The sequence below is a fragment of the Camellia sinensis genome, chromosome 6 (genome assembly GCF_055761805.1).
Source record: "Camellia sinensis isolate YWXY chromosome 6, ASM5576180v1, whole genome shotgun sequence".
In the NCBI taxonomy this organism is placed as follows: domain Eukaryota; kingdom Viridiplantae; phylum Streptophyta; class Magnoliopsida; order Ericales; family Theaceae; genus Camellia; species Camellia sinensis.
This window is the reverse complement of record NC_138966.1, coordinates 144,770,219-144,842,307: the sequence shown is the minus strand read 5'-3', so window position 1 is coordinate 144,842,307 and position 72,089 is coordinate 144,770,219. Positions and strand designations below refer to the sequence as shown.

The 72,089-nt window shown below is 34.7% G+C and overlaps 3 protein-coding genes across 4 annotated transcripts; 2 read left to right on the top strand and 1 right to left on the bottom strand.

The window, feature by feature from the left end:
• The first annotated feature begins 29,811 nt into the window (after window positions 1-29,811).
• LOC114285860 (uncharacterized) lies at window positions 29,812-31,585 on the top strand. The gene has a single exon (XM_028228941.2). The coding sequence runs from the start codon at window positions 30,231-30,233 to the stop codon at window positions 31,395-31,397; it is 1,167 nt and encodes a 388-aa protein (XP_028084742.1). The 5' UTR covers window positions 29,812-30,230; the 3' UTR covers window positions 31,398-31,585.
• A 23,099-nt stretch (window positions 31,586-54,684) lies between these two features.
• On the top strand, window positions 54,685-61,736 carry LOC114285880 (S-adenosyl-L-methionine-dependent methyltransferases superfamily protein). 2 transcript variants are annotated; one of them, XM_028228962.2, is made up of 8 exons: window positions 54,685-54,950; window positions 56,541-56,716; window positions 56,809-56,871; window positions 57,412-57,478; window positions 57,643-57,743; window positions 58,666-58,710; window positions 60,267-60,737; window positions 61,263-61,736. In XM_028228962.2, exons 2-8 carry the CDS (start codon window positions 56,582-56,584, stop codon window positions 61,431-61,433), a joined length of 1,053 nt encoding a protein of 350 aa, XP_028084763.1. In that variant the 5' UTR covers window positions 54,685-54,950; window positions 56,541-56,581; the 3' UTR covers window positions 61,434-61,736. The 2 variants fall into 2 exon arrangements, with proteins under 2 accessions (XP_028084763.1, XP_028084764.1); XM_028228963.2 differs by having other exon boundaries at window positions 54,776-54,950; window positions 56,449-56,716.
• Window positions 61,737-62,309: 573 nt separating this feature from the next.
• On the bottom strand, window positions 62,310-67,061 carry LOC114285867 (gamma-secretase subunit APH1-like protein). The gene is made up of 6 exons (XM_082872652.1): window positions 66,595-67,061; window positions 65,670-65,825; window positions 65,499-65,584; window positions 63,826-63,951; window positions 63,315-63,442; window positions 62,310-62,617 (listed from the first exon to the last, which is right to left on the bottom strand). The coding sequence occupies exons 1-6, from the start codon at window positions 66,705-66,707 to the stop codon at window positions 62,489-62,491; spliced, it is 738 nt and encodes a 245-aa protein (XP_082728778.1). The 5' UTR covers window positions 66,708-67,061; the 3' UTR covers window positions 62,310-62,488.
• Between the last annotated feature and the right edge of the window lie 5,028 nt (window positions 67,062-72,089).

Here is a 72,089-nt window from a genome sequence, read left to right as displayed (position 1 = left end):
TGCGTGTCCCTCACACTCTATAGTTCACGGTCAGGATCATCTGCCGCATTTCTTTGCCGCCCGTCAAAATGGCATCGTTTTATTTAGTGTTATTATTATTATTATTATTTCTCAAAATTTGAGTTTCCTGTCCACTTTCATCTTCCTCTATCATCTAATATGTTTAGTCCTAATAGAGAAAAGAGAGAGAGAGAGATGCTAGACAAAGAGAGAGAGAGACGGAAATATGACGACGGAAGAACACGAGGGAGAGAGAAATGAACTGAGAGGGATGGTGGGGAGACGTGACGGCGAAGGACAGAGGATGGTGGAGGGACGCGAGTCTGGTGGCGACGCGACGGTGGCAAGACGACATTGCAGCCATGATGAGTTCCATTTCAGTCTCTGTTTCATTTCTCCGCCGCTATATACATATATACGTATACATTTCACTCTGTGTTTCATTTATATAATTATTTTATACAACTCTTTTATTTCTTTTTGATGAAATGGGTATTTTTGAAATGGGTTTGATGATATATATGATTTGTCTTATACATTTGAGTCTCTGTTTGAAATGGGTATTGTTTTATGTGTTTGATTTGATGATATATATGATTTGTTTTGTACATTTCAGTCTCTGTTTCTTTTTTATTTTACAATGTAAAAAATTATTAAAAGCCTCAATAAGATTTTCTACCTTAGGCCAGACAATAATGATAGATTGCAAAATAACTTACTGTTGAAAATTGTTGAAAATTTTTGGGTAAAATCAAATTTTTTTTCTAACTTTGGTCTATTATTTAAGTGGGACCTGAGCGTCAAATTTGGCGGATTAAAGTAGTAACGCGTTCTATGCCGCGTTGTGATTCACGTGGTATGTTTGGTTGCTCAAAACCATTATCGAGTGAATGGAAAATTAAAGTCAAAGTGAGCTCCATGAAAATGGAGTTTTGGTGGAAATTTCTTAAGGTTGTAAAATGGCTTGTACCACATTGATTTGGTGGGAAGTTTTGAATGGGTTTATAAGGCATGGGATTGAAACTTGGGGTGTGCCGCAAGGAGTACCCAAGTTTTGTAGAGAGAGAGGTTATAGGCAAAATGGGCTTAATCCATTAGACCCAAAAATCACCACGTGCGCGCCGCCGTAGCCGTCCATTAAGGCGGGCTAGGCGCGAGTGTGGTTGGGCTTGTTCGGCCCAATACTAATCTTTTTGGGCCAGAAACATTTGGATTTAATTTTATTTTTTGAAATAAAATCTGTCCAACTGTTCAGAATTCAAATTAATTCCGGAATTAATCTGTTCCGATTTTTCTCTACACCCAAATAGGTCCCTTTCGTTTTTATCTGTTTGAATTTTGAACCCAACAGATTTAAATCTGTTTAATTTAAAACCAAACATGTTTCATACATGTTCAAAACAGGTTAGCACCTGTTTAATTCAAAATCAATAGCCACCACTACATCTATAAATAGGCAGTCCCCATTTGATGTTTTACATTCAGAAATTTCGTACTTCTCCTCCGCAAATTTATTATTTATTTTGCTGCATTTAATTTTTGTGAGAAAGAGTGTGAACACTTAGTGTGTTCGTTGAACAAATAAATTGTAGTGCTACATTTATTTGTAGTTGATCATTTCATCCTGGGAGATAGACGTCCATATTCTCAAAGCACCGTGGAGAGGACGAATCTGTTTTAAGGAGACAGTGTCGAACACTGGACTTGATCAGAATAATATTCAAGATATTGATCAAGTAAGTTATTTATTTATTTGCTGTTTTATTATTTATTTAAATCAGATTTTAATTTTGTTTTTGTAACAAAATAAAATCTGTTTTTATTTATTTAATACTATTTCTAGTTTGATTTTTGTAATCAAACTTTCTCTCTCCTTTCCTATTTTTTTATATTATATTTGTCGTTTAGTACCCAAACAGAATTAATTAATTGAATTACAATGAAGATTGTCCAACAATCTTAAGACATAATATTTTTGGTGCCTTCATTGTATTTAATTTTCTGTGTTTTCAAAGTGATATTCTGGTTGAAAAATACAAATAGTATTATAAACTATTTGACAGATAGTAGTAATATACTGTCTATTTTCTTTGACAACTAGTAGTAATATATTGGTGTCATTAACAATTGTACAATATTATTTGGTGTTACAGAAAATTATTGTGGCATTTTATTTTTCTAGTTTTAGTAACAAGGAAAATAAAATTATTTTGTGTTAAAATTTATTTTCTGGTTTTAGTAACTAGAAAATTAATTGGTGATTTATTTTTTTGATTTTTGTAATCAGATTTTATGGCTACTACAACTGAAACTGCAACTGGTAGTGGTACTCCAATTGTTACACCAACACCGGTCCCTATCCAGAACCAATCAATCATGGAGAAAAATCGAAAAAATTTAACGATACTGAGTTTAAGAGATGGCAGCAGAAGATGCTGTTCTATCTTACAACTCTTAATTTGGCCCGATTTCTCTATGAAGAGGCTCCAGCACTTAAAGAGGGTGAAAGTGATCGGCAAGTTGTTGCCGTTATAGATGCTTGGAAACATTCAGATTTCCTGTGCAGAAACTACATCCTCAATGGCCTTGACAACATGCTGTATAATGTTTACAGTCCTTTGAAGTCAGCAAAAGAATTGTGGGATTCTTTGGAGAAGAAGTACAAGACAGAGGATGCCGGCACAAAGAAATCTGTTGTCGTTAAATTTCTGGACTTCGTTATAGTAGACTCCCAAACGGTAATTTCTCAAGTTCAAAATTTTTAAATAATTTTGCATGACATTCATTCAAAAGGTATGTCTCTTAGCGAGTCTTTCCAAGTAGCTACTTTAGTGGAAAAGTTATCACCGACTTGGAAAGATTTCAAAAATTGTTTAAAATATAAATGCAAAGAGATGACCATAGATGAACTTATTGTAAGACTGAGAATTGAGGAAAATAACCGTAAGGCTGAAAAAAGGAATGGAAAAAATCCCATTGAGTCTAAGGCTAATGTAGTTGAACAAGTTCATAAACCACATAACAAAAAGAGGAAGTTTACTGGAGATGGTCCTAAACAAGGCGATAGCAACAAGAAGTTCAAAGGAAAATGCTACAACTGTGGCAAGACTGGACATCGAGCTTCTGACTGTCGCCGCCCTAAGAAGGGTTATGGAAGTACAAGCAAGAATACTACCAATCAGGCCAATGTAACTGAACTAGATTATATCTTTGACAGGGTGAATGACATCAACCTCTCTACTGTGGTGTTTGAGGCTAACTTGGTTGAAAATTTCAATGAGTGGTGGGTTGACACAGGAGCAACTCGTCACATATGTGCGGATAAGAAGATGTTCACTACCTACATTGAGGCTACAAATGGTGAACAATTTTTCATGGGAAATTCTTTTACTTCTACTGTGGCTGGACAAGGAAAAGTAATCTTGAAGATGACATCAGGGAAAGAATTGACCCTCAACAATGTACTGCATGTACCTGACACCTGGAAGAATTTAGTTTCTGGTTCTTTGCTAAGTAAAAATGGTTTTAGCCTTGTCTTTGAGTCTGATAAATTTGTATTAACAAAGAGTGGCATGTATGTTGGTAAGAGATATATGAGTGATTGTCTCTTCAAACTAAATGTAATGACAGTTATACCAAAAGTTGCTATGAATAAGAATAACACATCTTTTGCTTATATTCTTGAGTCGAATTTATGGCATGGTAGATTAGGACATGTGAATTTTGATGCTTTGCATAGATTAATTGGTTTGGATTATATACCAAAGTTTGAAATTAATCCTAATCATAAATGTGAAGTTTGTGTAGAAGCGAAACTAACTAAGGCTCCATTTAAATCGGTTAAAAGGAAAACCGAACCTCTAGAATTAATTCATACAGATGTATGTGATCTTAAATTTGTTCAAACTAGAGGAGGCAAAAAGTATTTCATAACATTTATCGATGATTGCACAAGATATTGTTATGTTTATCTACTTAGAAGTAAAGATGAAGCCTTAGAAATGTTTAAACTCTACAAAACAGAAGTTGAAAATCAACTTGGTAAAGCCATTAAAATAGTTAGAAGTGGTAGGGGTGGTGAAAATGATACACTATTAAATGAATTTTGTGCACAATATGACATTATTCACCAAACTACAGCACATTATTCTCCACAGCAAAATGGATTGCTGAAAGGAAAAATAGAACCCTGAAAGAAATGATGAATGCCATGTTACTAAGTTCAGGCTTACTACAGAACTTGTAGGAGGAAGCAATATTGTCTGCTAATTATGTTCTTAGCAGAATATCCCACAAGAAAACCAACAACACTCTTTATGAATTGTGGAAAGGTTAATCACCTTCCTACAAATACTTAAAAGTGTGGGGGTGTTTGGAAAAAGTTGAAGTTCCTATTCCTAAAAAGACTAAGATTGGACCAAAAACAGTAGATTGTGTGTTTATTTGCTATGCTCAGAATGGTAGTGCATATCGGTTTCTGACTTATAAATCAGAAATACCTGATATAAATGTGAACACTATTATAGAGTCAAGGAATGCTGTGTTTTTTGAACATGTCTTTCCTTACAAGAAAGGATCGGAATTAAGTTCACAGAAAAGAACTTATGATTGTACACAAAGTCAAGAGACTAATGACAATTAAACACAAGGGACTAGTAATGGTCTCGACTAATAGGATTTAACTGATGATGAACCAAGACGAAGTAAGGAAGCGAGGACATCAAAATCCTTTGGTCCAGATTTTCTGACATACCTGTTAGAAAATGAACCTCAAAGCTTTAAGGAAGCAATTACGGGTCCTGAAGCACCTTTGTGGAAAGAGACTGTTAATAATGAAATTGAGTCCATTATGCAAAATCATACTTGGAAATTAGTGGATCTTCCACTAGGTTCTAAACCTCTTGGATGTAAATGGATATTCAAGAGAAAAATGAAGGCAGATGGTTCAATAGACAAGTATAAAGCAAGACTTCTAGTAAAATGTTACAGGCAAAATGAAGGTCTGGACTATTTTGACATATATTCCCCTATGACTAGAATAACATCCATTCGCATGCTTATTGTTATAACAGTGTTGTTTAATTTAGAGATACATCAAATGGATGTTAAGACAACTTTCTTAAACGGTGATCTAAATGAAGAGATCTATATGGAGCAACCCAAAGGGTTTGTAGTGTCGGGGCAAGAAAAGAAAGTTTGTCGGCTTGTGTAGACACCCTATTTTTGACCGACTTTAAGGCTCAGACGTCATCGATTGAGCGCTCGATGATGACGCATGTTGTGCTCGTTCTGAGGTTACAGAGTCTCGGCTAAGAGCCTTGCCTCCGGACCTCGGGACTCTTTTGTGCATTGTCCCGGTTTGCGAACCAGGTTCTGTTTTCTCTTCCCGAAGGGAGGGAGAGGTCTCGTAGACCATCTCTCAGTGGCCGTAGGCTACTTTTCGTGGTCATAGACCACTGTTCCCGTTTGGAGACCAGTTTTCGGTTTTCGGAGCCGTCGGTCGTGCGCCTCGATTCGAGACCACTTAATTTTCTCCGTTTGGCACGGTTTTGGAGAGCTTGAACATTCTGAACCTTCGTTTTAGCTTCTTGAGGAAGCTTGAACCTTTTGAACCCTTGTTTTAGCTTCTTGAGGAAGCTTGAACATTTTGAACCTTTGTTTTAGCTTATTGAGGAAGCCTGAACATTTTGAACCCTTGTTTTAGCGTCTTGAGGAAGCTTGAACCTTTGAACCTTTGTTTTAGCTTCTTGAGGAAGTTTGAACCTCTAGAACCTTTGCTCTAACTTCTCCAAGAAGCTTGAACCTTTTGCTCTAGCTTCTCCAAGAAGCTTGAACCCTCTTGTTTCTCTATAAGAGAGGGCCTCCCTCTCCTTTAGAGGGGTTGAAAAAAAAATTTGTCTAAGGAAAAGCACATATATCTCTCTATATCTCTACATTCTAGGCTTAGAAAGGGTATTTGTTCTTGGCCTTTAACACTACACCTCATAGCCACACACCTCCACCATTGATCTAAGGTTCTTGAAGGGTCTTGAGAGGTTTCAAAGAGCTGGTTTTTGGTCCAAGAAGCTGCTGGTTTTGTTGAAGTTATAAGGGTAACACACTATTCCCTCTTTTAAGCTTTATTTTGCTCCATCTTTTAGCCATACTTGCAAGCATATTTGAGATTTGGTGTAAACTGAAAAAAGTCTTATTTTAAGGTCCTTAACATGTTTGTTTGAGACTATTTTTCTGTTGGGGGTCGTCTACCCCCTTTGCATGCTTCATTTCATCTTATTTTGAGCCATGCCTTAGGACCTTTGCATTGACCTTTGTTTGGTCTCTTAGCTACTGAAAATTCAGTAGCTAGCATGCTATTTTAAGCACTAAAATCAGAGAGGGGTGACCCTCTCACCCCTTGTCTTGTTTACTAGCATATTTGGCCTAACAAAGGAGGCCTTATTTGCATGTTTCCAAGCCATGTTTCAGGCCATTTTTGGTGGGTTTTAGGACCTGCATAGGCTCTTTCAGAGCCCATTTTACCATTTTGGGTGTCCATCTTGCATGTGTAGAACAACCATCTTTATAGCCTATCAAAGGAGTATGCCATTCTTGCATGCATAGACCATGTTTCAGTGGGTTTTTGAACTTTATTTGGCATGTCATACCTCTGGCTTTTGCTGATTTGGTGGCCTCTTGATTGCCTCACATGCTTGTAGTGTAAATCCTCTTTACTAGCTTACATTGCATGCTATTTTGGCCTTTGATCCTAGCACTTTTTAGCTATGCTTTAAACTGATTTTGTGCATGTTTTGGACTGCCTTAGCTCTGTGATTATGCCTCATGGTCGAATGATGCTTGCTATGCATGGTTGTAGTTCAATACCCTTGCCTAGCTTCGAGTTTTTGAGCCTATTGCATGCTTATGTTGAGGTGTTTTCATGTTTTGGGGCCATTGTGAATCATATTTCAGAGCTTACATGTATGCCATATTCCCATATTTTTCACTCTTTAAATGCATTTGAGAGTCGTGCTTGTATGCCTCATTTTTGGACCATTACATGAGGTTCATTTCCATGCCTTTTGAGCCATCATTTTAGTCCACTTTTCCACTGTCTTGGACCTGCCTAGGGTCTGTTTGGGGCTGGTTTTGTCATTTGTGCATTGTTTTGTGTACCTCTAGTGTAATGCGCTTCACTAGTTTCGGTATTCGGGCCAACTAATATGCATTGTGTGAGGTGTTTGCATGATTCGGGACCATCTTGCATGTCATTTCAGAGCTGAGAAATGTATGATTGCATGCCATATTTCATCCCTTGCCATGCTTTGGTAGAGTGGCATTTGATGCCTTAGATTCGGTCCATTACATTGGGCATGTTTGCATGTGTTTTTGTTGCCTAATTTCATCATGTTTGGCCACTGATTTGAGTGTGGCTGAGGCCCATTCATTTTAGTTTAAGTCCATCTTGCATTGTGTATGCCATGTCCATGTTGTCGCATGCTTGATCGTCGCATTGTGTATGCCTTTGTGTATGTCCATCGTCATATGTGCGTTGTGTATGCCATATAGCGTCATGTGCATTGAGTATGCCATTTGTAGTTCATAGCATTGCGTATGCTAGTTGCACCTTTGCATGTCATTCCTCACATGTTTGCATGTCTTAGTTGCATTTCGTTTAGGATTGCATGCTAGTTGTTGCATTGTGTTTGCATGCCATGCCATGTATATTGCATTGTGTTTAGAATAGGGTTTAGTCCAAACACGGGAAACGAGGGATGTTTCGTACTCCAAGTGACGAAACGTGCCTCGATTCTCGGTCGCCGACACTCCGGATTGCCCATGATGGAGTTTAGGCCTTGTTGTGTTTATATGTGCATTCATTTTACACTGAGACATGCAATTCGACTCCTCGGCCATCATGCATCAAGATGCATGATTGGTGGCACGAAGATCGAGGACTACACTCTCTAGAGCTCATGCAATGACGGGGAGAGTGGTCGTGTACACATATGTTGAAAATACTTTGCCATGCCCCTTTCTGTTCTCTGTTACAGCAAATCGGAAACCAGCAGCAAAAACTGGTCAGCAGCCTTTTGGAGCTTTGTACAGTGTTCTGGGACCAGTTGCAAACAGAGGCAAATCGGGGCATCGCGATGGATTTTCCGGCAAGGCGACTCGAGCGAGCATGCATGCATTCCTTATCATTCAAGACCGAGCTGAGGCAGTCCATTTCATATGTTTTGCATGCTAGTTTATTTATCTTAGTTAATTTGTTAATTAATTAGGGTTGTGTAATAATTAGCTGTAATTTGTTATTCATTCGGTTGTGTATTATTTATTTGGACCCTCCGAGGAGGGCAATGTTGTAATAAGTGTGCGTGTGTGTGATGTATGTCTTCCAACCCCACGTCTTTCTCCCTTTTATTTACCAGCTTATGATGGTTAGTTTTAGGGCGCGTTTAAATTAGCATCCTTATGCCCGTATGTTTGCATCCATTCATTTGTTTTGCATGCACCCGGCTCAGCGCATCATGCTAACTACATTGTATTTCAATTCCAAGTTGAATACATGTATCGATTGTTACATCTCATATGCCATCTCAGAATAGCCGAGCCTATTGTAGTTGCATTTCTGCATGTGTTGCATTAGGCATCTCAGCATAGTTAGGATTCATGCATATTTTCTAATTAGTTTCTTTCTTTGGCTCGGAGTACTCGGTAAGTGTTAATGCTTTAGCATCCTTGCATATGTGTGAGTGACTGCCATGATAGCATGCTTACCATGAGGTTATATGCTTATGTGATATAACTGCCTGAATGCCTGTGGGTGAAGGTTGGGTTGCTTGAGTTGGAATAATTCGTCGAAACCCGTGTTTTAGCCTACTTGCGAGTAGCAAACTTCAATCCATTTTCAAAAAATAAACGGATATGCGATGCTTTGTTCCAACTTAGGCAATCCAGTCTATACTTGTATGCTGTACGCATCACATAGTAATTCTAGGCTAATAACTGGAATAAGAGCACATAATGTTTTCAAAACTCGATATCATGGTTAGTAGAGGCCGATCTTTGATCGGGCGAGCGAGGGTGCTCACGAAGTGACCTTCTCCAATCGTACCCAAGTTCCAGAGCCGAGGCAACTTTGGTGAAGACGGACACGTGGCCTTCGACACGAGTCAGGGTTTCCTAATTCCCCCAAAATAAAATATTTAGGTGGCGACTCTGTATCTAGCAAAGCAGTCCATGTTTGACACTTCTTTCTAAAAATCTGTTTTTCAAAACGATTTACCGGATTTGGACTCTTTGGTGATTTATTGGTCTCGCATTGCACTTTGCGGGATTAGATTCAGAATCGTGACATTTGAGTCCGAACTGTAGTAAGCCCAAATGAACAAAACGGGATTCCCTCCCGGGACATTCGGGGACGTCTACAGCTTGTAAAGGCTCTTTATGGATTAAAACAAGCACCTAAGTAATGGCATGAAAAATTTGATCACGCAATGCTTACTAATGCGTTTAAGATAAACGAATGTGACAAATGCGTCTATGTTAGACCAAGGATATGTCATAGTTTGTCTTTATGTGGATGCCATTCTTATCATTGGAAACAGTCAAAACATGATCAAATCAACTAAGCAAATGCTTAATAAAAGATTTGATATGAAAGATATGGGGGTCGCAGATGTTATATTAGGAATGAAAATTACTAAAACATCTGACGGATATGCATTATCTCAATCACATTATATTGAGAAAATTCTTGATAAATTTATCAAGGATGATATGAATATAGCTAGAACACCTGTAGACATCAGTCTTTATTTATCAAAAAATAAAGGTGATGCGGTGTCTCAGTTAAAATACTCCTAAATCAATGGAAGTCTACTGTACCTAATGAATTGTACTCGTCTTGACATAGCTTATGCAATCAGTAAATTGAGTAGGTACACTAGTAACCCCGAAGAAGACCATTGGAAATCAATCATTCGGGTTCTTAAATATCTAAGATTTACTTGTGATCATGGTTTAAACTTTACTCGTTATCCAGCAGTACTCGAAGGTTTTTGTGATGCCAATTGTATATCGGATACTAAAGATACAAAATCCACTAGTGGATATGTCTTTACTCTAGGAGGCACTGTTGTTTCTTGGAAGTCCACGAAACAAACATGCATCGCACGATCTTGTAGACACCCCATTTTTGACTGTCCTCAAGACTTGGACGCCATCGTTTAAACACTCGATAATCATCTATGTTCGTGTTCGTCTTGAGTTCTCAGAGGTTTCGGTCGCGCACCTTGCCTCGAGACCTCTTGACTTGTTTGTTTTGTGCTTGGTTATGCACCAAACACTTGTGTTTTTGCTTCTGAGGACAGGGAATGGCTTGTTGGCCATCCCCACACCTCACCGGCCTTGGCTTGAAGCCACCGGCCCTGTTTTCTTGCTACCGGCCAAATATTTTGGTCGGTCGGTCGGTCGGCAATGTTTTTGGTCGACCGGCCACTTTTGTTGGTCAATCGGCCATATTTTCCAGCCGACCCCTTTCTATCTGCTTTTGGCAGATATTTTATGCCAGCTGTGATACACCCCCTCCATACACGTGTATGGAGGGATTTGCTCCCTTATGTAAGCTTCTCCAAGAAGCTTAGGAATTGGATTCCTATAAGAGGAGGCCCTCTCCTCCCTTTCCAGAGGTTGAAGAACTCTGATATATATGATATATCACTCTCTCTCTCTATATCTCCCTCTCTCTCTTGATTTGTGTGTGTAAAAGTGTTCCAAAGGGGTTTTTGTTCTTAGTTTTGCACTAAGACACCTAGTGTTACACCATACTTCGGTTCTTGAGGGGTTGATTTCAGAGTTTTTGAGTTAGTTTTGATCAAAAGGAGGTGCTGGATTTGGTGTTCTTGAAGTGTTCTTCAAGGGTGAGAACTACCTCTTTTATTTCCCATTTTGCCTTAAGCTTTTAACCTATCTTGCATGTTGTTTTGAGCTTAATGTATAACTGATAAAAGTTCTGTATTTTTATGCTTAAGATGTTTTTTTAAGATTTCTTTTAGGTTGGAGGTTGTTTACACCCTCTTAGGCTTTGTTTGGCCTCTTTTTGTGCCTTTCTCTTAGGGATTTGGAACCCCCTCATTTACTTGCATTTAGGGCTCATAAAGGTAGCACGTTTGCTTAGCTTTATTTGGATTTATTTCAGTGGTTATTTGGTGTTAGCTTATCATATTATACCTTTGTTTTTGGTCAGATTGATAGCCTATTGCATGCATCATGCACTTGCTTTGTAATCCCCTCTATTGTCATAACATGTAGCATGCATTTAGACCATCATGCTTGCATGTTTTAGTTTGACTTCATGAAGCTTTTAGCCATATTGTGACATGTTTAAGCTCTGTTTGTTATTGATTTGGTCATGTTTGCCATGTTTTGTATAACCACCATGCATTTTAGTTTGTTAGCTTTGGGTGTGTGAGTCATGAGCATGCTTTATTTGGGATATTTCAGTAATTTGGAATCACTTATCATGCTATTTCAGTCCATGTTCCATGCTTGTATGCTTACATTTACCATCCTTTCAATGCTTTGAAGAGTTGTTGTTTTATGCTTTGAAAAGTGGTCATTGTGCATGCCTCTTTGTTTAAGTCTTTGGGATGCCATATCAGTGGGTTTTGGGACTCATTTTGGCATATTATAGCTCTGTTTTTCATTACCTAACCCATGCCATGTTTGGTTGAGGTGGTTGTAGTGGAATACTCTCTTTGTAGTCTTGAATGCCCTTGTTTTGGTGCTTATTTCTTAGCATGTTTTGGTCATGTTCCATGCATGTCCTCTGCCCTAGGAATGATTTAAGTCATTTTGGTTCTTTGAGGCTTGGTTGGTATGACCATAGCTTGACCCCCTTTTGTTAGCCTCAAGTTTCGGCCTTCATTGCATGTCTTACTGACATGGCTTGGTTGATTTGTTATCATCCTTTACACATTTTCAGAGCTTAGCATGCATGTCATTTGTCTACATTAGTCTTTTTTTTTTTTAAATGTGTTTAAAAGTTCCCCTTTCCATGCTTAAGTGATAGGCTAGTTAGCATACATGTTTGCTTTGCATTTTGGTGCCTTCATCTATCACTTTTGGCCACTGATTTGAGTGTGGCTGAGGCCCATTCATTTTAGTTTAAGTCCATCTTGCATTATTTATGCCATATCCATGTTGTCGCATGCTTGATCGTCGCATTGTGTATGCCTTATTCATGTCTTCGTGCATGTCCATCTTCGTATGTGCATTGCGTATGCCATATAGTTCATGTGCATTGAGTATGTCATTCTTAGTTCATAGCATTGTGTATGCTAGTTGCATGTTTGCATATCATTCCTCGCATGCTAGCATGATCAGGTTGCATTGCGTTTAGGGTTGCATACTAGTCGTAATGTGTATGCCATGTAAATTGCATTGTGTTTGGAATAGGGTTTAGTCCAAACACGGGAAACGAGGGATGTTTCACACTCCAAGTGATTAAACGTGCCTCGATTCTCGGTCGCCGACACTCCGAATTACCCATGATGGAGTTTAGGCCTTGTTGTGTTTATATGTGCATTCATTTTACATCGAGTCGTGCAATCCGACTCCTCGACCATCATGCATCGAGATGCGTGATTGGTGGCACGAGGATCGAGGACTACACTCCCTGGAGCTTGTGCAATGATGGGGAGAGTGGTCATGCACACATATGTTGAAAATACTTTGCCATGCCCCTTTCTCGCTCTCTGTTGCAGCAAACCGGAAACCAACAGCAAAAACTGGTCAGCAGCCTTCTAGAGCTTTATACAGTGTTCTGGGACCAGTTGAAAACAAAGGCAAATCGGGGCATCGTGATGGATTTCTTGACAAGGCGACTTGACAATGCATACATCCTTATCATTTGGAACAGAGCTGAGGCAATCCATTTTGTTTAATTTGTATGCTAGTTTCCTTACTTACTTAGTTAATCCGTTAATTAATTAATGTTGTGTAATAATTAGTTTAATTAGCTTAGATTAGCTAGTTTATTCTGTACTATTCATTCGGACCCTCCGAGGAGGGCAATGTTATAATAAGTGTGTGCGTGTGTGTGATGCATGTCTTCCAACCCCACGTCTTTCTCCCTTTTATTTACCAGCTTATGATGGTTAGTTTAGGGCACGTTTCAATTAGCATACTTATGCTCACATGTTTGCATCCATTTATCTGTCTTGCATGCACCGGGCTCGGCGCATCATACTAACTGCATTGTATTTCAATTCCGAGTTGAATACGTATATCAGTTGTTGCATTTCATATGCCATTTTAGAATAGCCGATCCTATCGTAGTTACATTTTTGCATGTGTTGTATTAGGCATTTCAGTATAGTTAGGATTCATGCGTGATTTCTAATTAGCTTCTTTCTTTGGCTTGGAGTACTCGGTAAGTATTTATGCTTTAGCATCCTTGCATGCGTGTGAGTAGCTGCCATGATAGCAGGCTTACCATGAGGCTATTTGCTTATGTGATATAACTGTCTGAATGCCTGTGGGTGAAGGTTGGGTTATTTGAATTGGAACAATTCACCAATTGAGAGTTTTAAGCCCACTTGAGAGTGGCAAAATCATGTTTTCTTAAGCCCACCCGAGGGTGGCAAAATTCACGTCTTAGCCTATTTGCGAGTAGCACCTTCAAACCGTTTTTTAAAACGAACATGAGATGTTTTGTTCCAATTCAGGCGACCCAGTCTATACTTGTATGTTGTGCGCATCACATAATAATTCTAGGTTAATAACCGGAATAAGAGCACATGTGTTTTCAAAAACAAGATATCATGCTTAGTAGTGGCCGATCTTTGATTGGGCGAGCGGGGGTGCTCATGAAATGACCTTCTCCAATCGTACCCAAGTTCCCGAGCCGAGGCAACTTTAGTGATGACGGACACGTGGCCTTAGGCACGAGTCAGGGTTTCCTAAATTCCCCAAAAATAAAATATTTAGGTGGCGACTCTGTATCTGGCAAAGCAGTCCATGTTTGGCACTTCTTTCTAAAAATCAGTTTTTCAAAACGATTTGCTGAATTTGGACTCTTTGGTGATTTATCGATCTTGCATTGCACTTTGCGAGATTAGATTCAGAACCATGACATCGAGTCCGAACTGTAGTGAGCCCAATGAACAAAATGGGATTTTCCCGAGATGTTCGGGGTGCGTCCACAGATCCACAATGGAATCCGAGTTCATTGCTTTAGACAAAGCAGGAGAAAAAGCAGAATGGCTTCGTCACTTCTTAGAAGACATTCCAATGTGGCCAAAACTTGTGCCAGCTATTTGCATTCATTGTGATAGTCAATCTGTAATAGGCAAGGCACAAAATCATATGTATAACGGTAAGTCACGACATATTCGTCGTCGACATAATATCGTAAGGCAATTGTTGTCAAATGGAATAATCTCAATAGATTATATAAAATATAAAGAGAATATTGCGGATCCGTTAACAAAAGGTTTGACAAAAGAGCTAGTGTATAGTTCATCGAAGGGGATGAGATTAAAGCCTATTACATAAGAGTCGTCATAATGGTAACCCTACTTATACGACTAGAGATCCCAAGAACTAAGTTCAAAGGGACAACTAAGTTATGTGTGGCTCGCCAGAAATCACCAAGGGATTAAAATTCCCTACCCATTCCTATGGTGAGAGTGATATCTGCAACATATGTTGTATGCAAGGGTATAAGGATAAGCTTTGCTTTTAATGATTATTTATATCTTGATTGGGGCATAAAATCAAGACGAGTAAAAGGAGATACTCACAATAAGAATCACCTATATGAGTGTCGAACTGGGGCCGGTACTATGAGAATGAAAAAGGCTAAATTCTTTAGAAATACTTATGAAAACCAGGAGCGTTCAAGGCCAAAATGAACACAACAGTAAGAACCACGATGTGTTAGAGGATATTTTGTGTGAAATCTATTGTTTTGGCTTACACAAACGACTGAACAATTTAATGCATCACGTCCATTGGTAAGCCAGTAAGTCCGATAGGTTATCACTAGGGAAGGTTCAAGGCCGAAAGCTGCCTATCCTGATACAAGATATTTTCGAATTATACCCTTTCGATAAAGTTTGCATATTGTTACATTTTCGTTGTCATCAAATTCCATTGATGTAGGGAATTGTTGGAAATGGTTGAAAAATTCTGGGTAAAACCAGAATTTTTTTCTAACTTTGGTCTATTATTTAGGTGGGACCCGAGCGTCAAATTTGGCGGGTCAAAGTGGCAACGCGTTCTATGCCGCGTTGTGATTCACGTGGTATATCTGGTTGCTCAAAAACATTATTGAGTGAATAAGAAATTGAAGCCAAAGTGAGCTCCATGGAAATAGAGTTTTGGTGAAAATTCTTTAAGGTTGTAAAATGGCTTGTCCCGCATTGATTTGGTGGGAAGTTTTGAATGGGTTTATAAGGCATGGGATTAGAACTTGGGCTATGCCGCAAGGGGTAACCAAGTTTTGTAGAGAGGGAGGTTATCGGCAAAATGGGTTTGACCCATTGGATCCAAAAATCACCACACGCTGCAGCCGCCGTCCGTCCGTCCGAGCAGGCGGGCTTGGCTGGGCCTGGGCTTGGGTGCGGGTGCGTGGTGTGTGGTTGAGTTGGGCTTGTTCGGCCCAATACTAATCTTTTTGGGCCAGAAACATTTGGATTTAATTTTATTTTTTTAAATAAAATCTGTCCAATTGTCCAGAATTCAAATTATTTTCGGAATTAATCTGTTCCGGTTTTTCTCTACACCCAAACAGGTCCCTTCCGTTTTTATCTGTTTGAAATTTGAACCCAATAGATTTAAATCTGTTTAATTCAAAACCAAACAGGTTTCATACTTGTTCAAAAACAGGTTAACACCTATTTAATTCAAAATCAATAGCAACCACTACATTTATAAATAGGCAACCCTCATTTGATGTTTTACATTCAGAAATTTCGTACTTCTCATCTGCAAATTTATTCTTCATTTTGCTGCAATTAATTTTGTGAGAAAGAGTGTGAACACTTAGTGTGTTCGTTGAACAAATAAATTGTAGTGCTGCATTTATTTGTAGTTGATCATTTCATCCTGGGAGATAGACGTCCATATTTTGAAAGCACCGTGGAGAGGACGAATCTGGCTTAAGGAAACAATGTCGAACACTGGACTTGATCAAAATAATATTCAAGATATTAATCAAGTAAGTTATTTATTTATTTTCTGTTTTATTATTTATTTAAATCAGATTTTAATTTTGTTTTTGTAGCAAAATAAAATCTGTTTTTATTTATTTATTTAATACTATTTCTAATTTGATTTTTATAATCAAACTTTCTCTCTCATTTCTTATTTTTCTTTTATATTCTATTTGTCATTTAGTACCCAAACAGAATTAATCAACAGAATTAATCAATTTAATTGCTGTGAAAATTGTCCAACACTTACAACCATAACCTGTTCTTTAAAAAAGTATAATCAAGATTAAGAGTTCTTATTGTTCACTCATGCCCACAATCAAGATTAAGGTGTCTTTAGATACACCTTAAAAGTTAAAGCCTGCATTTATTATTTTTTAAATTGTTTACAAATTGTCCCAACACTCACTATTCCAAGGCAAATTTATTTTATTTTTTTATTTTTTCTATTTATGTTAGATTATTTGATTAAAGTCAGTGACTACTCCATCAGCCTAGAATTTGTCTAAAATATAGATTGTTTTCTATATTGTTGTATTTATTTGGTATATATGAAGTTGTCATAGTGAATTGTTTTTAGGTATATAAATTGTTCCATTGCACTTATAAATAGAATTGTTGGTAATGGAAGAAAATAATGTTGTTGATGAGTTGGCCAATTGTGATTAGAAACCAAAATTGGGTATGTCATTTGACTCTGAACAAGCTGTGTTTGACTTTTATAATACCTAAGGCGGAAAGGTGGACTTTAGTATTAGGAAGACTTATGCATACAAGAACAAACATACTAAGAAAATAACTTCACGGACTTTTGTATGTTACAGAGAGGGAACTTGGGGTATTGACAAGCGAAATCCACTAGTAAAATTTCCGAGACAAGAAGTGAGATGTGGTTGTGGTGCTGGATTTAGTATCAAGTTAGAAAGAAATTTAGGAAAATATGTTGCAATTGATTTTGTTGAACATCATAATCATGACCTTGGGCCTCAATAGTGCATTCATATGTTGTCATCCCAAAGAAAAATATCTACCACCCAAGCAATTAAAATAGAATTGGCTTTAGAATTTGGAATTCCTCTTAGGTCTGCTCATGAGCTATATTTGGTAGGAAATCTGGTGGAAGAGCATCACTTGACTTCATGAAATTGGATCAAACAAATTACTTGAGATCGAAGAGACAAAAAGATTTGGAACATGGAGAAGCGGGTAGTGTGTTGCAGTACTTTCATATAAAAACTGTGAAAAATTCATCATTTTATTATGCAGTCCAATTAGATTGTGAAGAGCAGATAAGTAATATATTTTTGGCCGATGCTCAAATGATAATGGACTATGCTCAATTTGGTGATGTAGTGACCTTTGACATTACTTACAAATTAAATAACGAGCATAGACCTTTTGGAATATTTTGGATTTAATCATCATAGAGAAACAGTTATATTCAGTGCAACGTTGATGTATGATGAGATTGTCAAATCATTCACATGATTTGTTTTAGATTTTTTTGGAGGCAATGTCAAACAAAACTTCGAAACTATTTTCATAGATCAAGGTGCTGCGATATGATTAATTTGTTGCACATCAAGATACATTACTTAATCAAAACAATTATTAAGTTAAGGAGTTTTGTCTATGTTTCATTAGACATATCATCTCATATTGAATTTCTAAAACATTATCCATATGTTTGCTAATCATTTTAGTGCTTTTTATTTTTTATTTTTTTATATATTGCAATTGTTCTAAATACTTTAGCAACTTTCTATATTGCAATTGTTCTAAATACTTTAGCAACTTTCTGCATTATATTGGTTTTTGGTCCTTAATTTGAAGATTTTCTTGAAAGTCTTAAGGCATAATATCCATAGGGATTCCAAGGGATTTCCTTCAAACAGACTGATATGAGGATTTCTTTCAAACAGACTGAATATATATATACTCACTGCAGCCACTTGACTAATATTGCTAAATAAATTATAGTGAAAATTATGATTTTCAAGCTCTGGAATCAACAAACCTCAACAAATCATTCCATTCAATGATAAAATGGATAGAAAAGTAGAAATCAAATCAGTGTGAAACCACAAACACCAAAACAAACAGACCTTGTCGCCGCCCCTGTGTTCGTCTCTTGCCATCTCCACTCGCCTCACCGCCACCTCTCTGTGTTCGTCTCTTGCCGTCTGGCGTTCGTCGCCCTCGCTCTCTGTGTTCGTCGCCTCTGTCGTCTAGATCATCGCTACTCTGCTGCTTTGTTCGTCTTGCTAGGGCTCAAAAACGAAAAGAGGCTGAACAAGAAGGGAAAAAATATATATATTTAAAACGATATTGTTTTGAAGCTCAGTAGGGAATGATCCAGACTTATAATTCAAGCCTAATTTTATATTTTAATTATTTAAATATAAAAAATTTAGATACAAAAAAATATATATTTAAAAAAAATTGAGTGCTCTATGTTCAATATAAATGTGAGCTCCACTATAAGAGTTTATTTTTTAATCATATAATTTTTTTCATAATAATTTTATGCGTTTGAGCTTTTTATTCTTAATATTACTAATAAAATTTAAATACAAATTTTTGAATATCACATGCCATAGGTAATCGTGGCCTTAGCGACTTTTTAAAAGCATCTTCATCTATCATGTTATATCTAATGTGACAATTGCTGCTTAAATTGACCTCATCAAAAAACAAAAAAAAACTCAAATTGACATGCGAAACAACTCCACCTGAATTGCCAACATATTTGTGGCATGCCAAATTGGGGAGCCAATTATAATCTGTCAAATTCGTTATTCTTTATTATTTTAACGATAGAGCTCACCAATTTAAATTAAGCCAATAAAAAAAAATTTGAAAAAAAATTAAAGTAAAGACAATAAAATACGTCAATAATGAATAAAATTTACATATCAAATTAAATTAAGCCAATAATAAATTTGACATATCAAATGAAATGTTAAATTTACTTAGGTTAATTTATTACTTTAATGCTATGTTTGGTTAACAAATTTGATGATAATTTGAAAAGAAAAAAGAAAAAGATAGATAAAATATAATTATATTTCACATATCTTTTTTTTTTTTTTTAAATTCTTATCCGAATTAATGTATAAAATATTTAAAAAAAAATTAACATACTAACTTTTAAAACTTTGAGTAAAAATATTAACAGTATAAAAATTAGAAAACATACATCCATAAAACAAACTAAAAAACATACATGTGGCGATAGAAGAAGGAGGGTCCGAGGTTGCACGACATTTTGGGTGCTAAAAAAACATGAAAAATGAGTGAGATCTCCTTTTTCAAAAATCCCACAACGCTCAAAGTGATTCACATCACTCATGATGTTGTGGGATTCACATCATGAGTGGTGTGGATCACTGTGAGAGTTGTGGAGTCCTCCAAAAAAAAGGTCTCTATCATTATTAAAAAAAAATCAATTCTGCTACGTAGCTCGAAATTTATGAGCTCGAAATTGGCCCGAATCCAAAATGACGTCGTTTTGAAATTTTTTTTTTTCCATAACTGGCAGAAGAAGAAGAAAGAAGAGAAGATGAGAGGAGCAGAGAGAGAGAGAGAGAATCATCATCAACAACCAAAAATCAAACCCACCCAACACATCATCATCAACATAGCAGAGAGAGAGAGAGAGAATCATCATCAACCAAACACATCATCATAATCACACATAAAGATCAACCAAAAAGCAAATCCATCATAGAGATTAACCAAAAAAAAAATGTAAAAATCTGAAAAAAAAAAATTCAACACATCATTCTCATACACACATTGGAGGCGGAGATCAGAGATCGAAGGCCAAGCAGTGGAGAAGAATCGGAGATCAGAGGTGGCAATTGACGGGCAATGGAGAAGAATATGAGATCGGAGGCAGCGATTGACCCTCTCTCTCTCTCTCTATTCCCTCTTCCCCTTTCTTCTCTCTCTTTCTCTTCATCTTCCTCTTCTTCTCTCTTCTCTCTGCTCTCTGCTCTCTCTGTTTCAAACATATAAGGAGGAAAAAAAAGAGCCCAAAACGACGTCATTTTGGGCGGTCAAGCCATTCGAGGCAGAGAGATTTCGAATTACGAAGGATTATTCAAAAAACATTTATTCAATGCCACATCATCAATAAAGAACAAAATATTGATTGACACGTGTTGAGGGAAGATATATATACAATTAGTCTTCGATAGCCAACTAATTTAGACCGTCTAGTAAAACTTAGTGTATCTATTTTGATAATTTAAATTATTTATTTTATAAAATTTGAAAAGAATTATTCATATAAAAAATGAAATTGATCATATATTAATAATTATTTGAATAAATCATAGTTGTTTGAAAAATAATTAACGGAGAATTTGAGTTTTAAAATAATCTATCTATTTTCTTAGACAAATATGATTTGATCAAATAATTACATATATTCAATCAATCTGATTTTTGATATGAATAATTTTTTAAATAAATTTTATAAAATAAACAATTTAAATTATTGAAATAAGCTAAAAATGAATTTAATGGACGTCAGACTGGACGGTTTAGTTGGCTAAGCCAATTGAAGATAATCGAGTCCATATAGTTACTATCCCAAAATGCCCTTAGTTTGGAACTTTCTAGATGTCGAGGAGTGTAAAAATGACTCGCGGCCCGAAGCCCTCCCTCGCTGCCCGGGGTGGGCCAAGCCCATTTGGGCCTCGGCTCGAGCCTGAGCCTAGCCCGAGCCCTTGGGCTTGTGCCTGGGCATCATTTTGATGCCCGACCTGTGGGCTTGGCCCTCTTGGCTAGGCCTGTTTAAGGCCCACTCAATGCCCCGCCAATGGCTTGACTCGCGCGGCTGACACGAGGCCCGTTGTCTTTTTTAATGGAAAATAATAAAATTTTGGTAGAAAAAATTTAAAAAAAATTAAAAAAAATAGCCGGGCCCGCCCAAGCCCAAGGCCAGGCTCAGCCTGCTCAAGGCCCTAATACCCCTGGACTCAGACCTAATTTTTGGCCCGTAGGTCGACCTAGACTAGCCCAAATTTTAGCGGGAGCCCCGCAAGCCTAGGCGCGAGCCCGAGTGGGCCAGACCAGGCCAGATTTACACCTCTCGGCTCCAACTAACAACAAATGACGAAACTTCTAATAATAAACTTGGATAGTGTTTAAAAGCTTTTGCGCTAACAAATAAATATCAACTTCTAGGTCAAACTTTGTGTGTCTCTTTGTACATATATTTGTATGTATATGTGAATATAGCAGAGATTCAGACAGTCTCCAAAGGGCTATCATGAAGGTTTCTTTTGTATTCTTGGTATTCTAATTCAGTTTTCTATTTGTATAATGTTAGAAGTTTGTGTTTGATTTTGTGATCGGTTTGTGCATTTCTAAACTTTTTCTTTTGTATTTTCACCCTAGATGTGCCATGGTTTTGGGTAAATATTCCATTTTCTTCTTTGTTGTCAGCTCACGTAGTATAGAATGTGAGCCGTAGATGGAATCATCAGTTATATTTTATGTGATTTTGAGGTTGAGTTTGGATTTTTAATTTGTAAAAGAAAAGAGAAAAGGAATAATTTCACTTTATTTCTTGTAATTTGGGTTAGGTGTAGTGTATCACTTAACTTTTCAAAATAATCATATAATCTCCTTATGATTTGTGGATTGAAGTGTACCGTTAATATTTTGTCTAACTTAACAGTAAGTGTAAAACACATGATAGACGTAAGGAGTTATATGTTCATCATCTAAGTATATAATAAAAATTAATTTGATAAAATAAATAAATAAATAAATGTCTAAAAATAGTTATCAACTTTAAATAATTTTATGTTTGGAGGGTAGAAATATTTTTTTAAAATTTAAAAATATTTTTTTGACATTTATTTTTGTCAAATTAGTTTATATTTTATCAAATTGACGATTTTAAGCTTAAAATTAAGCAATCGTATCTTTAATTATCCTTATTTGGAAAAAGATTCAAAATTCAAAATTAAATGTATCACAATTAAAAAGTCATGGACCAAAATGATACGAGTCTCAAACTATAGGGATTGTTAGTGTAATTTGCCCATTACTAATCCACATTTCCCATAAATAAAATAACAAAAAATTTAGTCCACAATCTATACTATGGTCTTTTCTATTTTCAAGAAGAAGAAAAATCAATTTCTAAAGGTATAATCATAAATTAACATACACATTGTTAAAGTTGATAATCAGAAACAGTGTGTGAGTACTCATAATCAATTTTTTTGAGTTAAAAAAAATTACTATATTCAAAAATTATTTGGAATAAATTTAACCAAACAATAAAAAATAATTTTTTAAAACTAAAATTTATAAATTGACCAAATTAATTGGCACCAAACACTCCCAATAAATTGATCATAGCCTCCACCTCACTACAACATATAAGAGTTTTAGAGACCAAGTTTTCTAGTCTCTAAAAGTAAAAATTTTGTTGCAAAAGACATTTAGGGACCAATTTATATCGTCGTAAAGATAGTGGCTAAAAAGTCGTCTCGAAAAGTCAAAAACAAGGCTTTTAGCAACAAAATAATTTGGTCTCAAAATGGTTAATTTTTTGTGACAAAAAATTTGGTCCCAAAAAATAATAATTCATCACTAATGTTCAATTTTTATTGCTAAAAATATAATAATAACACTCTTTGCAATAAAAATATTTAATCCTTAAAAAATAATTTTATTTCTAAATTTTAGTTTCTAAAACCTTTATTTTTTATAGTGCCTCTTGGCCACTCCAACGACAAAACCTTATTCGACGAGTACTTAAAATAGGTGATATTACAATAAAATTCAGTGTCGTAGTAACGTGGCATTATCAATTAATAATAATGTGAAACGTAAATTCTGGTTTTCAAATATAACTACATTTCCCCTCTCTCTCTCTCTGTCTGTGTCTCTGTCTCTGTGACACACACACATATAAGGATAAATAATAAAGAGATTTTATTATACACACTTCAATATTATATGTACTTTGTTATACTATTTTCTTTTTTGGAAATGGCTTATCTCCAGTTAAGATTTCAACTAGATTAGATAATTAAAGTTTTTGACCGCCAAGAATCATTAAACGGAAGACTCTGATAGGAAAGAATCATTAAATGAAAAACTCTTACTGATAAAAGTATTTGAAAAAATTCAGCTGGACTATATTTTCAAAAACTCTTGCCGATAAGAGTTTTCCATTTAATGATTCTTCCCATTTAGAAATCTCAACTGTCTGATTCTGTTCAACTTTCAACTAGAGTCAAATCAAATAATTTTTTTTTAGTTATGACTAATTTTCTTTTTTTAGCTATAATATTATTTTGAAATTTTAGGTATGACTTTTTTGTATTTAATTATGATTGTTTAAATTTTTTTTAATTATTATTCATAAAATATGAAATTATATCATTTTTTTTATAATAATTATAGGGTATATATGATGCACACCCTCAAATGCGTATCATATTTTTTCTTAAATGATAAGAACTTAGGGGGATGCACCAATAAATCCCAAATTAATAACTTATACACTGTTTAGTCCTAAAAGTTTTCTTATAGACTGAAATGTCCCATTACAATGTTTCAAACATCAGATTAATGTTTCGAACATTAGATTTCGAACATCAGATTAATGTTTCGAACATTAGATTGATGTGCAAATGAGACTAAATGGAGCATAAGAAAACTTTTAGGACTAAATGGTTCAACTTTTCAGAAATTAGGACTTATGGATAAATTTTCCAAGAACTTATTGGATGTGATATCACCATTTTTTTTTCCCAGCAGAAACAAATGTGGAATTGCGATTCCATCAATCTAACCATGAGATGCATTGAACCCTTTGGTGGGGCAACATTACACCAAAGAAAATTAGTGGAATTTGGCAGAAGTCCAAGAGAAGATTCAGACAGGCAATAGATACTTTTGACTGAGGAAGACACGAAGGTTTTGGAGGAATTCCTGCTACCTTTTAGTTGTGGCAACTTGGCCGCCTATTGTACAATTCAAATCCACAATTTCTTGTTCAAAATCCGTAAACCTACTTTGATTAGCAAAAAAATATATATATAGATAGAAAGTGAAAGTGAAAGTAAAAGAAAATAAAGTGAAAGAAAATAAAATATATTTTCTTATAAATATTTGATTAAGATAAAAATTTTACAAAAAAATGATTGAAAAATTTAATTATAGATAACTCACATATTCATTTTTTTAATATATTTTTTGCAAGAAATAAAAAATTAATTACAATGTTAATATGAATTGTATAAAAAAATTAATTTTCTTATACTTTCCACTACTTTTAAGCTAAACAAATTCATAGAAGTTAAAAAAAAATTTCTCTTTGTTTCACTCTATTTATTTCATCCTAAACAAACTAAAACTTCATTTGGCATTGGCTACGATAGCCAACTTTTTTGTATTGAGACTTTTTAAGCCTCGTTTGATTTTTATTTTTGGATTTTTTTAATTTTTATGAAAGAAAAAATATAATGAGTATGATTTAATGTGATATTTTGTCTTATTCACTTATATAGCCTTTTTATTTATTTATTTTATACTTTTTTAGCTCCAAAATAAAAACCAAACGAAGGCTGAGTCTAATGAGTTAGGGCCCCATTTGTTTGGGGTTATAGGGAGGGAATTGGGTTTGATAGTGAGGTGGGAGAAACCACCAGAATTCTTTTCAAAATTTTAGCCTGTCCTTTTTTGGCAACACTGAAAAACAGATGTGATAAACAACTATCACTAGAACCCATATCCACTTAATTTGTTCATCGATGAGTAAGAAAAAAATATATAGAACCAATCAAAACACCATTAGCAAGCTGTTCAATAAATTATATAAAAAAATTCTTAATAAATCAGTAAACATATGTTGTGTGAGAAAGAAAAAAAATTAAAATGTAATGGATGAGAAGACTAGTATTACAAAATGTTACAAGCATATTGTACAATCTTAATTGCATCAAGAACTAGTTTCTAATGCATCTTGATTTGTATACAGAGAGAGAGAGAGAGAGAGTCCAATGTTCAGCAACAAATAGAAGAGAATTTTTTGCTTCTCATGCTTCATAATGTGTTAGAATCAGCCAGTGATGGCAATCTTTCAGTGATGATGGGTGGAAAACAAGAGTCTGGGGGAACCCATTGCTCCATCTAGACTCCAGGAACACCAGAAACAGATACAGAAGCCCAATCACTGAGATTGCAAAAGATAGATACAACTCTGCAGAGAAACTAGGAACCACCACCATTCTTTCAGCTTCAGATAGTGAGATAGAGAGAATGAGAAAGAGGAGATGGGCTTTGAGGAACAAATAACATTGGGGCTTATAAGAGGAGAGAAGGGACAGTAAGTTCAATGAACCTGAGAAGAAGTCTCAAAGGGGTGATGATTTTGAGTTGAGATCCTCTCTTGGCTCTTTCTTTGCCTCGTTGGAGATACATTTTGAGTTAATCTAACGGTCGAGATTTGGAAGGAAAAAATAAATTTGAATTTATTTTATTATTTTTAAATAATCAAATCTAAACCGTTGGATCAATTCAAAATGTATTTTCACCGTTGCATGTAGAGAGACAAGGAAAGAGGCTACAAAAAGGATCTCAACTCGATAATTTTGTGAGTAATTGTAAGGCTATGTTTGAGATGTTTGTTTGAGACTATTTTAGTTACAAAAAGATAAAATAGGTTAAAAAGTTAATAAGATAGAATGTCATATTTAAACTATAATCATTTCATTTTCTCTTACAAAAATCAAAAAATCAAAAAATCCATTCCAAATGAGGTTTTTTAGGCCCAGACTAACATAGCTAACAAATCAAAAAATCAAAAAGTCAACCCACATAAGTGTCAGAGATGAGAGCGCAAGGCAGTAGGGCACATCTGATCATGGAGAAGTAATTGGTTGGGCTTGGGCACCACGGGCACCATCACATGTGCCTCAATAATATTGTAATTGGTGAAACAGATGAGATTTATAAATTTGTGTTGATAATTAGAAAATTACGAGTGGTGTAAGATATCATCATGTAACGCCACAAGAGCAATCAATAATTTTTCCTGATTCTGACTAGGGGGTTCGGAGGAATGTGAGCCACCTTTTCTCAAAAACACAATACAATGGTGGTGTTTGGTGTAGCTGTTAAAACAGATTATAGATTATAGCTTAACAGATTATAGATTATGACTTTAATCAGAAGCGGTTAATCTGTTTGGTATAGCTGTTGGATTATAGATTTATGTTGCTGAGTAGTGTTTGTTAAATAAGCTGTGAAGTAGCTTTTTCAATTAATTTTTATTTTTTATTATTCACTATTTGTCTACATTTTTCATAAAAAATAATAATAATATTTAATAGTCTATTTAAGTCTTTTTCTATTTTTAAAAAAATAAAAAATAAAAAAATCTAAGAGTATAACGGTGAATTAACATGTCCACAGCAGAAGCTGATAATCAGAAGCAAGGGGTGAGCAGCTTCTCAGAATCAGCTTTTTTGACTTAAAATAAGTTGTTAGAATCAGAAGCTGTTTGAAATAAGTTTAACCAAACAGTCCAAAATAACTTTTTAAAAGCCAGAAGCCATAAGTTGACTTAAAAAAACTGCACCAAACACCCCCAATGAACCTCTCTTCAACTTGCTCATGCGGGTGCTTCTTTTCACTTAAATAATGATATGGAAGAAGTCAATCCATACAAACAAAAGAATATGGAGAATATATTTTGATTTAAAAAAAAAATTAATAATACATTTTAATTATTAAAATATAATTTATATATATAATTATTTTTTTTAAAATACAACTGATTTATAATTTTTTCAAAGAATATTATAAGAATCAATGATGTAATAATATTCAGTGTGTTTAGTTTCAGTTTTTTGAAAATTGAGTTTTTTATTTATCGTATTTTTTTTTTATTTTTAGTGAATATTTTTTAAATTTTAAGTAATTTTTTTACTTTTTTACATGCACCTTACTTAAATGTATCTAAATAGTAAAATATTAGTGAAAAATATTTTTAAAAATTAATAAATACAAAAAAATATGAAAAATGTACTGAATTTTTATTTATTTATTTATTTGTATTTTTTGGTATTTAGTGAATTTTTTAAAGATTTTTTTCACAAATATTATGCTTTTTAAGTGTATTTATGTTAGGTGTGTCTAAAAATTAAAAAAAATTCAAATATTAAAAAAAATTCATTGAAAACATTAAAATATGAAAAATTAAAAAATTAAAATTTTCTGAAAACTGTTTTCCAAAAACCAAAACCAAACAAGCAAATTATTGTTATAAATAAAAATTATCTTTATTATTATTTTGTTTTAGGATAAATTATACTTTTTTTACTCTTATAATTCGATTCAAATTTTTTTTAGTACTATTATTTTAGTTTGACTGATAATAATCCAAGATTCTAAATTTAGTTTCAATTTATCTTTTCACTTCAATTTATCCAAGATTCTAAATGACCACATCGCATGTGTTTTGTCTTTTGAGGTTGAGTAAAAAGTAAAAAGGCACACTTTACTCTTATCTCATGTGGTTTGGCCAATGTATAGTTTACCTCTTAATTTTTAAAAATGACCGCATAACATTTGTGTTTTATGAATTGAAGTGCACTATTTGGTTCGTTAATGATTTAGCCTCTGTTTGAGAAGTGGGTTGACTTTTTGACTTTTTAACTTTTTGACTATTTTAGCCTGAGCCATTTTAGCCTGGTTTGGAAAGGATTTTTTGATTTTTTTAGCTTTTTTTGTGAGAGAGGATTGTAATGATTATGGGTTGGATTTGATGTTTTGTTTTTTGTGGCTAAAATAGCCTATTTTGTTTTTTGTGGCTATTTTAGCCAAAAAAGCCTGGCTTTTTCTTCCCAAACGGAGCCTAATGAAGAAGATTAAAATACTATTGTATTTTCGTTATTTGTTTAGAAGACAAAATATACTTTAACCTTTGTACTTTATTCCATGTGAGATTTACCTTATTGAAATTTGAAAATGAGTATATAACCTCTTTATATTTGTCACGTGTTTTACACTTACTGTTAAATTGAAAGAAATGTTAATGGTGCACTTTAATTCACAAATCACGTGGAAGTTATGTGGCACAGTCATAACAAATTATCAATTTTGCCCAAAATATAGGAAAACATGGGACAAACTAACTCTATACATTTGGAAGGGCACACCATATTGTACCAGACCTACTAAATAATTTCTGCACGCTCAAACCTGTTAAATTTAATAGGTCCTACATAAATGTTATTAATAGTCAACTAGTGTGAGTGGGTGATAAACAAAACATGCTAATATTATTGATAATTCAGACACAATCTAAAACATATAGCATAAGCTTCTTTGTTCTTAAATGTTTTACATTAGTATTTTCTTATTATCTAAACTGTTTTATAATATTTCGTGATTTGCATAGCTTGAAGAAACTGTATAATTCAATAATTAAAAATGCATACAGAAAAATATAGGTACAAAAGACTTGGCCAAAACAGAGATGAGGACAAGAAGAAGATGGAGAAGGAAACTAAAGAAACTGAAGGACAGTACTTATGAGAAAGAATGGCAGGATTGAGGAGGAGAAATGCATGATATAACGCACACAATTACTGGCACTGCTAATATATATCTAGTTTTATTAGGTTATTTTTATTGCTTTTTGTTTTCTGTGTTTTTACAATTTGGACATGAAGCTGGTTTGGTTTGATTTGATATGATATTGTTATAGGAAAGTAGTTTTGATGTTCGGAAAACATGGAGAATATATATTTGTTCCACCTTTACCTATGAAAATTTTTATGCCTATACTTGGATTTGGTACCATTTCTTCATTTTATTTATTTATTTATTGCACTTGAATGTTGGCAATAGTGAATTTGGAGTAGTTAATGTTCACTAATTTCAATTTATGTAAAGAGATACTTCTTTGATTGGAGTAATTTTTGGGTTTCTTGTAAAATATGGTTGACCTCCATTCCTTTCTATTTCCCCAAAACCTATGTATTTAGGTGTTTTTTTTGGTATCATTTCCCTAATTTTGTTTTTGAAATTTCAGTTATTTCATAAATTAGGATGGGAATTGAGATGAGAAATTTCTCATTTACAATCATAAGTCTGATCTCTTAGGACCCATATCATTTTTTTTTTCTCCTAATAATTTTGGTGCTTTGAATTTTAAGTGGTAGTAAGATATTTACTTGTTTGAATTTTTCAACTTTGTATTTGTATAAATATTTTATAATAGGAAAATGTTACACACAAATGAATTTTTTAATTGATTTTCTTGCAAAGTAGTCTAGGAATATAAAAATCGATTACAGAATCAGATACAATTCTCTCACATGAGGTGGGTCTGATTAGAAGAACTGTTTTCTTACTACTTAACACAAAAACAGTAAGTTCTACATGTATTTATCAATATAGATCTCACTATCTTTAGGTGTACTAATAAGAAAATTTGATAAATTGAAGCTTCTAGTTGACCTAGTCATTCTCTTCATACTTTTCTTGTTAACTTGGTTCAATGGTTGATAGCCATGACACACTTGGTTTAAATATGTTGATGTTACATTCCTTAGCACCATTGACTTGGCATTCCAATTCATCGTAACGGTTACTCTATTCTATGTTTAAACTATTCAACATAGTTGCTTTAGTTTGAAATCTTCAATCTCCTAAATTCTTTTTCATTATCCTAACATAAGATCAAATCATATGTTTTATTCAGTTACTAATCACAGTTTTTTTTTAATGAGCCCTTCTTTGTCACTTCATTTGTTTATTTCTATTCTTTCATATTTTGTCTCTAAGAACACAGAAACCAAATACAGAATATGACACAGAAATCAAATGAACAAATGGGATTCTGTATTTGATTTATGAGTTTCTAGCATCATTTTGTCATTTTGCTTTAATTCTACTATTAAATTTGTGTCTTTTAGCTTTCTATGTTCTCTTTCTGCTTTTCTTGCTGCAAGTATTTAAATTAACTAATCCAATGTAACAGTTATGAGGAGTGAAAGTCCCACCACCATGGGACTCACTTGTAGAGATTGCTCTTCCAATTCTGTAATTTTGAGATCTTCTTCATCCACCAAGAACAACAAAAAGAGTAGTTCTAATCAAAGAGAAGACAGGCTTTGTGCTCGAAATCCATCCATTAGATTACAAATCCACGAGTTGAATCCTTTATGTAAATCGAGAAAGAAGGCTGAAGAAGACGATGAAGATGGTGATTTTGATAAGCGGTTTGGAGAGGAAGGATCATTCGATGATGATAAGTACATGTGGTTATCTTCAGGTACTATGTCTCCATCTTGTTTTGATGATCAAAGGTTTTCTGTTTTGTTGGACCTTTCACTTGATGATCAATGGCTGGTAGTGCCACTGCCAAATTCTAGTCCTTTTTTGGGTAAAAATATCATTTTGTTTGATGGGTCTAAGGTAAATCCTATAGAGGAAGCATCTTTGGTTCTTGAAAGAACATCATTAGATGCAGAAAAAATATTTCAAGAAGATTTAAAAGAAGATGAAGAAGAAGAGATAGTTAGTTGGCTATCGAGCTCAATTTCAAATGATCCAACAGATTGGGAGAGAAATGGATTTTGGGTATCTTATTATGCAAAGTGGATTTCAGATGCAGAGTCGGAGTTTGATTATTTGGGTTCTGAAGTTTTATCATCAAATTCTAGTGGTGTTTCTTCGTTCCCCGAAATACTAATACAAGAAAAATCACAATCCTTTCCTTTTGACTATGTTTCAGAAGATGTTGATTTGGCCACTGGAGCTGCTGATGAACCACTTTTTTGGCCATCTGATAGGAAATTTGATTGGGGTTCGGAGCTAAAATGGGATTTCTTTATCATGTCACCGCGTAAACACAAACATAAAGACAAAACTCTCGAGGGAAAATTAACTTTTGTTAGGAGGATGCAAACACAGCCTTCAAGGATGGGTGAATCGCGCAATTTTTTTGCAAAAATAGTACCTCTTGATGTGGTAGAACCAACCAGTGATGATGTTCTTAATGAGAAATCAAATCTTGTCGACGAAGATTTTGAATCAAATGAAGAAGTTGCAATAGAGACATTGTTGGGGCTTGATGAATTTGATGGGCATGAGGGGACTGAGTCAGAATTCAACAAAGATGATTTCTGTTTGGATGAGTCTGTATGAGAGAGCATATTAGTGTTCAATTTTGATAGAGATGTTTTGTAAGGACATAACTGTATTTTTTTTTGTACTTGTAAATTTTATTGGTGGATAGAGTTGAAGTTGAAGACTTGTTTTTTGGCAATGGAGTTGTATTTTTGTGTTTCCAATGTCCCATATACGGTTGAATACTTCGATATGCATACACACAATACTATGTATAATTACAGCATTGGTTATTGGGGTCCGTTTGGCAAGATGATTTGTGACTAAAATAGTCACAAAAGATAAAATAGGTTATTTTAGCCACAACAAACAAAACATCACATCTAACCTATAATCATTACACTCTTCTTTCATAAAAAAAGTCAAAAAAACCGAAAAGCCGACCAGTCAAAAAGCCCTTCCCAATTTCCCAAATCAAACTTTTTAGTCCAAGTTAAAATAGTTAAAAAAACTAAAAAGTCAACCCACTTCCCAAACCAACCCTGAATATTGGGTAGAAATTTTGCCCTACATATAGAGCATTTACTTCTAGCCAGCGACATTTTGATATTTACAATTTACTTTTAGTTTTTAAAACTTTTCTCTGAAGTGTGTGAGGTTTGAAATGCAGTGTAAAAATCATCGTTCCTTATTTGTTTATTAAGGATGGCAATGGGATTAATAGGGTAGATATTAATTCTTCATCCTCATTTTTTTATAATTATTTTTCTCCATTTCCCATGGAGACTACCCTTCCCATCTTCTAATGGGTTTGAATTTTTCCCAACCCAACTTGATCTCCTTTTTTTTTTCTTTTTCTTTTTTCACAACCAAAACTAAGGGGGTGCTTGGGAACTTAGATTTTAGGTTTTTTTTTTTTTTCACTACAAGACAAATGTTTTACAAAATAAAAAATAAATAAATCCAAACAAAATATCACATCAAGCCCCATAATCATTTCATTTTTTCTCTCACAAACATCACATCCAATCACAAAAAAACTCACTATCTTCCCAAACACAAATTTTTTTTTGTCTAATAATATCTTACAACTAAAAAAACTTACAAAAAAACTAACTTCCCAAACACCCACTAAATATACATTCAATCTTATTTTATTTTATTTGGTTCAACAACAAAATCAAATACACATTAATTAACATTGTCACATTATTCTTGTCAAATTTTATGTATATTTAGTGTGTGAGTGATTTTCCGATCACACTGCCCAACTCAATACTCAGCTGGAGAACACTAGCAGAATAGATGACACCTGGCTAACCTGTAACAAAAAGAGAAGATTCCGGCGGTGGTTCGTCCACGAGGGGGCACTCCGATGATCAAGTCATTATATCTCTCAAAGATAATCAATAATGCTAAACTCAATGCTCAAAGCATAAAATTGCGTATCTTAGACCCATGGGGGTGCCTTTCTTTTATAGTTACCTCAATCCTAATCCCAATAGAAGCCTGACTTCTATGGATTCCTGTTCAGTACTTACTTTAGACTCCTCAAGAGATAAAGATAAACTCTCTAAGAGTTTTATCCTTATCTTGGCTAAGTCTCTTCTTTATTCTAGGACTCTTGTCCCTTATTCGCTTATCTCGAATTCCGATATCTTTGGAGATAACCTCGGCTTAACCGAGATGACCTCGGCATAACGACCAGGGCACGTGGCACCTCGGCTGACACGTCGGCGTCACCTTGCCACGTGTTGGTACTCATAAATATATCCCTACATTTAGATTATCTTTTTTTTTTTTTAATTTTGTTTAATTTTATGTATCTCCTTCTCCTCTCTATTAATTGATCTTCGATAATCTGAAGGTGAGTTGTTACTCTCGTTTCCATCTTCTTCTTCTTCTTTTTTTCTTTTTTTTTCTTTAATTTTTATTTGAATTTATAGAATGAATTTTTTTGTTTCAATATCTTTTGCAATTGTTTTATTGGATTTCTCTCTAATTTGATGGTAACCTTATATTGAATTTTTCAATTTTCATCTTAACTTGTGATCACCTTAATTGAAATTTTGTCATTTTTGTCTTCAATTTTCATGTTTTGGTTATGATTAATTGTGTGTTTTTGATCGATAATCACAATCTTGTCGCCGCTAGATTGTCGCCATCGCAAATTGTTGTTGCTGTAGTGAGAGGATGAAAGAGAGTGATAATTAGAACTCTAATTGTAAACAGAGTAATAAAAACTAGGGATAACAATGGATAACCTATCCTGTGGTTATCTATGGAGACCCAACCCAAATACATGGGTTTTTTCTTCTTCTTTTTTTGTCCAGCGAGTAGGGCAAGCGATATTCTTTAAATCTCTACCGGGGATGGGTACCCACTAACTTTCTCATATTTCTTTTTCTTTTTTTAGGTACATCGAAAAATAATTTCTCCATATGTTTTCACTACTCTATTTACAATTAGAGTTCTAATTCTCACTCTCTCTCATCCTCTCACTACAGCAATGCCGATTTGCGATGACGACAATCTAGCGGTGACAAGATTGTGACTAACGATAAAAAACGCGCAATTAATCATAACCAAAACATGGAAATTGAAGACAAAAATGTACAAAATTTCAATTAAGGTGATCACTAGTTAAGATGAAAATTAAGAAATTCAATCTAAGGTTACCATCAAATCAGAGAGAAATCCAATAAAACAATTGCAAGAGATATTGAAATAAGAAAATTCATTCTAATAATGCAAATAATTTTTTAAAAAAAGAAGATGAAAATAAGAGCAACAACTCATTTTCGGATTATCGAAGATCAATTAATAGAGAGGAGAATGAGATACATAAAATTTTAAAAAATTTAAAAAGAAGATGGAGTTTTTTTGTAGGAATAGAATTTTTCTAAATAAATTTAAAAATTTCTAAATATACATAAAATTTGACAAGAATAATGTGACAATGTTAATTAATGTGTATTTGATTTTGTTATTAAGCCAAATAAAATAAAATAAGATTGAATGTATATTTAGTTTTGGTTGTGAATCTTTAAAAAAAAAAAAAAAAAAAAAAAAAAAAAAGTCAAGTTAGATTGGGGAAAATCCAAATCCATTAGGAGATGGAGAGGATAGTACCTATGGGGAATGAGAAAAAATAATTATAAGGGAATGGGGACGGGGACGGGAATTAAAATACACCCCCATTAATCCCCATTGCCATCCCTAGTGAAAGCATATGAAGAAATTATTTTTCGATGTACCTAAAAAAAAAAAACATATGAAAAAATTAGTAGGTACCCATGCCCGCCCCATCCCCAATAGAGATTTAAAAAATATCACTTACCCTACCTGACGGACAAGAAAAAAGGAAAAAAATCTATATATTTGGGGTGGGTCTCTATGGATATCCACATGATAGATTATCCATTGCCATCGCTCGAGCGGGAATTCACAACTTTCAGAATTTCGAACAGACTACAAAAGTACTGGGAGCCTCACAAGTCCGCTCGAGCGTCAACTCCCCCCCCCCCCCCCCGCTCGAGCGGAGAGAAAAATTCTGGATTGTTACAATCTTCTCTCCTTAAGAAATCCAGTCCGCTCTGACTGGAAGAATGGCAAGATGGCTCTTGGCTTTAGCAGAATATGATATCACTTGTGTTCCTTCCAATATTCCAAATATTCCGTCAAACACAACTCATATACATAAGTCATTCACAAGAAGTGAATAAAATACAGAATAACATATATGAATACAACACGTGAATGAAATATGTTATTATACTACATGGACATTCTTAGGATTAAGAATTAAGTTTAGGCCCAAGTAGCTGAGGTAGGGCCATCTTTTTTTTAAGCAAGAGTTCTTCCAGTTAAATCTGGATGGCTAGTTGCTTGAATTGAAATAATTTGAATAATCACTTTTTCAAGTGGTACATATTTCAAAATAATTTATGTAAATTACCAATAGTCTTGTTTTGAAAAAAAGGAAGAAGAGAAAGACAACTATTTTAAACTTTACCTAGCTGTATAAAGTCCCTTATAAAAAATAAAAAAGGCATTTTATAGCTCCCGCTTCTAACCTTTACTTCACTTGACAAACAAGCGGTGTACCTATAACGTTAATTTTGTCGATCCAACCGGCTTTCGTCTCAAATAAGCTTTCTTTGTACCTAGATTCACCTATGTTCATCGACAGTGGAGGCCTTTCATTAGGACTTCGACGGCCAACTTGCAATGTTAAATGAAATTATCTATGGAATCATTTCCCGTGTGACTATTTAGGATTGACTTTTGGGTGATACACCAATAAATCCCAAATTAACAACTTATACACTATTTAGTCCTAAAAAATTTTTTTATAGACCGAAAGGTCCCATTATAAGGAAATTGACCATAGAGGGCATATACATCAAACATCACAACATCATCATCAAACAACATCAAACATCATCATCAAAACATCAACTACATCACCATCACTAAAAAAACATTATCAAAATTCAGCATCATAAAAACAACATCAAACATCGTCAACTACATCACCAACATCATTAAAAAAAAATCATCAAACATCAACAAAAACCAACGACATCAAACATCAACACAACAGCATCAAAAACATCAACAACAACAACATCAATCTTTTTCATTTTTCTTTGTGGGTTTAGGTTAAAACCCAAAAAGAAGAACCCAAAAAGGCAAAGAGAAGCGAGATTTGCATTCATGACAAACAGTGAGGTTGATCACTTGGATGATAGGTATAGATGGAGGAAGTACGGCCAAAAAGCTGTGAAAAACAACCCTTTTCCAAGGTATAATACCATCACAGATTTTCCAATGTTTTGGTCCCCATTTTTGTTTGATATATGATTTTCTTAATAGTCCCTCTGAGATCGGAACATCAACATCAGCGATTGTGAGATTGGAACATCAACATCGCAACACATCTGCAACATCAACGCCATGATCAACATCGCAACATCAGCGCTGTGAGATCGGAACATCAGCGCCGTGAGATCTCCCTCTCTTTCAGAATTGCTGATCAATTCGCCGGAAAACAATTACACAGCGATTCTATTCCTTGCGCAACGAGATCTCTGCAGATCTAATTCAAAATAGGTAACTATATATATATATATATATGTGTGTATTTGTGTATCTTTCTTCTTTTGTTGAATCTGGATGTTTACATGTTCCATTTTTTTTTTTTTTTTTTGTGGGTTTGGTTCGAAATCGATTTCTACAGATTGGGTTGTGGGTTTGGTTCGAAATTGATTTCTGCGTATTGGGTTAATGTAGGTCTGATCTATTCATTAGGATTGTAAGAAGTTAGGGTTTCAAAGCTTTATGGATTGATTGGTTTGTGTTACTTCTGATGTTCACCATGTTGATGATGTTGCTATTGTTCATGATAATGTTCACGATGTAAAAACCCTAGGCGTTCTGATGATGTTTGATGATTTTGCTAATGTTTTGATGATGTTGATAATGTATGTTTGATGTTGTTTTAATGATGATGTTTGATGTTATTTTGATGATGATGTATAAATAGGACTAAATGGTGCATAAGAAAACTTTTAGGACTAAATGGTTCAACTTTTCAGAAAATAGAATTTATGGGTAAATTTTCCTTGACTTTTTTAATAGTTTTCTCTTCATTTTTTTTTTTTTTAATTAGAAGTTACACGTCTTTGTAGTTTTTCAAAAATAAAATAAAAATAAAATAAAATCAATGAGAAATCTTATAAATATTAATAATTAAATTTATAATTTTTTTCATTAATATATGAATATGTTGTAAAATTTTCACTTATATGTAATTTTTTCATTTTTTTTCTTTAATAATTTTTTTAAATGACTTTTTTAACTATATGCTAAGCCTAGACTCAGGCTTTAGCTTGAGGCAGTTGTCCTTTCTTCACCAGCTAATCAGGTTATATTACTTAGTTTGGGCCAATCTACACCAGCATGCCCTAGTAAACCATAAGTAGATGGCCCGAGGCATTATTGACTTTTATCATTCGTCCAACAGTCGGGCCAAAGTCTTATTACGTTTGGTTTCAGGTTTTTAAATTTAATTTTTTTATTGTTTATATATTTTTATTTTTAATAAATATTTTAAAATTTTAAATAAGTTTTTTACTTTTTTAGATACACCACACTTACATGTATCTAAATAATAAAATATTTATTAAAAAATATTTTAAAAAATTAATAAATACACAACAATATAAAAAATGTACTGAATTTTTTTTTTTTTGGTATTTAGTGCATTTTTTAAAAAAAAATTCACAAATATTATATTTTTTAAGTGTATTTATGTTAAGTGTGTCTAAATTTTTTTTAAAAATGCTTAAAATATTAAAAAAATCATTGAAAACATTAAAATATGAAAAAATAAAAAAGTAAAATTTTCTGAAAGTTGTTTTCTGAGAACCAAAACCAAACAAAATGATTACTTTTAAGAGAGACAATTAAACCATGGGCCACTTACCAGTAAGTCTCATACACAAAATTTAAAATTCATCTAATTTCAAAATAAAACATTTGCACCTATTAGTCTTACATATTTTTAATTGTTACCAAAAAATCTTTTTCTTTATAACTTTAAAAGCGTTGTTACATCTCACCATCGCCAGACTTCTGTTAAACGGTTATCGGAAACTCACTGGAATATTCAACATCATCAGAAGTCGCTGGAGTATTGTCAAAATATCGTCGGAGTATTCTGAACATCACTGGAAGTCGTCGGAATATCTAAAATGTTCGTTAAGCGTCAAGAACATCATCAGAGACTAACCAGAATATTCAGAATATTGTCCAAAAAAAAAAGAATAAATGGAGAAATTATAGTGAAAAAACATAGCAAAATGTGCTAAATATTGATAAACTAAAAGGAAAAAAATAAAAATAAAAATAAAATAACAACAACAAACAACAATGGGAAAAAGTATATATTATTTTTTAATTTTTGTAAGGTTTAAGCAAATAATCTCAAATATTGATCAAACTGAAAAGTAAGCTTTGAAATTGTAAAATGTTACAATTTCAAAACATGATTCTATTAAGTATTTATCCTTATTAATCAAACTGGAAAACATGTTATGAAATTATAAAATTTTATAGTTCTAAAGAATATTATGAAACTGTAAAACAATTTTAAAGCATGATTCATTTCAGTACCAAAAAATTGAAACTGTAAAATTTTACAGTTTCACCGCCTGTAATTAAAACTTAAAAACAACTTGTTCAGAATTTGAATTTTTTTCTCATTAAAACAGGAAAATAGAAGTGTGTAGTAGAAAAAATATAGAAAATTTGAGAAATCGAATGAGAGCAACAAATATAAAGAGAATATTGTATTCCGACAACTATTTTTTGTTTAGATCTAGTCAGATGTCATGTAGATTTACTCAGATCTGATGTAGATTTGATGTAGATCTGAGTAGATCTACATCAGATTTGAGTAGATCTATACATCTTTTTCGTCGGAAACTCGTCTCTTTTGACGTCGGTGAGGGTAAACTAAAGAGTCGATGGTCAGTGGTTGCCGATGAACCCCAAGCAATGATGGTTGTTGGTCACCGGTGACTATATATTAAAAAGAGAAAGAGAAGAAGTAATGTATGGTCGCTGATTACCGGAAATCATGAAGAAAAAGTGATAGAGAAAAATAAATGCATAGAGAATAATGAAGAAGAAAAATACGTAATAGATTTTTAAGAGTATTAAAAAGATTATGAAATTAAATAGACTTATTCCCTTTTAAATAAGACTTCCAAGTAATTTGCCCTTAAACTAATATGTCCTAGCAAATCATAAGTAGTTGGGCGAGGAATTTTTTACTTTATCATTCTCCTTAAGTCACTACAAAGATATGCTAAATTGGATTGTGATCCTTTTCATTTTATGTTTGTAATGAAATCTAACAGTAAGTATAATGATATTTTATTAATTTAAAATAATTATAATTTTATAATTTTATTTCATAATCATTAGATATATAATAAGAATTTTTCATAACAAACTTGTAATGAAGATGATCAAAATAAACCCATGACCTTACCAGGGATTTTATTTTATTTTTTTATAATAATAATAAGAAATTTCTTGATTCCATCTTCAATGAGACTCGAGATAAAACTTTGAGTATGCACGGCCATCTATTAACCATACATATATCAGGCCATGTAGAACTCGACAATTATTTACTTAAAAATTTACCCTCCCAATTAACATTAACAAATTAAAAATTAACATTTAATATGATATTTTTTCAAATTTTTTTAAAAAAGGAGCATTTTAAGAAACTGTACGAGCACAAAATAATTCTTATCGTATGAGCTTGTTGACCAAGTTTGCGCTCCTCCAAACGTCGCCGTTTTGTTCCCTGAAAACACAAACGTGAGCTAGCCGGCAGGTGTGTGCCGGATACCTCTCCGATGCCTAAGTCAGCAAAATAGACAAATAGGCAAAGCCTCTGTGTATTTCGTAAATCAAAGTTGTGTTACCTCTACATAGGTTTTGTTGTAAGCTTTTATAGTTTTTGCCTGGCACAATCCTAGTAGGACTCTTATTCTTCCATGTAGAGACCTCCTAGGAATCACACTCCTGAAAGATAATGCTTATCCTTCAACACCCCCCTCACTGCTTAAACCAAGTGAGATGGTTTTACCTCGGTTGGATGACAATATAGCCGAGCTAACACTACCTCTTTGTCATACATAATCCAGCGCATTCACATGCAACACATAGCTCGGCTCTTGTTCACTTGTATCTCAGTTTTGTCTGTTGAGACCGAGCTAACTACAACAAGCTTTGACCGAGCTAACAAGAGCTAGGTCCACCATCAGAAGCCCAAATACCTCGGCTCCAAATACTATGACCGAGCTAATTATCACCACTCCGACCGTGGTGACTATAACTATACTTGGACCGAGCTAACACTAAGGTTCATTCGCTAAGCCCTTTTCACCACGGCCCATAGAACGGCCTATTACTACGCCTGGGCTTAGCTCGACCTTAATGCTCTTAAAAGCTCCCTCTCAATTGCCCCTTAATTCCATCTACATAGCATGATTGGGATTATTTGCTATCAGCCGAGCTAAAACTTTAGACCTTCAACCGAGCTAAATTGTCACCGGGCTATCGATTTGTCCGGTCAAAAAACGTCTCTTCAGCCACGCTGTACATCTGAATCGCTTGCTATTCCATAGACACGTGGCTGGCCCCTATTGGTTAAGTACAGCTGTCCATGCCGCCCTCGTACTCCGAAATTTTTAAACAGTTCTGCATTTTCTTTGCCTTATACGAAAACCCTAGCTTTTGAACTTATCACTCCACTATTCATCTTCTCTTTCTTGCCCTCTGAACCTCCATTTGCCTAAACACAGCATCTGCAACGCTTGTGCTCCTGTTTGGTGTCTTCGACATTTGGAACTTCATTCTCCTCTACTAAGACTGTAAGTGACTAAAATCCTTACTTTTCCCGTTTATTTCATGAACATGTATAGTATAGAAGTATATACTTATATATATTACAAAACACACTCTGTAGTTTTGCTGAAATGGATAAGAATCAATTAGTACCAAAAACCAGACCCCCAAACCATAGGCTCGTGCTTAAGAACACACTGTCTGGATTCAGAAAACATGAAGTTTGAATCTAGAATCGTGCTGTAACCAAGCTAAAAACCTGTTTAGGCAACTCTAGGCATAAACACAACCGAACTAGGGAACTCCACCCAATAACCGAACTACAGAACTCCACCCAATAATCGAACTATAACTTGGGGGCAATCCAGCTTTCTAACTTAGTTAAAACCGAACTAAGAATGAGCTGCACCCTCTCCAGTCGAACTAGGGTTTTTTGCGTTTATTCTTCTTCTTTTTTAGCCCGGTCCAGTGATCTGGGCATAACACTTTTCATCTCCACTTTGCAGACTCTGACTAGGTTGGCCAGGCACTCCTTTGCACGTTCAACGGAGATACGAAACGTCATCACAACACCGAACTAGTACTTTGAGCTAATTTATACATAACTTAAGTCTTCATGGGAAAATATCGATTCCTTGTAAACTCACCAGGGCTATTGCGGAATTTCACAGAGACTATAACATCCCTGATGACGTCCATCTTTAACTCGCCGAACTAGACACAACTCCATTGGAAAAATAGGGCTTCGTTCCCTTCACCGTCCTTTCCATTGTAGAAGCCGGACTCCGATTCCCTGTCCAACCACTCCTTTGTGAATTCCTTAGGCAGACTAAAATATGCCCAACCCAACTCAGCACCAATTCTTACAGAATAATAAATGGCATCACCGAGCTAAATCACCGGCTTGGCCTCAACCTCGGTCTAGCCGAGCTATTTCACCAATACTCTCTAGGCCGGAACGCAGATAGCTGGGTATACTATTTAAGAATAAGACGCTGCCGAGAGAAAATAATAAAAAACACTCCAGATAAAGACGTAAACGACGATGGCTTTTTCTGGATTTCTGGTAACTTCGAGGACCAAGAAGCCCAAATACCAGGAGGCCGGATTAACTAGAATAAGGGAGTAGCCGATATATATACCTCGGCTCAATTTTGTGCATTCTTTACTCTGTTTGTAAATTTTGCACCGTGCTAACCGTTGTCTTTTTCTTTATGCAGATTTGAACCAACTAAAGTCGCAATACAGTTACCCCAATCTAGACGCACTCCGCGCTGCGCTGCGGTACCGCGATCGAGGTTGGGCCGAGCTACTCAATTTTGAACCGACATATAGATATAGCAGTAGGAAGAAGACCAACACAAAAGGTTATGGTGGCCCTCCCAACAGCCTGGGCCTCGTCGTCCTGGCCAAGCAAACGTGCTCGTACTTCCACAACTGAGCTGCAACACCTGGTTGACGAAGACGAAATCGTGCTCCCACAAATCACTTCGCCAAGCCCAGAGCCCGCGCGATCTGATCGGGCTAGTTCCTCAGAGTGGGCACAAAAACTGACGTACAAGAACCGAGCCATAACGAATACTGACTCAGTGGTGGCAGATAAAGACCACTTAGTCGCTTTTAATCTTGCAAAAAGTGTGTGTTTGCCACCTGATATGGAACACCACGACCATCTTACCGAGCTCAAGGCCATCCGCTCGGCCACCAAATCGATGGTGCTGGTGAGTACTTTTGTGCTTTCCAATTTTGTGCATTTGTTTGCTCGGTTTTACTCAAAATTTCTTACCGCCCTTCTGCAGGCCATGTAGAAAAATCACATTGCACATAAGCGTGTGTTGGAGCTGCGCAAATTAGCGCGACAAGCCATGTCAGAGGCCAATGCTAAGTCAGCCAAGCTAGAAGAGTCCAAGCAAAAAATAGTCGAGTTACATACCGAAATAACCTGACTCACCGGACTAGTCAACTCAGCTGAAGCAGATAAGCAGAAGGCGTCGGCTGAGTTGAAAGATAAATATCTACGCGAGCTGGCCAAGCTCGAGAGGAAGAAGAATGCAGAGATCGCCACGCTAGAGAAGAGCGTGGAAGATGCTGAAGACCGGGGTTATAAGGAAGGGGAGACCACTTACATCCAACAATGTGAAGCTGCAAAAGACATATTCTTCAAATGCGGATGGAAGACGGCTGTGGCGAAGCTCGATCATGGCCAGGAGACCGAGATCTTTCAGAACCCTCCTCCACATTTTATACTGAGCTACATGGCGGAGTATGCCAATGCCATTCAGCAAAAATTTCTTCAAGTTGGGGAAGAGAAGGCATCCCCAGAGCCCAACAACACCTCGGCTGTTACTGCTAATCGCAGTCTACATACTGATCCATCAGCTCAGGTTGATCCATCGTTGAAAGACTTGGTTGAAAATGTGACCGAGCTACCTGCTGAAATCGGGCTCTCGACTGGTACAGCTCGAATTGATCTGGATGCCGACCTCGACGACCTTTTTGCTTGATCCTGCAATCTCTTCTTTTTACTTTTGGAAAGAATTTGTAACCGGGCGAAAGTCCCAAAGTCCTTCTTGTAACTTTGATTCAAATTTTGAATGAAATCTTTGTCTTTTTGCTTGGTTTATTCCATACCTGCATTCATTTTTAAACTTTAATTTGCATAAAGTTTTGTCTTTTTCTGCCGAGGTATGCATCTCAGTCTTGGAACCTTATAATCTGGTCATACCTGCCAAGTCTCTTCAGCCTAGATCCTTATCTTGGCTGAAGAGTACTCAAAGTTGGTTATTCCAGCCAACTACTCTTCAGCCTAGATCCTTATCTCGGCTGAAGAGTACTCAAAGTTGGTTATTCCAGCCAACCACTCTTCAGACTAGATCCTTATCTCGGCTGAAGAGTACTTAAAGTTGGTTATTCCTGCCAACCACTCTTCAGCCTGGATTCTTATCTCGGCTGAAGAGTACTTAAAGTTGGTTATTCTAGCCAACCACTCTTCAGCCTAGATCCTTATCTCAGTTGAAGAGTACTTAAATTTGGTTATTCCTGCTAACCACTCTTCAGCCTAGATTCTTATATCGGCTGAAGAGTATTGAAAGTTGGTTATTCCAGCCAACCACTGTTCAACCTAGATCCTTATCTTGGCTGTAGAGCAATAAATGTTGGTTTTTCCTGCCAACCTCTTGAACCTAGATCCTTATCTCGCTTGTAAAACAATAAATGTTAGTTTTTCCTACCAACATCTTCAGTTTAGATCCTTATCTTGGCTGAAGAGCAATAAATGTTGGTTATTCCTACCAATCTTCTTCACCCTAGATCCTGATCTCGGCTGAAGGGAGCTCAGGGTTGGTTATTCCTGCCAACCTAGAGCCAAGTGTTTGGTTTTTCCTGCCAAACTTCTTCAGCCTAGATCCTAATCTTGGTTGAAGAGAGCCCAAAGTTGGTTATTCCGGCCAACTCTGTTTTCATTGCCCCTAGTTTCACTGAAACAACTTTTACATAAGAAATAATTATGCTGAAAAGAAAACTACTTGTTTTATTGAAGAAAGAAAAATAACAAGCACTTTAAAGAAAAGCTAAAAATAAAATAGTTTGAGATTAACAGTGTTCCATGGCCTGGGAATTGCCTTGAGGTCCCCATCTCCCAAGTCCTCGTGTTGCACCCTTTTTCCTGCTAATCCAACCACTTTGTATGGTCCTTCCCAATTAGGCCATAACTTGCCATCTCCGGGTACCAGAGTATTTCCCATTACTTTGTGCAGCACCCAATCGCGAATCTTGAATTGCCTCGAATGTACTGTCTTGTTATATTTTCGGGATAACTCTTGCTGGTATGAAGCGATGTGAACCAGTGCTCTTTCTCTTCTCTTTTCTGCCAGGTCGAGTTCCAAGGCTATGGCTTCTCCATTTAAGTCTGAGTCAAAATTTTCACTCCTAATAGTGGGGAGGCCAACTTCCAGTGAAATTACTGCTTCCATGCCATAGGCCAAGGAAAAAGGTGTTTCTCCAGTTGACCGCTGAGGCGTGGTACGGTAAGCCCATAAAACATGAGAAAGCTCCTCAGCCTACTCGTCTTTTTCTTTCTCTAGCCTTTTCTTCAATCCATCTAAGACGACTTTGTTTGATGCTTTCGCCTGGCCATTTGCTTGGAGGTATGCTGGTGTAGAATTGTAGAATTCTATTTTGTACTCCTCACAAAAGCCTCTAAAAATTTTGTCATCAAACTGAGTGCCGTTGTCAGATATTAGAGCCCTGGGTTTGCCGAACCGAGTGATGATATTCTGCCAGACGAACTTCTTCACATTTTTCTCTTTCATTGAGGCAAGTGTTTCTGCTTCCACCCACTTTGTGAAGTAGTCTGTTGGTGCGAGAAAGAACTTTCTGTTACCGGGTGTTGTGGGAAGTGGTCCTACTAAGTCCAAACCCCACATTGCGAAGGGCCATAGGCTAGTTAATGGTAGAAGCTCTTTGGCTGGTTGATGTATTTGGTGTGCGAACTTCTGACATTTCTCGCACTTCTTCACATACTTTTCTGAATCTGCTTGCATGTATGGCCACCAATATCCTTGTGAAATTGCTCTATATGCCAAAGATCTTCCCACTTGGTGGCTTCCGCATACGCCTTCGTGTATCTCGAACAAGAATGCCTCGACTTTGCTGGGATGGACACATTTCAAGTAAGGTCCTGTGAAAGATTTTTTGTACAAGGCCATTGATGGGGAGAGCCAAAATCGTTGTGACTTTGCTCTTATTCTATTGGCCTATTTTTTCTCTTCGGATAAGACGCCGTCTTTTAAGAATACTATAATGGGATCCATCCATGAAGGGCCTAGTTCGGCGCAACATACCTCAGCCACTTCGGGTTCTTTAATGTTTGGTCTTGGTAAAAAGTCGATCAGTAATGGATGTGGGATGGATGTATCTGCCATCGAAGCAAAGCCTGCTAGTTCGTCTGCTCTACTGTTTTCTTCTCGGTCAATCTGCTTTATCCTCACTACTTCGAATTTCATGATCTCCCTTCTTACTAACTCTTGGTACCTAGCCATTCTCTCATCTTTCACCTCATAGTTGCCTGAAATATGGTTTACTACTAGCTTGGAGTCATTGTAAACCATTAGCTCGGTGGCCTGCATAAAAAGTGCTGATTTGAGGCTTGCTAAAAGCGTTGCATACTCCGCCTCATTGTTTGATGCTGGGAAGCTAAGGTTGACTGCTTGTTCCACTATTAGGCCATCTGGTGAGATGATGACTATGCCAAGTCCTGCATCATGCTTGTTGGATGCTCCGTCCACGAAGAGTTTCCACATTTCTCCAACGAAAAGTTTCCAACAAGTGGAGGGGTCAGATGATGTCTTGGGGTCATGAGTTTTGCTGAGTCTGCCTCTTCCTCCTTTTTTTCAATTCGGTATGTCTTGGGATATGGCTGGGTATTTTGTTTTGGAGGCTGTGTAATTCCTGCGACGCTTTCTATCCGCTCATCTATTGTACCAGTCAAGTCGACTGAGCAGATGTGATAACTCGCTTATGTGAACTCTGCCACAAAGTCTGCCAAAGCTTGGGCTTTTATTGCGGTTCTGGGTTGAAACTTACTATTAAATTGTCCTAATTCCACCGCCCACTTCAAGATTCGCCCAGAAAAGTTCGCCCTCTCAAACAAAACTTTCAATGGAAAAGTTGTTAGGACGATTATGGTATGGGCGTGGAAGTAGTGCGATAGCTTCCTTGACGCCATCATCAAGGCTAAGGCCAATTTTTCCAATGGTAGGTATCTGGTTTCTGCATCCAGCAAGGTTTTGCTAACGTAAAAGATGGGCAGGCGTTGGATTTCTTTCATCCTGACTAACACTACGCTGACTGCGTGCTGTGAAACTGCTAGGTACAGAAAGAGTTTTTCTCCCGGTACTGGGGTTACTAGTGACGGTGGAGAAGACATGTAGTCTTTCAAGCTTCCTAGGGCGCAGTCGCATTCTTCATCCCACTCAAACTTGGCCTTTAGTGCTTGGCAGAATGGTTGACATTTGTCTGACGAACGACTTATGAACCGATTGAGCACGGCTGCTAAGCCGGTGAGATGCTGCACCTCTTTGATTGTGTTGGGCCTCTCAAGATCCTGAATTGTTTTGATCTGAGAAGGGTCTGCTTCTATACCTCGGTTGGTCACCAGAAAGCCTAGGAATTTGCCTGATCCTACGCCAAATGCACACTTGGATGCATTTAAGTGCAACTTATTTTTTTTTAGAATCTGAAACATTTCACCTAGGTCTCTGAGATGGTCCTTCTCATCCTTGGTTTTGACCACCATGTCATCTATGTAAGCCTCCATTGTTCTGCCTAACAATGGTTCAAACATCTTAGTGACCATCCGTTGGAATGTTGCCCCTGCGTTTTTTAGGCCAAAGGGCATGACCTTGTAACAATACAATTCTCTAGGTGTTGTAAAGGATGTGACCTCCTGATCTGGTTCATATATAGCGATCTGATGGTAACCTCTGTACGCATCAATGAAGCTAAGTCGATTGTGCCCTGCCGTCAGGTCTACCAGTTGGTCTATCCATGGTAGGAAAAAACTGTCCTTTGGGCATGCTTTGTTGACTGTTTTGTAGTCCATGCAGACACGCCATTTTTCGTTCTTCTTTGGCACTACTACGGTATTGGAGATCCACCTGGGATAGTACACTTCTCTGATAGCTTCTGCCTCTAGCAAGTTTCTCACTTCTTCCGCCACTATCTCGGCATGGTGGAGTGCTGATCTGCGAGTGCATTGTATAACTGGTCTGGCAGTTGAGTGGACATTCAGTTGGTGACAGATGAAGTTTGGGTTAATGCCAGATATGTCATACGGTGTCCAGGCAAATACTTCGATATTAGAGGTTAAGAATTTCATGACATCTATTCTCTCAGTGCTAGACAAAGACGAGCAGAGCAAATCTATCCTTACATGTACCAAGTCTTCCACTGCCTTCTGTTCAGCTGCCTTGCCAACATCCGCAAATAGTTCATTGCTCTCAGGCTCTTCCACCATCTGTACATACCCTTTGGTAGCGCGGCTGTCATTTACTGTGACGAAGCACTGTTTGGACATAATTTGGTCTCCAAAGACCTCTTTAATTACTCCGGCTTCGTTGGAGAATCGCAATACTTGATGGTAGGTTGACGCTACCGAATGCATGGTATGCAACCATGTCCTCCCCAAGATTATGTTGTAAGTGGAAGGGACTTTTAATACCTAGAATTCCACTTGTTTCGACATAGTTCCTACCTTGACTGGGAGGATTATCTTGCCCACTGGCCACTCTGGCATTGAGTTGAATCCGATTAGGGGAGATGTTGCAGGTGCCAAGTCTTTGTCCTCCAGTTTCAGTTGTTTGAAGGTTTCGTAATACATTATCTCACACGAGCTTCCTTGGTCGATCAAAATCCGTTTGATGTCAAAATTCTTGACGCGTAGAGTGACAACCAGTGCATCATTGTGAGGGCAATATATTCTTACTAAATCTTTGTCTGAAAAAGATATGACATTTGTGGCCTCTGTTCTCCCCTTTTTGATGGCAGGTTGTGCATTTAATACCTCCCTCAAGTGCTCAGCCTTTTTGATCATCCCCCTGAGCTCACATACCTGCTTAGGTTCGTATATCCCATGTGTTACGTTAATCACGCCTTGAGATGGAGCGTCGACCGACATCCCGTTTGGGTTGTTGTGGTTTTGGGGGTCTGGTTGTGTTCCTCATTCTATGTACTGGTCTAGGTGCCCAGCTGCCACTAACTCCTCTAAATGCTGCCTCAACGACGTGCAATTTTCGGTGCAGTGGCCCTTTTCATCATGGAAGGTGCACCGAGACCTCTCGTCATAGTCTTTTTGTGCTTCTCCCAACTTTGCTAGCCATCGGACGAAAGGTTCATTGCGTATCTCACTGAGAATTCGGTAGATTGGTTTTTTGAACACTGTGGTAATGGCAGTACGGACTCTAAGCCTTCTTTTGTCTGGGTCCTCTCTGTTGGCCCGCCTGCCTCGCCTATTCCTGTTGGGTTACTTTACCGTGTTGACTTTTGCTGTAGTCTTTTTATCTGGCATTGCTGTTGTGCCGGATTTTGCCTTAGCACGGGCGCTATTTTCTTCCACGCGAATATATTGGTGCATTTTCTCTATTAAGGCCTCCATCGTGAGGCGTGGCGTCATAGTAATTGAGTCCCTCAATTTGTTACCGACTGGCAAGCCCCGTTTGTATTGTGCAATGGCGAGGTTCATAGGGCAGTCCCCAATCTGGTTGAAGGTTTTCCAGTAGCGACTGTTGTAGGACCTCAACGTCTCTTTTTCGTCCATGTCAATGGAGAGTAGCTAGTCGATCTCCACTGGTGTCTTGGTGTTCGTCCTGAATCTAGTCACGAACGCTTCTGCCAACTGCGCCCATGAGGCAATGCTGCCCTTTGGTAGCCTTTCGAACCAGGTTAAACCTAGGTCGCCAAGGCTGGATGGAAATACGATGCACATTAAAGCCTCGTTTTGCCGGTATACTGCCATAACCTGGCGGAAGTGGCTCAGGTGCATGTAGGGGTCGGACTTCCCCTCATAAGTGGTGAATTTGGGCTGGTGGAAGCCTGAGGGTAATGGTGCGTTCTCAATTGCCAGAACGAATGGCGAGCTCTGTAACCTTGCTAATACTTTGTCTGCAAGTTCGTAAGCAAGGCGCGACATTGGCATTCCTACCTCGACGCTCCCATGCGTCCGAGGGGCCAACCGTTGAAGGGTTGAAACTCTGCGCGGGTCGCGAGCCCTGGTGTCCTCTTTCCACCGGGCCCTTTCTTCAAGCACAGTTCATAAATCAGATGATCTAGGCAACTCCGTGTGCCTAGATGACGTCTGGTGCGTGTGCGAGGGCCGATAGGTGCTTCCCTCAGGACACGACCTTTCAGTTCTCGTTCTCTCAGACCTCGAGTAATGAGTCTTGGAAGTCCGCGATTGAGTGTCGCCTGTTCTAAGACTCCTACTTTCTGCTTGCGATGGTGTGGTATGCCTACCACAATCTTCCGAGTGGCGAGGAGGTGTGTTGCCTTTGCGCTCCTCTCTTGTCGCTATCTATTTTCCTTTTATTTGGCGCTTCATTGACTCTATGTCTGCTGCCATCCTCCTTATTAACTCGTTCTGCTCTTTCACGCGATCCTCCAGAGCCTGAGGGTCCATCCTCCACCTCTGTCTTTCAGGACTTTAAAAGCGACGAGGACTACCGCCCCGTCTCCCCCTTGCATCCCTCCGGGGGTTCTGTCGATGGGGTTCTAAATCTATCATGGGAGGGGTAGAAGGCAAACCTTCGTGCCTCTCACCCCCCTCCGGGGTTTTCCCATCAATGGCTGATTGCGGCAAGTCTTCATTGTGTGCCATTGCTTCTAACTAGAGAGGAAAGCTTGATCAAGAGGTTTTGTTCTTTGTGGAATTCCCACAGACGGCGCCAATTGTACGAGCACGAAATAATTCTTATCGTATGATCCTGTTGACCAAGTTTGCGCTCCTCCAAACGTCGTCGCTTTATTTCTTGAAAACACAAATGTGAGCTAGCCAACGATTGTGTGCCGGATACCTCTTCGATGCCTAAGTCAACAAAATAGACAAATAGGCAAAAGCTCTGTATATTTCGTAAATCAAAGTTGTGTTACCTCTACATAGGTTTTGTTGTGAGCTTTTATAGTTTTTGCCTGACACAATCCTAGTAGGACTCGTATTCCTCCATGTAGAGATCTCCTAGGAATCACACTCCTGAAAGATAATACTTATACTTCAACACCCCCCTCACTGCTTAAACCAAGTGAAATGGTTTTACCTCGGTTGGATGACAATATAGCCGAGCAAACACTATCTCTGTCATACATAATCCAGCGCCTTCACATGAAACACATAGCTCGACTTTTGTTCACTTGCATCTCGGTTTTGTCTGTTGAGACCAAGCTAGCTACAGCAAGCTTTGACCGAGCTAACAAAAGCTAGGTCCACCATCAAAAGCTCAAATACCTCGGCTTCAAATACTATGACCGAGCTAATTATCACCACTCCGACCGTGGTGATTGTAACCATACTTGGACTGAGCTACCAGTAAGGCCCATTCGCTAAGCCCTTTTCACTACGGCCCATAGAACGACTTATTACTATGCCTGGACTTAGCTCGGCCTTAATGCTCTTAAAAGCTCCCTCTCAAAACTCAAACACATTAAATTACACATAAATGTGAGAAAAGGGAGCATTTTAAGAAACCCTTATTTATTTATTTATAAAAAAAGCATTTTAAGAAACTCAAAAACATTAAATTACACATAAATGTGAGAAAAGGTGGTGTGAAACCCACCCAAAATAGCAACATTGCAACCAACCAACCAAGCCGTACGTGTGGAGCACGTGGTCAAGGTTGGCCGTAGACTCGTATTCTTCGCGCAACTTCCTGATGATAAAAATGCCAAGTCAATAGTTAGTGGATGATGCGCCCCCACATAACTGTTTTATAGAGTTTTTTTAATAGTATAATTATTATATTTTACAAATATTAATTTTTTAAAATTATTCTTGAATAGTATATTTTTTTAAAATATCAATTGTTATAATTATATTTTTTATTTTATTAATAAATTTAAAAGAAGGGTAAAATAATAAATTCATATTATTTTATTTATTGATTTTTGAAAAGAGACTAATATTTTGAAACAGAAAAAATATTTAATTTTTGAGATTAAGTTGTTAGAAAAAAAAATCATAAATTTTTAGTCTCGATGTAAATAATTTATCTTTAAGCTAATTAAACAGAGAATTAGTTGATAGGTACGTAAATTAACCTAAGTTGAAAAAAAAAAAAAAAAAAAAAAAGAAGGTCGTACAGACCAACCCCGCCCGCTTTTCCTGAACATCTTTCACTCGACTTTTCCAAGAGACAATCAGGTATTTCCCCATTAGCGAAATTTGCAGGAAGATGAGAAGAAAACATGAACAAATTTTATTTTACTTTTAAAATTATTTCTTTATTTGACGTAAGTCCAAAAAATATAATTTAAAATATATTTAAATATAAATTTAATTAATTTAAATATAATATTATATTTAACTTATTTAATTATTTTTATTCTTGTCGTTGGTTTTGTTACTTATTGTACCTAAATTCAATTTTTTTCCTAAACAATCATTCAAAAATCAATTAGATTTGTAATGGAGATTGCGGGATATTCATTTTCGTTATTCAATTTAATTTTTTAGACTTTGTGAGAAGTTGTTTTGCTCATGATCTAAATTTTTAGATACACAATTTTCAATATAGATCAATCCTATATGTAATTTATACAGGGATGAGCTAGCTACAAATTGTTATAGGATTGAGAGAGACATGAAGAATAGATTAGGAATTTTGGGCACAAGCTGGTTCAAGTAATTTGAGACTTAAAACCATAATTTTATTATTTAATATTTTTTATTTAAAATGTATTTTTTCACATTTTAAGATAAAAAATTATTAATTAAATAATATTGGGAAAATTTTTTTAAGGTCCCTAGTATTAAGATTTTATAAGATAAAGGACATACAATATTTTTATAATAATTGAGGTCCCTCAACATTTTTCTAGAGAAATTTCGATCCAGATAAATTTCAAAACATAAACAAATTTCTCAGTGTTTTGAAATTTCTCTAATTTGCTTAATTCTTCTGATTTTCTTTGTATTTTGAAATTTTCTATGTTTTCAAATTTCTCAGAGTTAAAATTTTTCTAGTTTGCTCACAAATTTCTCTAAGTTGAAATTTCTCTAGTTTGCTTACAATTTTCTCTGTATTTTTTACTAAACCAGAGAAAATTGAACAACCACTTTTTGCGATGAGTGTTTTTCTCTTTATTCTTTCTTCATGTTCATTTCAACCAAACAGTTTCTCTTCCAAATTAAATTCACCCAACAAAAGCCCTTTCATACATGAGAGAACACAACCATGAAAAGTTCAAGAAAATGCAGCAAAATTGAAGAAATCAACAATTCTCATACATGGCACGTTGAAATCTTTGCAACAGTTAGGAATCCATCGATACAGGTTTGGTATACATCTTCATGCTCTGCATGGTCAAATACCACAAAGATAGCAACAATGGTTGGACTCGACATTATAACAAATATATCATTGTCAAGGTAGGCTTTAAAATCTAACACATTGAACGGAGCGATTTTCTTGGATTTGTGCAATAGATCAATCCAATAACTTGGGTTCATTTCGGGAAAACTAGCACCTTATTCTAGGGTTGTGCAGATCTCATTCTTGAATTTTTGCTCATTTCCCTCTCTTTGCAAATGAATTGTGAGATTCAAAAGACCCGATAGAAGGGGATCTTAAGTTACAAAAAATAATATTGTGGACCTCTCCTATTACCATAAATTGTAGAGGGGTGTTAGACTAAATATCTCAATGTTTAAATAATTTTGACCCATATATTTAGGGCTCTAATTGATTTTTGTAAGATAATTTAAAATTATTTTTAATTCATGAATTTAAATAAAAATTTAAAAAGAAAAAGAGAACATATATGTAAAATGTACATATGTTTTACTCATATTTTATATGAGTGATGCTATTAACACCCCATAAATTATTTTGGATCCCTCAATTTTTAGCTTTTTTTTATTACAATAATAACCTCAAATAAAATTATTACAAAAGACATCATTAATTTTGGGACACCTCATCTTATAATTAAACCTACACATTTACTACATCATGCATTAGGGTTTATGAAAGCATCTACCTCCATCATCACAGATCCATCTTTTAAACTTCCACCTTCAAAATCTACCCACCCTCAAAACCTTAAAAACCTTTTGGCGACAATATTTCGACGGTAACGGTAGCAACCATTTGATTACCTACACTTTTCCGATTATGATAATAAGTGAAAATTTTTCTGGCAACCACAACTTCATAAAACGAGAGGAGTACAACAATAAAAGTTTAGAAGAGACTCATAACTTTGATGTTGTTCGTAACTCAGAGGATATTAACATTGTAAGGGTAAGTTTCTTGAAAAAATGACAAAAATAATAAAATATGTTTGTCATTTTTTCGAGACTGAACTCCTTAACATATGACCGAAATTCGGGACCACGGGCCCGAACATTGTTTATTTGTTTGGGAACCGATAACCGAACATTGATTTTGAACTTTTTGTGATTTGAGATAAGTCCACAATGAAGAAAACTTGAAAAACTGAACCGTTTTAAGAATTGAAAATCGGAAATTTTAATCTCAAAGAAGTGATTGTATGATAGATTAAGATAAGTACGGTTTGTGACAATCATAGACAAGTTTCGTATTGGAACATTCCCTGAAAGATTGTGGCTCAAATCAAGAGCTTGGATATGAGAACAATGAAAAATATAAGATGGGAAGTTGGTTAAACCGGTAAAGACAATATTTTTCTTCTTCTTATTCTTCTTTTTATTTTTCTTCGTGGGTTTTAAAAATGATGAGACTCCTATTCTTCTTAGTGGGTTTTGTTAGGATATTTTGGAAGAGAGTTTTTTTTTGGAAGTGTGGGGGTGTGGGGGGTGTAGAGGGTGTGCATTCAATGGGTGAAATGTTTAAGGATAATTTTGATATTATTTGAGGGAGAAAAGAAATTTTAAGAATTTCAAAATTTATAAATAAGGGTCCAAAAAAATGAAAGATTCAAAATAATCTATGGAGTACTAAAAGTACAACTCATTTTATAAATATTTTCTCTTTTATTTTTAAAATTTCTATTCAATTTTATAAATCAAACACGGTTTGAAAAATAAGACCAAGTCAACAAAGTCCATCAAATCATAGACAATAGTTAACAATATGGATAAAATTGGTAAAAGTCAAATAATTTAAGGGTAAAATAATATAATCAAAAGAACACGACTTGAATTGATTTTTAAATATAATTTCCGGATAAAAATAAAATAATAAGAAGAAGAAATTAGAAAGATCAAAGCGGACTAGGTTCGTATTATTAATAAAGTAAAGGACATTATAGTAATTTTACAGTACAGTGCGACAGGGGAAGCTTCTCTCTTCCTCTCAACTTCTTCGCTCCTATTTTCTTTGGACTTATAGCCCGTCATGCACGATCTCTTTTCTCTCAAATTACATGTTTTGATCTTGATTTTTGCTCAATATAAACTGAGTCTTTGATCAATCATCGCTCTGATAATCCAATTCCATTGTTTTTGCGGTAATTCTTTGCTCATACGACTTCATGTTCACACTTTTAATGCTCTTATTACTTACTTTTGTTTCTGCGTTTTTCTTATAATTGCAATTAAAGATGTGGGTTTGTTTTGTTTTCCTGTATTTATGTCTGGGTTTGTTTCTATTTTCTGTTTCTGGGATTATTTTTCCAGTGGATTTTGGAAGAATTTGGTTCAGGGAAGAGGTTTTTTTACTTTCTTTAATTTTTTGGAAGACAAAGTCAATTGATCAATAAATCTCTAATGCTGTTGACCTTATAGCATGGCATGTAGCTTAGATGCAGTTGAAGATATAGTTAATTTTAGTTGTTTTCATCTTCAAATTTCTAATGTTTAATGAATTGTAGATTTAAATTTCTAGCCATTTATTTTAGTTGACTATCTGTTATGGATCTTATGGCAAAAGAATTTTTTTTTAGTGTTATATATGTTATTTGAAATAATAAGCTAGTTTTTGTTCTTATAGTATTAAAGTTTTGATTTTCAGTGTGTTCTAGATGTAGTTTTGAAGGGCTTCTTAGCTATGAAGCATGGATATGGATATGGCAAATCGACAAAATCTAAAAAAATAAGACATGGGTATTGTTAGGGTATGTTGAAAAAAAAATTGTAATTTTTAGTGAGAAACCATTTTTTAGGAATTAGATATTAGTTTAAGAGTTAATAGTCAGTTTACTAGTTTTTCAGTGGACACGTTAATTGGATAAAATCTTTGAAAAAAAAAAAGGAGTTTAGTCTCCCTTTTTTGTTTTTGTTTTTGTTTTTGTTTTTTGGGTAGGTAAGTGGTCAGTTTTATACACAAAAAAGAAAAAAGAAAAAACGAAGATGCAGAGATATTACAATGATGCAAAAAAAAAAGGAGTTTAATCTCACTTTTTTGTTTTTGTTTTTTTGGTAGGTAAGTGGTTAGTTTTATACACAAAAAAGAAAAAAGAAAAAAAAAAAAAAAGAAGACGAAGAGATATTACAATGATGCTCAAGACACGATCCCGAGGGTCAACACATTGTAGTTTTGATAGTGTCTTTACAGTTGAACATGTTTACTTCATTCTATTTCATATTGGTTACTAAACTAACAGAAATTACAAAACTACCAACTCTTACAAGTAAGCCAATAATTGGTTTCAATTTCACAGTTTCCCATTGTCTTCCTTTTTCTTTTGTTATCTAATTGTTAACTTCTTGGGGTTCCTTCTATGTTTAGTGAACATTTATTTCTTATGCAACTGTTGTGGTTTATTGTCATTTGAACTTTCTTTTACTTTTTAGGTGATTGGACATCTCTATTACTGCCAGTTTTGACCTTTTCTTGTTCTTTGTGATAGTTCTAAATTTTTGTGGACTCATTAGGATCATACAGGGTTTCTATTTGTTTTGAATCCCAGTCTTCTATTTAGCATCATTAAGATCTTATGGGTTCGAGTTTAGTGACTGGTATTATTTTCTATTCTGGGTTTTTATTTATGTATTATTGGGATATAGCTTTACAGAAAAATGATGGGAGTTGTGGTACCATTAAGCATTGCCAGTTTTCCTGCTTCTCCAAACATTTATCTGAAGTCCTGCCATTACAGGTGTCCATTACGGATTTTTTGAGCTCAAGGATTAGGCTACAATGCGTGCACCATCACTTCTTTCACATTGCTTGCCCGGCTTGGCACCCCATGACCAGGGAAGTCATAGCATGTCCTCCGTTTCTGAAAGAGATGTGCATCTCCCTTCACCAGCTGTGGAGATTATCCCATCAAAGGTATATATATTCATTTCTGCATATTCGAAGCTTCGAGAACTGAATGCTCTGTTTGGTGAGTTTTCAAGCACTCATCATTTCATTTTGTGCAGACTGCTCACCCTTACAAGTATGCTGGGGAGAATGTAGACTTGCAAGGGATCAATGTTTTTAAGGTATTTTAAGTACTAGCTAAAGTAATTTCTTCTTGTTGGCACATATATCTTGTTTGTAAAAGTAAAAATTACTTTGTGAAGGTTCTATGGCATTCAGATATAGTATCAACCATATTGCAGCAACTAGTTGTGTTAGTGATTAATAGCAAGTCATATAATCAAAGGTTACACGTCTCATGCATTATTGTTTTGGGTATATTGACATGCCGTTACTCTTTAGTGATTTTATGGTGTATGTCTTAGTGAAGGAAAATGTTATAAATGAAATATCTGCTGGTAAATAGAAACATATGAGTTGATTTTATTTATTTATTTATTTATTTTTCATTTTCCCCACTATCTTTCCCCTTGGCGGGAGCGGAGAGGCTGAGAGGGTAGAGGTGTCTAGGTCTAGGTTAGTAGTCTTGTGTTGTGTGAAATGTTTGTTATTTAGGATCAGAACATTTGTTGAAAAGTCATAGCTTCAATTTTGGACTATATACATTTTGTATCACAGATAAAGGTATTAAACCTGATCATGCCTATTTCTTCTTCTTGCAGGGAAGAATTAGTGTTGCTGATATAATCAGTTCTGCTGGCTCAGAAATGATATCTTCAAAACATGATGGTAGGTACATCACTTTGTAGCAGGCTTCACAGAGAAGTTGCTTTGCTTGTTTGTTTTTGCTGTGACCAAATGCATGAATATCACTGTTTGATTGAAGTGCTTAATGGAATAATTACATCAGTATTTCATTAGATTTATTTCTAGAAAATCTGGTTTGGATGCAGGACTGCTGAAATGTTGGGACAGCTCAGTTGATCTTCTTAATGTCCTTAAGCATGAGGTTCGTGATGGACAAATGAGCTTTAGAGGCAAAAGGGTACTTGAGGTAATTCAATCTAAATCTACATGATTTCAAGATTCAATCTTGCTAATGATTGACAATTGCTGAGATGTTGTATTTATGTTTTGAACCGTATGAGGATAGTATTTGTTTGTGCCATAATGATATTTTTGCTCCAAGGCTTTCCAACCACTTTGAGCTTTAAAAACAGATCAGAACTTCTGCTTTTGGATTCATAATAAATCCATTTCCATAAGTTTATACTTGCATATACACAGACTAATCATATACTTTTATAAATATAAATAAAGAAGGGGGAACTACATGCATATGGAGGGGTACAAGTGTGCAAGTGACACTTGCACCCCCACAGCCTTTCATTTGCACCCACCACAGACACACTTGCACCCCCATGTGTTTGCAATTTTTTTTTCCAACTCCCACTTGCATGTAGTTCTCCCAATAAAGAACGGGTTTTTAAATTGTACATGGAGCAAAGAAATTTTGTATGTTATGCCTAGTTGCTGTTCTTTCACTGCAGTTCATTTGTGGGTCTATCATCTAATTCTTCGTTTTTAATAGCAAGCAAAGTGAATAAAGATTGGTCTATATTGTTTCACTTCGGAACCAAAAGTGTCTAATATAATGTGGTAGCTCTTCATTTATTCAAGTGGTCTCTACGTTATGATTCCAAAGTGCATGGTATGCACTTAAGACACACAAGATCATCCTCTAGCGCAGTTTAGTTCAAATTTGAATTAATTCAAATTGTGTAAATAGGTTACTAAACCACTTTCCCTAGCCTTAACCATAATTTTTTTTGGTTGTTTGAAGTTACCTTCCTCATGTAGGCCCTCTCCTTTTCTAAATTTCTACTGCTGTGGGAGTTGAAAATTTATTGTGTTTGATTATATTATACCACATTTGCAGTTCAGAATTGATTTTCTTGTTTTTGTGATTCTTTCAGCTAAGTTGCAGCTGCGGACTTCCAGGAATCTTCGCTTGTCTGAAGGTATATTAATCATGTCTTGGCTTCTGCTGTGTTCTATTCTTGTTTTGTTTTGAATCTAATTGATTTGATTTCGAAGTATGAGTGAGTCATTCGGGTTGTTCTTTTTCATCCATTAGTGGACCGCCAGTTGACCAAACGGAAAATGATGAGATCAACATAATAAGGCTTGAAATGCCAAAATTACCCTCCCCTTTCCCTTCCGCTTCCCCATCCCTTTCTAGGCAGCGCTGCCTCTCCCTCCTCCTTTGCCTTCCTGCTTCCTTCCCAGGCAGTTTTGCCTCTTCCTCTCCCCTCATAACCAGAGACAAAATCCATAGCCACCACAACATGGAGAGTGAGGACACACCACCATTGCCATACCCATAGCCACCATATCACAACCACCACTGTGGAGCACCCACCGCGTCTACTGCAACTCTTCTCCACCCTGTAACTTACAACCAGCACCACCCCACACAACCACCGTAACCCATAGTACCTCCATCACACGACATCACCATCCACTGCTTACCCATCACCACCTTTGTAATTTTCATCTATTCATGAACCAACCACCACTAAATCCCATTAATTGAAGCCTTAGGCCCCGTTTGGGGACTTACCTTTTTAGCCAAAAAGTCAAAAAGTTACCATTTTAGCCAAAAAGCCAACAACTCATACCAAAAAGTTAAAGATTCTCTTTTCTCTCTACTTTTTGCACATTTTTTCGTAATTAGCCAAAAAGTCATCCCAAACATATAAGTTTTTTTTACCTACATTTTTAGCCAAATAGCCAAAAAGTTATTAAATTAACTTGTTCCCAAACGAGGCCTTAATTAAAAGGGGTTGTTCAGGGAGGATGAGCTGGAGTATGAAGTGAAGGGTGGGGTGGCAGAGGAGGTGATTTCAGTGGTTGGAGAGAGAGAGAGAGAGGAGGCTATGGGGAAGGTTGCAGAGAGGAGTGTCAAATACGGGTATTTTGTGAATTTACTGTTTCATTTAACGATGTTAACTGACAAGGGAGGTTAGTGGTATTTCATCAAAGAATGAGGGGGGGGGGGATGTGATTTCAAGAGAACAGTTTTCTTAAAGCCTTATTTAAGGTTTAGATACTTTGTACTTCATCTTTACCATTTAAGGTGACCTCTGCTGTTGTTGCGTGCCAACTTTTGTACAAAAGCCACTATACAATATTTTGGGTGCTTATTACAGGCTTGGAGCACTTGTATTGAGTACATTGAATTGATAATACATTAGAATGTATATGCTCTTAATGTTTGTTTAGGAAAGATAGACATAGATAATAACTTTTTTATGAGAAACAATGTTATATAATTGATTCTTGGACAGTAACTTTTTTGAAGAAAACAGAAGTGATGTCAGTTACTGAGATTATATAATTTCAAGAGTATGCATGGTTGAACAGTTCATTTGAAGTGCAAACACTAAAAATACCGGGCAAGAGGATCGCATAGATACAGACAAGAAAACCATAAACGAAAGACAAATTCAATGAAATTTAATTAAGATGAAATGAACTTTGATTTGTTCTAATTAATCTGTTAAACCCATTACAGGGAGCTGCTACAGTGCACTTTCAAGACCTGAATGCCGAAACTATAAGATGCACAACTATCCCTAATGTCCTGGCCAACCTTGAGCAGGCTCGGGACAGGCAAAGCCGACAGCTGGAGAGCCCCCTAACTCCATCGAGGCAAACTCTGGCTCCGGCAGTACATTTCTTTGCTGGGGATTGGGAAGAACTTCCCACAGTCTTGTCTGTCGTGAGGAATGATGGGTTTGAAGTTCCAAAACCAACCAGCCTCAGCTTTTCCGAGGAGGATTTTATGGATGGTTCTAGTAGCCAAGATGGAAGCATTGTAGGGCATGAATCTTCCTCAAGGAGATCAAGGAAGCTCTCTGGAAGCCGAGCATGGGAGAGGGCTAGTGAGACGGACCAAGGTGAAGAGGGTTATGATGTGATTTTGATGGCGGAGATTCCATACTCATTTTCTTCTTTGAAGAAGCTATATGCTCTTATAAAAAAGGTTGGTCAGTTTATTTCTGTTCATTTTTTTTATTCATTTGTGATACACTACTTAAATGCAGCTAGTTTTACCAGAAAACTCGAATGCTCTAGCAAATTACTTTGAATGCACATTACAAAATATAGTACATTTTTGTTTAAATGGTAAATTTAACGATTTAAAGCAATTCCATTCCCGCTCTACATACCATAACCATCCATGTTCTAGGTAACGTAAAATGCGACATTGATGCTCCCTCTTGTAACTTGTATTGATTTTGGCTTTGTGAATGTTCGATAAGATAATTTCAAGGCAAAGAAAGTTCTTCAAATTTCAGCTTTCACTGGTGCTTGGTCAATTCTTAGTCTGGAAACCCTAATATGGCCATTAACCAGGCTGGTTTTTATTTTTGGTCCTTTCTACCTCATTTCAATTGACCAAGAACTGTAAATGTTACTTTATTCTTAATTTGTTGTTACTTTGCATATTTTCATTTCATTTTTTGTATGTCTCACATTCTTCTTGTTTCTGTTTTGGATTCATCAGTGCTTGAGGCCACCCTATGGAATATTGTTCTTGGCCGCGAAAAAGAATTACGTTGGCGTCAACAGTGCAGCACGGCACCTGAGAAGTCTTGTGGATGAGGAAGGCATTTTTGGAACCCATTTAGTCAAAGAGATGTCTGATAGAGAGATTTGGAAGTTCTTTCTCAGATGAAAATAAACAAATAAATAAATAAAGTACTAAAACTCACAGGAACTAGTAGTAAATCATCTAAAATTAGGGTTTTGTTTTTAGTCCTGTTTGTACAATTCACATTACATGGATTTTACCATTATTATTTTATTTTTTATATGTTGGTAATTAAGTCTCAGAATTGAAAAGAGAAGCTGGTGGATTTTTATTTTGTTGTCTTATGTAATCAATCTGTCTTCCTCTCCAGTTTAATCTAAATTGTAAATCAAAATATTACTTAATTTATTTATTTTTTTATATACAAGTGCATTCAAATTTTCATAATTTTCTTTCAATTTCCATTAAGATTCTTGGGTTTTTGGCTCATTCAAATTTACTTCAAACACGTGACAATATTGTAGTTGTTTGGATTATCATATTGAAGATCATCAACTTCACTACTAGAACCTGCATATATTAAAATAAAAATAAAATAAAATTGAAGTTCACATTAAATTCCCCCAAAACAAGGCTTGTGTGCATTTGCTCATGCAAGATGAATGTAAATACAAAATCACTTTGTTTCCTCTTTCCATTTTTGCAGCCCCCTTCGAACAAACGGAAAATAAAGTTTATTTAGGCATCAAAATATGTTTTCATTCTCTCGTATTAAATGCCAGAAAATATGAAAAATATTTTTCAATTTGTTGTATTAGAAGTGGCACCTACTAAAATAACACGTTAGAAATAACTCAGCTGTTATATCTATGAGTAAGAATTGTTTGTATGATTTGTATGTTTGTATAACAAACTCGAGGAACAAATATTCAATATTGTTGTCAAACCAATAGACAAAAAGAAAAGATGACAAAAATTGCAATATATTTAGAAGAAAAAGAAGAGCGGGAAAATAGAGACTAGGAGCAACATATTGTTTCAAAATTAACAGGAATTGTTCTGAATGTTAGGGAAATACAGAATTGAGACGTTTATACATGCAAAAAAAAGCATCTCTCTGGTCAATTTGAAGTTCTCACTTACACTGAGAAGAGACTTGCACAACAAAACTAGTTTTACCCAAGCTGAGTGTGAATCCACTACCTGTTTTGGTTTTCTGTCAATCTCCTCCAAACCATCTTCCCACAACGCATCAAAGTCAACAAAGCCATGAAATACAGGAGAGGAATTCCAACAACACAACCCCCAGATGCAAGGTTTATAAGCGTCTGCAGGAAAGAAAAAAAAAAAAAAAAAGGGTACAAGTCAGTCAGAATCCAAAATTATGATTTTGTGCTTTATACTATTTTCACTCTTTTCTTTTATTTTTTTTCTCTATTTTCTTAGGCTCCGTTTGGGAAGAAAAAAGTTGGGCTTTTTTTGGGCTAAAATAGCCCCAAAAAACAAAATAGACTTTTTAGCCCAATAAGACAAAACATCACATCTAATCCATAATCATTACATTATTTCTCTCACAAAAAAATCAAAAACCCCGGGTTAAAATAGCCAAAAAAGCCAAAAAGTCAACCCGCTTCCCGAACAAACCCTTAAGTAAAGACACGAATTTCTTAGTCTTTTTGCATTGAAAGCTAGCTTATTATCTGCCACTCTAAACAATAGCCCAGAAAGGATTAAATTTTCAACTTCAATGCCAAAAAAACCCATCATAACAAAATATGCATGAGGCACGTGTTTCAATTAAACCGATAGAATTCGCATACATATAGAAGGCCAAATAACATGTGCTGAGCGTAACAGTGCAGATGGGGGTTTTCTCTCTCTAGACACCACTTGAGAAAGTCCCCACAAGAGAGAGAGAGAGAGACCACACAAGATCGCATATACATTTTTGGAAAAAAATTTGTGATTGGAATATGGAACAGATACAAATATAATGTTCAACAATGAAAAGTAGAGAAAATTTACCAGCATTCCTGAAATGAGGTGAACTATGGGAACAAATAATTGGTCGACTATATTCTTCTCTGCATATCCGTTGAATGCGATGACCATTGAGAAAGTGTGGATCGTAACAAATGCAAGAGCAATAATTGCTGCAATTCATAAAACAATTATACTTGAACGAAAAACATCCACAACTACTAACTGATATAAGCCAACAAATATCATTTCACCGTGAACATTGACTAACAAAAAACAAAAACTGAAGCATTATTAAAGGGAAATGGAGGTGCTATTCGTGCTCCCATTTTGCCGAGCTCCAATTTTCTTTTAATAGGTTATGGAGCGAGAATTCTTGTTACTACAATCCACTCTAACCTTGCTTATTGAAGTACCAAGAACTCATGTACCTTCTTGTAATACGTCTTAACAAATACATAACTAAAAATAAAACGAAAGAACTAACATGCCAATTCACATGAAATATTCTGAAAGCAACTAAAAACTAATGACTTGTAAGAGATTTTTTGCTCACCAGAAACAAGGAAAAATGGTATTTGTGAGCACTTATCAACATAAAATGTTGCTGGGCCGAATGCAGGTGTTAAGAGGCTGAGACAGAAAAAGACAGCATGGGCCACACCATGACCCATACCACCAGCTGCATACAATTGATTTAAACTGCATCAGATTAGCAATGGAAGACAGTAAGGAGAACATTTTATTTTTATTTTTATTTAGGCAAGGAGAACAATATTATCACTCAATGTTATCTTTGTCAATAAATAAAGTACATACCCTTATCAAAAAAATTAACAACAATGCTAGGTAGCTCAAAATTTTGTGGCTCAAATCTGTCAAAATGACGTCGTTTTGACAGATTTTGAGTGTAAAACGACGTCGTTTTGACAGATTTGAGCCATTTGAGCCACAAAATTTTGAGCTACCAAACATTTTGGAAAAATTAAATATATCAGAGAGGAAAAAAAGAGTCCGATATATTCCATATTCAGTGCATAACTGGGCTACAAGTGCCATAAATGTACTGTGTCTGTAGAGAAGTAGGGTTTCAGTTAATATGTTCAAGATTGGGATTTGTTTGTCCCAAACAATCCTAAATGATCCTAACAATTCAAATTACAGCACTCATGTTGACCTTGAATAACTGAATCAAGTCAAATTTCATCAATCACTAGCACCAATATAAGACACACCAATATAAGACAGAACCACACTTACTCTCCGATCCACCAACCAATCCAATATCATCGCCCTACCTTCAAAGAACCTACCTCTTTCTCCAAAAGGATCCTCTGGGCCTCTTCCACTGATGTGAAGATAAACAAAACAAACTAAATGATGTAGGGTGGCTATCAAGAAAACCGTCTAGTTTTTCAATTGGTTCAAAACCAAAAAAGTATGGAGAATGGTTCCAAAAGAAAAGAACCAAGATTCAAGGGATAAAAAAAAAAAAGAAAAGAATTTTCAAAATAAGACGAACACGGGTAGAATTTTCCATGACCTCTGTCTAGCATCTTCAAACCCTCTTCATCTTTGTCATTGTCATCAAAGATGTCGAAGGTTTTCTAAACCACTTGAATTATCTTCCTCGCATTCCCCATCTCCCAACACTAGACAAGGACAAGCAATCATTGAGGAATTCCTCACACTTAAAAGAATAGTGTAGCTCACCAGTGTTAGAAAGCATCAAATATATGCAATGGGTCACGCAGACCAAAACAAAATTTCCCTCTTTTTCATTAGCAGCTCATGGGAATAATTATACGCAGTTATTAATAACCACTTGAACCACATTTTCTTCACCATACAGTCAAGTAACTCAAACAAACCATAAGCATCCTTGCAAATTGCGAAGGTATCCACCAATTTTAGAAGAATTGTCACTTCAGAACTATTAATAATAATATTAGTGGTAGAATATATCGTTTCCCATCCGTCCACCCATCCATACTAATGTACAACCTATTTCTTTCACTCACTTTTGTACGTATCTTACATTTATATTGCAACCTCTTGACAGGAAGGATGTTTTAAGCCCTTCCCATAATCATTCACTGACTGTATCATGGTGTGAAGCAAAGGGCTTTTAATCAAATGAAATGTCAAGGCATGTCCATAGAAGAATCTACATATATTACTACATATAATTCTACTAACAGTCGAGAAAAAAACCTCTTCAAAGCTTACCAAGAGCAATTTGCATCTTATCTGTCAAAAAGAGCCGCGGTTTTGAGACTCTGTCGGCAAAAGCATCCAATATATCTTCCAGCCTCCTAGACAAATCCAAGAAAAGAAAAATAAAATAGTATAAATAATAAATTCTTCCCAAAATATAATACAAACACAAGAACAACATACTGGTAGACTCTCCAAAAGAGAATGCGAAGTCCTTCTTGAAAGGCAACAGAAGTGAGTATAAGAATCCCATATGGCCACCAAGCTGTTGTTTTCAGCGGAAGAAAACCTCTCCACAGTCCTGATAGAACTATTAAACTTATCAGCCATACCAGTGTACTACACAACACATCAATTTAAGAAAACCCGTTAGAAGCCATTAAAAATGCCTACCGTATACATTACATACACATATACATATTGAGAGATTGAGAGAGACCCAGTATGAAAAGCCATACCAATGTACAACACAACATATCAATTTAAGAAAACCCATTAGAACCCAATAAAAATGCCTATGTGGGTATACATACGAATGTGCATATATATAGAGATACAGAGAGACCCAGCATGAAAAGCCATATCAGTATACTACAGAACACATTAATTTAAGCAAACCCATTAGAACCCAATATACATACAGACAGATAGAGAGAGACCCAGTATGAAAAAAAAGAGCCATACCAGTGTACTCCACAACACATCAATTTAAGAAAACCCATTAGATTAGAACCCAATAAAAATGTCTACTTCATATACATGTAGAGAGATATAAAGAGACCCTGTCTGAAAAAGATCAGTTAAACTGGTGTAAACAATCAAATTTAGACAACTTTGCTAGTAATTGGAGAAAATTAGAACCCAATATACATACAGATAGATGGAGAGAAACCCAGTATGAAATGCCATACCAGTGTACTCCACAACACATCAATTAAAGAAAACCCATTAGATTAGAACCCAATAAAAATGTCTACTTTATATACATATGGAGAGACATAAAGAGACCCAGTATGAAAAAGATCAATTAAACAGGTGTAAACAATCAAGTTTGCTAGTAATTTGAGAAAATTAGAGAAATTGAATGAGATTGGGGGTATAAGAGTACCTGGAGAGAACGGTGAGGATCAAGAATGGTTTCTTGGAGATGACTGCGACGAAGAGGGAGAGAGAGGGTCCAAGAGCAAGCAAGGCGTACCCAATTCCTGCTGCCACAGTCATGGTGTTTAACAAAACTGCGAGACGAATTGGAAATGCTTTTTTCACGTTTGGACTGATCGATTCGTATAGCTTTTTGATGATTAGCGAATTGGGCTTCGGAAAGAAAATAGAAAATAATACTAGTGGTTGATTTTCTTAGGTCTCCTCTAGTTCTATCAAAAAAACACAAAAAAGTCTCGCCTGGTAAAGTTACAATTTACGGTTTTTTATTTTTTACAAAAATATTTATGGTATTGTTTAGTAAAGTAAAAATAAATAATAATATTTTGATACATACGTGTTTTTTAAATTTAATTTGAAAATAAAAGTAAATGTTGATCAGGTGGTGACTATTGAGGAATGAAAGTGATTGTGAAAAGTGATTGTTCGCCTTTAGCGGTACACATGATCAAAGATGATGATTAGATGAATAATAATTAGATTGTTAACATAATGAGTAGGAGAAATTGTCGAAGGAGGTGCAAGTGTCTAAAATTATAAAATGATCTGATTATTAATCAAATTAAGATTTAGTTTGAATGCAGACAGTTCTGTCGATTTTATCTGTTTTGGTCCTTTTAGAGGTAAAAAAAGAAGAGGAAAAAAAAGGAACTTGATTTGTAAAAAATGACATATTTATCCAGCAAATCAAGCTAGTAATTTGCACAATATTGAGCAGAAATTGTAATTATGTGCATATTTTAAAAAATAAATCAATAATAAATTTTATTAATAATAATTATAATATTTTTAATGAAATTGTAATATTTTGTGAGTGTGCCGTTAATTTGTATTTTTTATTATCTAATTGTACCACATAAATCAAAATTAATAGGGTAAATTACATTGACACCCCCTGAGATTTATATTTATTACAGTTCTCCCTCACCTTTTAGAAATTATATCTCCCCCTGAGGTTTAAAGTTGCATTACAGATTGCTCTCTCTAGCAATTTAATTTTTTTAAATACCAATTTTGCCCTCACTGGGTAAATTACATTGACACCCCACACATTTTAGAAATTACAATCTCCTCCCAAAGGTTTAAAGTAGTATTACCAATTGTCCCCTCGGTTAGTATTAGTTGAAAAAAAAAATTATTGAAAAAAAAAATTTCTAATCAAATTTTTAAATTTCTATTTAAAAATCAAAGTAAACTCATTTTTTTAATTTATGTTTTTTTCTCAAATTTACAAACTGAGACAACTATTTATAAATCAAAAAAATTATCAAACAAGTTTTTATGACAGTTTTTAAATTTTTGTAAATATAAATTGTGAAAACCCGCATTTAATTAGCTTTAAAATAAAATAAATAAATTAATTAATTAATTAATTTTATCCAAAGTCTATCTAAAATATATGATAGTGTAAAAGTTAGTTTTAAATTAACCAAATTCAATCACTAATAATGATATTATTAAGAATAATAATTTTGTGGGTATTTAATATTTATTGTTTATAAATTATGTTAATTAGGATTTAACATGATAATTATTCTTACTAAATACCTTAGTTAAAAATTTAAGTGTATTAATTTTAAGCAACTCACACAAATACACAAATATAAAATAAATAAATAAGCAAATTTTCAGTGGCAACTTTGCCACATGTTTGTTTACATGTTAATATAGGAAAGAAGAGCTCATTATGCTCTTGGAATTGAGAGAAAGTGATTTCATAGAATCAAGATAAAGAGAAAGAAAGAGAGAGAGAGAGAGGATGTGGGGAAAGGCTCAACATGATTATATATATACACTAGCGGTAACCCGTGCGATGCACGAAAAAATAAACTATATACATTTTGTGTGATATATAAATTATTCTAATCTTGAATTATATTTTAATAGCAGCAAGCCATGATGTTAGGCCATCTTGGTTGATGTTAACAATAATTAATCTACAAAATTTCACAATAAAAATTTGATATACATAAAAAATTGTTAATTATAAAGATTGTTAGGATAATAGTATTACAATCACTTGCTAACATAAATAATTTGTATCAGACTATAGTGTCATGCAAAAAAAAAAAAACAAAACAAAAACAAAAACAAAAACAAAGCATTAAAAGAAACAAATTGTATAAGTTATCATAAATTTACTTATTTTAAATCAATGATTTATATTATTATTGTGGGACCAAATTATGAATAAATCTCAACTTTTAATTATAATTTGTAAGTAATCATTCTCCATAACTTGAATAATACTTGCATAGTTTTTACAACATTTAAAAAAAAAAATCAAGATAAGAATTTTGTAGGATTATAAAAATTATATAAGAAAATAGTTTAATCCATTTTATTTATAAAAAAAAAATGATGACAAATTATTTGAATTGTATTTGAAGAATTATAACAAATGATAGCTTTAATCATTATATACCAAAAAAAAAAAAATTATATAGATTACTCAACAATAAAATGGTCGAACATAACTAAAGTCATGGATATTGAATTAAATCATATGGGCTCTAATAATATAATCTAATAAATCAACTAATAATAAAAGAGAGATATCAACTAATATGTAGTATTTCTCTACTATCTTTGTATTATATTCATTAATTTCATATATCATATGAAAGTTTTACTTGTCTCAATCTTTCAATAAAATAAGCACCAAGAAAACAAATTTGATAAGAAATTAGTTCTAAACTTTATTATTAAAAAAATAGAAATTTCAAAGAGGAAATTTAGAGATGAGATTGAAAAAAATACTATAACAAATGACAATCTTATAAAAAAATAAAAAGAAAGAAAAAGAAAAAACACATAGCAATGATCTGATGTAAACTATTTTTAAAAATTAAAAGAAAGAATATCAAATTATTACCTTGGATAATATAGTGATGGAAAATAATTTTGTGAGATTTTTGTATTGCCTTCTCCCATACAGCTTTCATTATTTAATTATTAATACTCTTCTTATTCATAGCCAACCATTCTTTTTTTATATATGTCTTTATCACTTGATAGATAATAACAAATAATAAAAATTATGAGGAGTAGGTTAAGAGAGATAAGAAGTTATAGATAAGAGTATTTCACAAGATAAAAAATTCAAAATAAAAAAAGATAATATGTGATAAAAGGAGAAAAAAAATATAAGTAAACCAAAATAAATAGTTAGATAGATATGTTTTTGATAGATATGGATTAACAAATCATATATTTATGTAAATTTTATTATTTTAATTTTTTTTTGTAAATCAATTAGTTAATCTTTATCTTTATCTGTAGACCATAGAATTAATTTTTATAAATTATTTATCAATTCTTATATGTTTATTTATCTATAAGTCATGAAATTATTATTTTTCAAATAATTTTTAAAATTTTTATCTTTATCTAAATGTCATGAAATAAATTTCAATAAATTATTTATGATTTTTTTATATGTTTATTTATAATGAAATTAATTAAAGTACAAAATGAAGGGCAAAAAACATGAGTAATTTTTTTTTAAATCAATTTTTTAACCTTTATTTTTATCAGTAGGCCATGAAATTAATTTTTATAAATTATTTATCAATTTTTATATGCTTATTTATGGGAAGAAATTTTAAATTATCTATAAGTTATGAAATTAAGTATTTAATTTTTATCTTTATCTGTATACCATGAAATTAATTTTCATAAATTATTTATCAGTTTTTATATGTTTATCTATATGGAGGAATTTTGAAATTCAAATCTTTATCCATAAGCCATGAAATTAATTTTCATTTTAATTAATCAAACAAATAGAAAATGGAGGAAAATAGAAAACACGAAAGACAATCAAAAAGGGTTGCCACGTAGGAAAGAGATAATTTTAAAATAGATAATATGTGATAAAAGGAGAAAAAAAATATAAGTAAACCAAAATAAAGATTTAGATAGATATGTTTTTGATAGATATGGATTAACAAATCATATATTTATGTAAATTTTATTATTTTAATTTTTTTTTGTAAATCAATTAGTTAATCTTTATCTTTATCTGTAGACCATGGAATTAATTTTTATAAATTATTTATCAATTCTTATATGTTTATTTATCTATAAGTCATGAAATTATTATTTTTCAAATAATTTTTAAAATTTTATCTTTATCTAAATGTCATGAAATAAATTTCAATAAATTATTTATTATTTTTTTATATGTTTATTTATAATGAAATTAATTAAAGTACAAAATGAAGGGCAAAAAACATGAGTAATTTTTTTTTAAATCAATTTTTTAACCTTTATTTTTATCAGTAGGCCATGAAATTAATTTTTATAAATTATTTATCAATTTTTATATGCTTATTTATGGGAAGAAATTTTAAATTATCTATAAGTTATGAAATTAAGTATTTAATTTTTATCTTTATCTGTATACCATGAAATTAATTTTCATAAATTATTTATCAGTTTTTATATGTTTATCTATATGGAGGAATTTTGAAATTCAAATCTTTATCCATAAGCCATGAAATTAATTTTCATTTTAATTAATCAAACAAATAGAAAATGGAGGAAAATAGAAAACACGAAAGACAATCAAAAAGGGTTGCCACGTAGGAAAGAGATAATTTTAAAATTATGAGAATTTAGGAATGAATATTTACAGATTTTTGATAAAACCACTACATTTGATTATATATATAGTATAGATATGCATAATACTCCTCCAGATCAGTGAGGAGAGTAAAGGCAAAAAAAAAAAATTCTGTGAGTACCAAAGCAATAGGAGAAGAAGAAGAGTGGGAGATTAAGGTTGTATATTTTCCTACCATTTCACTATTCCATTTTAATCCTACAACTAAGTAAGAAAACATTCTCAACTCTCTCATTTTTTTTAATTGTTGAAATTTTCAGATGATAAAATGACTAATTTATAGATAGAAATTTTTATATATGTATGTAAATTTTGTGATGTGTATATCAAATATTTGAAGATATTGATAGTCTTAAGGTCATGGTATTATTGTAGAAATAGGCTTACATGTGTAATTTATACCATTAAAGAGCGGATTGAAGAATTTATTTGGTCTTTGAATCTGTCAGAAATTTTATACGAATTTTTAGACAATTTTATACTCAAAATTTGAAGATGATTTCTCCACAAAGTTGTTTAGAATGATGTCTACTTCATCCATGCATTTTTGCAACAATTATGGAGTTTTGTACAAATTTATACAGATTTTTAACCAAATCTGAAGCTATAGGAAGATTTTACTATGTGTTTGAAAAATCATTAGAATTTTTATATTAAACCAAATCTAGTAATTTATAAACAAAAAATGAAATTTGAGAAGTCTAATTTCATAATAAATTTTTACATTATGAAATTGATTTATAAATTTAAGTATGAAATTAATTTAAGAAAATGTGATAAATCTGTGTCATAAACTTTCTTAGAATTTTTAAGAA

Excerpts from the sequence above, each read along its gene's own strand:
- LOC114285860 (XM_028228941.2), top strand. The coding sequence starts at position 30,231 with ATGAGGAGTGAAAGTCCCACCACCATGGGACTCACTTGTAGAGATTGC.
- LOC114285880 (XM_028228962.2), top strand. The coding sequence starts at position 56,582 with ATGCGTGCACCATCACTTCTTTCACATTGCTTGCCCGGCTTGGCACCC. Across the intron at positions 56,717-56,808 it reads TGGAGATTATCCCATCAAAG|ACTGCTCACCCTTACAAGTA; the intron begins GTATATATATTC and ends CATTTTGTGCAG. Across the intron at positions 60,738-61,262 it reads TATATGCTCTTATAAAAAAG|TGCTTGAGGCCACCCTATGG; the intron begins GTTGGTCAGTTT and ends TGGATTCATCAG.
- LOC114285867 (XM_082872652.1), bottom strand. The coding sequence starts at position 66,707 with ATGACTGTGGCAGCAGGAATTGGGTACGCCTTGCTTGCTCTTGGACCC. Across the intron at positions 65,585-65,669 it reads CTCTTTTGGAGAGTCTACCA|GAGGCTGGAAGATATATTGG; the intron begins GTATGTTGTTCT and ends GGATTTGTCTAG. Across the intron at positions 62,618-63,314 it reads ACCTCATTTCAGGAATGCTG|ACGCTTATAAACCTTGCATC; the intron begins GTAAATTTTCTC and ends TCTTTCCTGCAG.